The sequence below is a fragment of the Equus asinus genome, chromosome 12 (assembly GCF_041296235.1).
Source record: "Equus asinus isolate D_3611 breed Donkey chromosome 12, EquAss-T2T_v2, whole genome shotgun sequence".
Lineage (NCBI taxonomy): Eukaryota > Metazoa > Chordata > Mammalia > Perissodactyla > Equidae > Equus > Equus asinus.
Genome location: NC_091801.1, coordinates 50381781 through 50453869, shown reverse-complemented (window position 1 = coordinate 50453869; position 72089 = coordinate 50381781). Strand labels below are relative to the sequence as shown.

Here is a 72089-nt window from a genome sequence, read left to right as displayed (position 1 = left end):
TTGGCTGCCGATAATGGCGGAGGACCCGCTTGTCCCTATACTAGGGTTGCAGGCGACATCAGTTCCTTCACTGTGAACTCTTGGTCCTCGGTGATGACCAGTAGTGTTTCCCACCTGGAATTCTGAGTTCCCGTTTCTTCTGCATGTCCCCACTTCCTTAGGAGCCCGGACTCTGCCTCAGGCAGGCTGCCGGCTTTTTGAGCAGGGCGTGTGTGGGCCTCAAGCACCAGCTCCTGGTACGGCTCCTGCTGATCTCTGCGAGCGTGGCCGCAAGCCTGCTGTCAACCGCACGGGCCCTTATCTGCCGAGCCCCGGCCCGTGGGGATTCCAGGACGGCCACGTTCTGGTGATGTTGCTGCAGATGCTGCTGGATTTTTTCAGGAAGATCTCCTTTGAATTCGGGAAATATTCTGAGGTGTGCTGGAGCAGGCTCGTGCCAGCAGAAAGAGCGGATTTGTGTGCATCACTTGCCAAGGCCAGGCTCAGTGACATGACGTGGTAGTTTGAAATCCACCGTGGAGGGAGTATTTACCCCGGGGAAATCAGCAAACTTTACAAATCAGGGCTTATATATGTTTGTTTTTTCCCAGAGCACCCACTTACAGCACACCACTGGAAATAGCCATTAAAAAAAAATCCCTCATGGGCCCACAGCCTGTGCAATTAGAATCTTCTCCATCCCACTCTCCCCATCTTTCTGGAAGCGCTTGTTGCTAAACGGGAGCAAAACAAATGTGAATTATACACCATCTTTTGAAGGGACGTCTTTCTTTTCAATCCTCATGGATTGCCTTCCCTTTATGAGGACTTCCGGTTGATTCCGCTGGCTGCAGGATCACTCAGTTCTCCTACCATCTGATGTCTCCTTCCTTTTCTTTATATCGACTTCTCTGTGGGTTTATTTCTAACAACCTCATGATCCAACAAGCAGTGCTGTCTCTTCACAGTGGTCCTCGAACCCCCAGGAGGATTGCTATGAACACAGATTTCAGGGCCCAGCCTCCAAAACACTCCGTCAGCGGCTCTGGGTTGGGGCCCAGGAATCTGTATGTTTAATCAGCTCCCCAGGTGGCTCTCACATAGTCAGCCCAGGTCCAGACTGTGGGGTGGCTGACATTTGGAAACCACTACAAAAACACCTGGGGATATACGTTGGGCTCCTCCTCAGCAGCTTCTGAGAGTTAGAACCCAGCCAGGCTGAGGTTGCAGGACTCACTCAGCCTGTTCTGTTTTCCAGGTTGACTGGCGACATCTGAGGGCTTCTGCTCTGTCATCCTTCAGCCCACACACATGGGGAGTCTCGATGAATTTCCTGATTACCCAAGGACACAAAGGCTGGCTCTGAGTTACAAGGGGGGGGATGAACTGATTAACTGCCTTGTGAAAAGCTTAATTGCACATCATTTTCTAATTTGTCATTTCCAAATGAAGCACAGAGGCTGCCAGGTGAGCTCAGCTGCACCCAATCAAAGGTCAGGTACTCATTCCCTGAGTGACTCATGGCTACACCCCAACCCTGCACTGCTGCTGAGTGGGTGTCCCTCCTCCACCCCACCCCCAATGGCTCCCAAACTTTAGGATGCAAATGAATCACCAGGGAGCTTGTTAAAAAGGCCGATCCTGGGCCTCTGCCCAGGTCCCTGTTTTAGCAGGTCCAGGGTGGATCTGGGAATCCCCTTGTTTAACAAGCTCCCTACGTAAATTTATTCGATATAGCTAGTTTTTCTTAAACCGAAAATTTTTCATGAAATGTCTGGTCTTAAGGCTATTATCTTCCCTTAAGAAATTCCTCTGGAGTAACAATGAATCAGCTTTTTCCTTAGCTCTTTCAAAAAATAAATACTAAGTTTCAGAAACCAAACCATGCATTTCAGCAGAGGAAAGTGAGTAACGCTGGGGGCCATCCGGCCAGCCACGCTTCCACTCAGAAAACCAGTATAGGGTGAGCGTCAGGTGGACATCCCCAAGCAGGTGGGCTGTTCCTGCAGAGGAAGGGGGAGGTGGAGGCAGAAAGCCTTGGCTATATCAGCTGGATGGAATGTTCCCCCACCAGGGTTAATTCCAGTGGTTTCTTTTTGTGAGGGTAATCACCAGATTAGATGTTTTAATTACTGAAATTATATATGCGTTTCTTCTGAGAAAAGAGCATCATCTGAACATGGTATTCGCTCCCCAGAGAGTAAAGCTGCTTTGCTTGCAGGGAAGGGGGGTCTGGAGGAGTCCATTTTAATTTCATTATAAAACCGACTTGAGAAATAAAGGCATAGATTGACACGTATTCCCAGCCAGCTGTGACTTAATGAGTACAATTCAAAGCTTGGAACCTGCTAAGCACATCCATATTAATACGTCTGTGGAAGAACAACAACAGAGAAAGCGACAAACTGCTATTCCTAGTATTTGAAATGAATTTTAAATTACTGTTAAAATGGCTAACGCGGGTGAGCATCACTCCAGCTGTCGGCCTCCCTGCCCGTCAATAATGCTCCTTGCGGCAGAGGCAGATAGGGCCCTGGAAGGAAGGGACTGCTTTCACACAGATCAGCAAGCCCTGAGGCCTCGAGACAGGTCATGGGGTTTAGCAGCAGAGGTGTGGCTGCCCTCGTCTGGGTTCTGAGTCCAACCCATCCCCCCAACCCTGGCACCGGTCAGGCCCTCCCCACCCCCATGCCTTTATCTTAAATTGTTTGTCGCATACCCATCCAAGTCATATGATGAAAGAGTCTTTGTGATTCTGATTTTCCCAGTCATAAGCACAAGAAAATAATAAAAAATGTCTGTTCCAACATTTTGAGATCCTAAAAAAAAAAACGGTGCTGGGTAAACCTGTGGTGTTAATAAGTACAAGGCGAGAGGGTGGGTGGGGGTGGAGGAGACAAAGGAAATGCAGCATGAAGAGAAACCTCAGTCTGCGCATTTTGACGTTCAATGCGAAATAGCCACCTGGCCTGGGGGGGAGGGGGACCCCTGGGCTGATGAGCCATTCCTGTAGTACCATGTGGGTGGGGGTAAGGCCCCTTCCCGGTTCTGGGGAGCAGGGCGTGAACACTCTCAAGGTGAAGGTCCTTGCATTCTCCTAAACTTGAACTCTGCTGAGTGTTTGCTGGGGTGTGTGTGTGTGTGTGTGTGTGTGTGTGTGTGGTGTGTGTCACTGGGGGGCAGTCATGATTCAGAGCATGGGATTTCAAATCAGACAAATCCCGCCTCTACCACTTAGAAGAAATTCAATTAGACACGGACCTCCATTTTTTCATCTAGAATTGGGGCTAAAATAGCAATCTCATTGAGCATTTTTTGATAATTAAATGAGAAAGTATATGTACATGCTTAGACTTGGGGCCTGGCACAGGATGGTTCTTGGTACCATCTCTGACACATGTCTCGGTGACATGCAGTTTCACATTGTTCTTCAATTAAAAACGTCTTTCAGGGTCTGGGCCAGTTGTGTAGCGGTTAAGTTCGCTCGCTTTGCTTCAGCAGCCCAAGGTTCGCCAGTTCAGATCCTGGACGCAGACCTACACACTGTTCATCAAGCCACGCTGTGGCAGCGTCCCACATAGAGGAACTAGAAGGACTTACAACCAGGATATACAACTATGTACTGAGACTTTGGGGAGAAAGAAAAAAAACCCGAGGAAGATTGATGACAGATGTTAGCTCAGGGCCAAGCTTCCTCAGCAAAAAAAAAAAAAAAGAATCTTTCAGCCTATTCTGGGTACTCAGAAATCAGCATTTCAATTCAGTGCCTAGTCATAAAACTGCAACAGTTGTGGCACCTTTGGGAAAAAGGGCAAAATATTTCACTTCTACTTTCATATGATGCTCATGGTTAAATCCGGATAAAGGATGTGACCCAGGAAGTCACATCTAAAACTAGGGGAGGGGACTGACTGTCACTATAATCATCGACTAGATTCCAAATCTACCAACAGTCCGGGAATAAAGTGGGAATGGAAGTGACGTAGTCACCAGCACAAACAGCAAACCCCACTTTCTCTAGTAGACCACATCTAGACTCCCAAATTGGTCAAGCCCTAGTCTGCTGACCATATAGTGTCAGAACCAGGCCTTGGTTTCCTCATCTGTAAAATGGACGCAATAACACCTGTCTCACAAGGGGCTAGTGTGGATTTGATGGCGTGTTGGCCACATGTGTGATACAGCACCACACACGTGACAGAACTCAAACCTGCTAGTTCCCTGCTCCAAGCAGGTGCGGGGACTCACTCAACATTTCCAAAGCCCTGAGGCCTGTCCAGTCCCGCTGGGACACCTAAGCTGCTTGCCCGTCCTTCAAACCCCTAGCAGCTTGGACATTCTTCATTGCCATCTGTTACGGGTTGAATTGTGTCTCCCCAAAAAGCTATGTTGAAGTCCTGCCCCCAGTACTTCAGAATGTTACTTAGTTGGTGATAGGTTCTTTACAAAGGCGGTCAAGTTAAATGAGGTCATTAGGGTGGCCTTAATCCACTCTGACTGGTGTCCTCATGAAAATGGGAAATCTGGATGCAGAGACAACGTGAAGACGCGAGTGTGAACACAGAGGATTGGAGTGAGGCGTCTACAAGCCAAGGAATGACAGAGATTGCTGGCAACCACCAGAAGCAGTAAGAGGCAAGGAAGGGCTCCCCCACAGGTTTCAGAGGGAGCGTGGCCCTGCTGACACCTTGGTTTCAGACTTCGCTCTTCCAGAACGGTGAGAGAACAAATTTCTCTTGTTTAAGCCATCCAGTTTGTGCTAATTTGTTCAGGCAGCCCCAGGAAACTGTTAAACCATCCTTCTTTCAGAGGAACCTTGGTCACGCACATGATAGGAATGAAGATTTGGGAATCAGGTCAAAGAAGGAGTGTGGGGACGCACCAGAGAGTTCCTCTGGGGTAAACTGAGCAGTGAAACAAAAGGAGGAGCTCATTATGCTCTGAGATGCACAAACACACACTCATTTTCTCCCAAATCACTGTTTTTCAAACTATATTCAATTTACATTTCTTTAGTATATTTAATATAAATATTGATGTATTATATTGCAAATGTAAATATTTAATTATTTAAGTATATTTTAATTATTTTACTAGCAAAACTTTATCAAGTTCTTTACGTGAATAGTTCATTTAATCCTCACAACTACTCTGTGAAGTGGGTGCTACTATTATTCTCATTTTACAGAAAACTAAGGGACAGAGATGTTAAGCAGTTTTCTCAAGGCCACATAGCCTAATAAATGGTAGAGCTGGGATTTGAACGCAGGGAATCCGAATGCAGAGTCTTCGTTCATAACTACTTCACTACATAGTCTCTAAAAACGGGAACAAACACACACAAACAGAAACACGTTTATTTGGATATTCCATATCAGATTTCAGCATGGTGGAGCCATGCAAACTTGTGGTGCCAGACTAACCCTCTTGTAGAGAAAACCTCCCTCATTCATTCATTCAATTAGCAAGTGTTTATTGAGTATGTACTATATGCTTCTCATGTAACTATACTGATTACGAAGATCATAGCTCTACCCTCATTTCTTAAAAATATTCAGATCTGTGCATATCCATTCACTTAAAACCAAACTCAACATAATAGTGAGTTGTGCAATAATTGGTACTTCAGGTGGTAAACATACCATACTAATCATTTTAATGTTTATTAGTTTTAGATGCTACTTGATTGACTTTTACGCTTATGATAAGAAATATTAGCAGTTAGGAGAGAATGCTAGGGATACAATTTTTGAGACAAAAATTTTCTCCTACTCTTCTTTCAAGTTTTTAGATCAGTTTAACTGAAGGGTATCCCAAGGTCACAAAGCAAAGAGTCAGAAGCTGTTCCCATTGGCAGTCACACACATGTGGGAATCAGGGTTTTATGAATTCCATGCAACAGAAATATAATGCAGGAGGACAAAACTTAATGCTGAGGCCAAGCTGAAGCTAATTTTAATTTTTAATTTTTGTCTGGACAGCCTCATTTCCCTTGTTGTTTGATTATTATAAGCGGTAAATATTGCCATTTGAAATTATAAAATAAATTTATACAGATAAAAAGTGGGCTTTAATATATTGAAATTCAGTGTAAAGTTTCTTTTGAAAATAGATAAAAGATTTGAAAAGCGCCCTACCAGACCACCTTTGGCACAGACTGTTACTGGGCAAAATGGCCGGAGCTCATTGGTCACCCACATCGCCTCTAACCTGTGGTCCTGGATCATTCTTGGGAGAGTTACTTCCAATCAAATGTGCAGGCCGCTATGGAGCATTCTCAAGTGGCAGGATGTCAGACGCTGTGACTGGAGGTCACCCCATGGGCCACCCATTCTGCCTGCTCCTCATAAGGCAGAGCTGGGCTTCTGAAAAGTCTGATTCAACCTTACGGCAGATGAAAGCGTCCTCCTGGAAATTCTCTGCTCTGATGTGGTTCTGAGCAAAACACAAGGGCTACTCTTACAGGAGGTCCTCAATTTCAATGCAATTTTCCACTCCTGATGAGAAAGACAATAATTCCGTAGAAGTGAGGCTGCTTACCTGGTAAGAATGGAACAGAATATTTTTCCTAGTGACTCATTTATTAACTTGATTGGAGAAATAGTTTCTCTTTATAGAACTGATTTGGTAAATAGCTTATTTTCTCTGTTACATAGTTAATACATGTTCATTGCTGATAAATGAGAAAACACAAATCACAAGAATAAAAAGTAAATCAAAATATTCATAATCTAGGGGCCGGCCCTGTGGCTGAGTGGTTGAGTTTTCGAGTTCCATTTCAGAGGCCCAGGGTTTCACTGGTTCAGATCCTGGGCATGGACATAGCACCACTCATCAGGCCATGCTGAGGTGGCGTCCCACACAGCGCAGCCAGGGGCACTCACAACTAGAATATACAACTATGTACTGGGCGCTTTGGGGAGAAGGAGAAGAAAAGATTGGGAACAGATGTTAACTCAGGTGCCGATCTTTAAAAAAAAGAATCATAATCTGGTTACATCAGCAGACTTTTTCTGTTAAGTACTAGATTGTAAATATTGTAGGCTTTGTAGGCCAAGAGGTAAAGTTGAGGATGTTATGTAGGTGTTTATATAACAAGAGAGACTATGAATTGCCATAAAATTCTTACTGACAAAATTTAAAATATAATAATAGCAACATAAACAATCATAACTGAGTACAATTTTTTGTAATATAGGTCTACTAATGGTAAGAATGGAACTCTTTCTTGGGAGATGATAAGCTTTTGCTTAATTGGGGTTCAAAGTTAGTGTTCCCACTAGTGTTCATCAGAATCCATTGGAAATGTTCATTTGTTAATACTGATCTGTAGGGCGGCCTGGTGGCACACCGGTTAAGTGCGCACATTCCGCTTCCGCAGCCTGGGGTTCGCAGGTTCGGACCCCGGGTGCAGACTTGGCACCGCTTGGCACGCCATGCTGTGGCAGGCGTCCCACATATAAAGTAGAGGAAGATGGGCATGGTTGTTAGCTCAGGGCCAGTCTTCCTCAGCAAAAAGAGGAGGATTGGCAGCAGTTAGCTCAGGGATAATCTTCCTCAAAAAAAAATAATACTGATCCATCATGAAATTTTATGCATTTCATCTCTGCAAATGTCTTTTCACACATTTAAGTACCACCACATACTGATATCAATTTACAACTGTGGGGGATTGGAATTGGCCACCCCAAGATATGTCTCTTTGGCATGAGGATTATTTTGGGCTGGTTACTTTTAAAAACTGCAGACATGAGAAAAACCCTGAAAAGTAGAAGTTACCCTTTGTTAAGAGACATTTACATTTGTAAAGGAAATCTCCATCTGTAAAGGTGTCTCCCTCTCTATACCAGGAAGAGGGGGGATGACCTTATCTCTAGAAACTCTCATCAATGCAGAAGGCAAGGAATTAAATCTGCATTGCAACCTTACTCTTATTTACTGCGAGTTTCTAGTAACCTCCCAGAACTGACTCTTCCCACCCGCCAACATCTTTGTCTTTAGCTGAGGGTGGTATTTAAGGTGAGAGCTTCTGCCATTTTGGTGAGTTGCTCAGTTTTCCCAGGTCTCTCCCATGTATACATGTTATAAAGCTTTGTTTCATTTTCTCCTGTTATTCTGTCTCATGTGAATTTAATTCATTGTCCAGCCAGAAAGAACTAGAGTGTGTAGAGGAAATGTCTTCCTCCCCTACACAAGCATACAATTTTAATTGAGCATATTCATTGTTTGCAAGGAATTTTTAGAATTCTAGTATATCCTCTTCCTGTTTGCCTTTTAGCATATCATTACAATGCAGGTTAATCACTTCCAATTGAAGATTATATGGAAGCTTCTTAGTTGGAGTTAAATGGGTTTCTAAAATATGGAAATTCCCTTTATACCTGTATGGAGGTTCAAAAATGCTGCTGAAACTATAGTTTGAACTCTGAAAATATATTCACCGAAAATTTGTGTGGGAGTAGAGATCTCACTTCTCATTGTAACTTTTGAAAGCTCAGAAAGCATATAAAGCAGCTTGACACTACTTGTGATCCAAGCAACGTTAATTATGATCAAAATGACTTTATTGCACTGTTTTGCATATAAACACTGTTTTGTCTTTGAATTTCAGACTGAATTCATTAAGAAGCATTATCAAGTCTGCAGCAAAATTTAATTGTCAAAGCTATTCAGGGTTCAATAATAATGATTGCTTAGTAAATAAATAAAAATAATAAAGGAAATTCTTCTCATTCTGAAAAATTTCAATCTCAGGCCAAAGTTCAAAAATTACAATAGAACTTTACCACCACTGAGTCATGGAACTGTGGTGTAGTAGTGAAAGTCATGATATTTAGCTTCTATTTGTGACAAAAATTCACAAAAAATTCAATGATTAGTTGACAACCACAAATGACACTACTGGTTCAACAATACAAGATAGATTCAAGTATTTTCTGCAAAGTACTTGCTGATGAATGATACAATGAATAATCGTAGGTTTTTAATACCCTACATTTTCACAAGCTTTGTAAATTTTTCCAATGAATACTTTCTTTTTCTGCTTCACATATCTTTTTTATCACCATCAGTTGCAACACATCTTAGCAGATTCCACTTCAGGTTGTACTGAACTAATTTTCTCAACTTTTTTGAAAATATTCTCACCTCCAGTTGCATGTAGTATATTTTGAAATCAGAGAGAGTGATACCTCAAGCTTTGTTCTTTTTCCTTAGGATTCCTTTGGCTATTCAGGGTCTTTTGTTGTTGCATATAAATTTGAGAATTCTTGGTTCTATTTCTGTGGAAAATGTTGTTGGAACTTTGCCAGGGATTTCATTGAATCTATAGTTTGCTTTAGGAAGTATGGACATTTTAACTATGTTTATTCTTCCAATCCAAGAACATGGAATATCTTTCCATTTCTTTGTGTTTTCTTCAAGTTCTTTCCACAGTGTTTTATAGTTTTCAATGTACAGGTCTTTCACCTCTTTGGTTAAATTTATTCCTAGGTATTTTATTCTTTTTGTTGCAATTGTAAATGGGATTATATTCTTAATTTCTCTTTCTGCTACTTCGTTACTAGTATATAGAAATGCATCTGATTTTTGTATGTTGATTTTGTATCCTGCGACTTTACTGTATTCTTTTATTATTTCTAAAAGTTTTTTGGTGGATTCTTTAGGGTTTTCTGTATATAAAATCATGTCATCTCAAATAGTGACAGTTTTACTTCTTTCTTGCCAATTTGGATCCTTTTTATTTCTTTTTCTTGCCTGATTGCTCTGGCTAGAACTTTCAAATCTATGTTAAATAAGAGTGGTGAACGTGGGCATCCTTGTCTGGTTCTTGTTCTTAGAGGGATAGCTTTCAGTTTTTCTGCACTGAGTTTGATATTAGCTGTGGGTTTGTCATATATGGCCTTTATTGTGTTGAAGTACTTACCTTCTATTCAGAAAGGAATACTTTCCTATTTTATTCAGAGTTTTTTTTTTTGCTGTAAATGGATGATGTATCTTGTCAAATGCTTTCTCTGCATCTGTTGAGATGATCATGTGGTTTTTATTCTTCATTTTGTTAATGTAGTGTATCATGTTGATTGATTTGTGGATGTTGAACTATCCCTGTATCCCTGGAATAAAATCCCATTTGATCATCTTTTTAATGTATTGTATTCAGTTTGCTAGTATTTTGTTGAGGGTTTTTGCATTGACATTCAACAGTGATATTGGCCTGTAATTTTCTTTTTTTGTGTTGTCCTTGTCTGGTTTTGGTATCAAGATAATGTTGGCTTCATAGAATGAGTTAGGAAGCCTCCCCCTCCTCTTCAATTTTTTGGAAGAGTTTGAGAAAGATAGGTATTAGGTAGAATTCGCCAGGGAAGCCATCTGGTCCTGGACTTTCACTTTTGGGGAGGTTTTTGATTGCTGTTTTGATCTCCCTACTGGTGATTTGTCTATTCAAATTCTCTACTTCTTAATTCAGTTTTGGAAGGTTGTATGATTCTAAGAATTTATTCATTTCTTCCAGATTGTCCAGTTTGGTGGTGTGTAGCTTTTCATAGTAGTCTCTTACAATCCTTTGTATTTCTGAGGTGTCCATTGTAATTTCTCCTCTTTCATTTCTGTGTTTGAGCCTTCTCTCTTTTTTTCTTGATGAGTCTAGGTAAAGGTTTGTCAATTTTGTTTATCTTTTCAAGAACCAGCTCTCCATTTCATTGATTTTTTCTATTGCTCTTTTAGTCTCTATCTCATTTATTTCTGCTTTGATTTTTGTTATTTCCTTCCTTCTACTGATTTTGGGCTTTGTTCTTCTTTTTCCAGCTCCTTTAGGTGCATTATTTGATTGTTTATTTGAGATTTTTATTGTTTGTTGAGGTAGGCCTGTATTGCTATAAACTTCCCTTTTAGAACCATTTTTGCTGTATCCCATAAATTTTGGCATGTTGTCTAATTTTCATTTGTCTCCAGGTCTTTTTTGATTTCTCCTTTGATTTCTTCATTTGTCCAATCATTGTTCAGTAGGGTTACAGGCTCATTTTCATTTTTTTTAAGAAATTTTTTTTTAAGATTTTTTTTTTTTCCTTTTTCTCCCCAAAGCCTCCTGGTACATAGTTGTATATTCTTCGTTGTGGGTCCTTCTAGTGGTGACATGTGGGACACTGCCTCAGCATGACCTGATGAGCAGTGCCATGTCTGCGCCCAGGATTCGAACCAATGAAACACTGGGCCTCCTGCAGCGGAGCGCGCGAACTTAACTGCTCGGCCACGGGGCCAGCCCCTCATTTTCATTTTTGTGAAGAAATTCTACTGTCAGGAGATACACCATTTAAAATTTTGTAATTTTTCTGATTGTTGCTTTCCTGTGAATTGGGAATACTATGATGAGTGCTTAATCTAGTAATGTTGATGTATTCTTTTAGCTATAAGTGTCATTGCATGCTTTGCCATCAGATTCAATAACAAAATAATCTGCTCTGCCTTAAAAATGTGATATTCAAAGTCTACTTTTGTCTTCATTTTTGTTTGGATGTGATGGGTATACACATATTATATACATATAAAATAATAAAACACATTTAATGCACCACATGGTGATGTGATTGACATTCAAAATACTGTTGAGTTATAACTGTGCTACTGCAATTTGCAGTGCATGGCTGCAGTGCGATTCTGATGGTGACCACCCAGAGCTAGGTCAAATTCCACAGCTTAAGGGCTCAGTTCTCCACAGGACTCCTCTCGCTTCAGAGACCAGTCTCAAGCTCTGAGCTTTCCAGGCCATCCACACTCCTGACCAACTGGCTACAAATTTGAGGGTTCTCACTACCCCCTCAAGGTTAATAATACACTAGAATGACTCACAGAACTCAGGAAAGTGCTATACTTATCATTACAGTTTTATTATTGTTAAAACAAGACAACAAGCCCAAAACAGAGTCACTTATGCTAAGCCCCATGTCACCAAGCCAAGACTTAATTACAGTTTTAGCTCTCCCAGGAAAGGAATCTTAAAACAGTCAATCAGGAATCACCTAATCAGCACTAGTTAGGTAATCTGCCTGATAGACCCCTGCCATCCCCTGAAGGAAAGTGACCTTGCAATAACCAACCCACTTTTTTGTCTAGTATAACTTCTTTGTTCCCCTCCCTTCTGCATATAGAAGTCTTTCATTTCATACAGCTCCTTGGAGTTCCCTTCTATCTGCTGGATTGGATGCTGCCTGATTCATGAATTGTTGAATAAAGCCAAAGCCAATAAGGTCTTTAAAATTCGCTTAGTTTAATTTTATTGCAAAGGGTACAAATCAGGACTAGCCAAATGAAGAGATGTATAGGGCAAAGTATGGAGGGTCTCACAGGTAAAGCTTTCTATGTCCTCAGGTGTGTCACTCTCCCAGCATATTGATGTGTATCACCAGCCAGGGGAGCTCACTCAAGCTTCATGGTCTAGAATTTTTACTAGAGTTTCATTACATAGCCAAGATTGATTGAATCAATAGCCAAGGGAATGAACTCAATCACTAGCACTCCCCTCCCCCCATAGCCCATGGTTCGATTGGTTCTCATCACATGGTTAGTCTTTCTTTTTCCATTTTTTTTTTTTTTTTTTTTGCTAAGGAAGATTAGCCCTGGGTTAACATCTGTGCTGATCTTCCTCCACTTTATATGTGGGTCACCACCACAGCATAGCTGATGAGTGGTGTAGGTTGGTGCTTGGGATCCAGACCTGTGAACCCAGGCCACCAAAGCAGAGCATGCCAAACTTCATCACTACGCCACAGGGCCAGCCCCCTGGTCTTTCTGGTGTGGTCTTTCTGTTCCCATTCTTTGTCATCTCATCAGCATAAACTATCCAGGGATCCTCTACAGTCACTTCATTAGCATAAACTATCTGGACCCACCAAGAATAACAAAGACACTCCTATCACTTGGGAAATTCCAAGAATTTTGAGGGTACCTCCCAGGAGCCAGGAACAAAGGCCAGCCGAATTCTTTATCATACAACAGCCACTGAGCAGCAGAGCAGACCAATGAGGGTGTCACATACAATGTCTGTTGCAATTATTTAACTCTGCCTTTGTAACATGAGAGCAGCCACAGCTGATATATGGACAAATGAGTGTGTTCAAATAAAACTATTTATGGACACTGAAATTTGAATTTCATTTAATTTTCATGCATCATAAAATCTTCTCTTTATTTTTCAACCATTTTTTCTTTTTTAAAGATTGGCACCTGAGCTAACATCTGTTACCAATCTTCTTTTTTAAATTATTCTTCTTCTCGCTAAAGCCCCCCAGTACATAGTAGTATATTCTGGTTGTAGGTCCTTCTGGCTCTGCTATGTGGGACACCACCTCAGCATGGCTTGATGGTGCTAGGTCTGTGCCCAGGATCTGAACTGGTGGAAACCCTGGGCCACCAGAGAGGAGTGTGCGAACTTAACCGCTTGACCACGGGGCTGGCCCCCTGTTTTTCAACCATTTTTTAAAAATGTAAAAATCATCCTAGTTTACAAGCTACAAAAACAGGAAGCAGGCCATATTTGGTCCATGGGCCATGGTTTGCTAACTCCTCTCTCATCTAGATCAAGGATTGGGATTGGCAAAGCATAGCCCATAGACCAAACCCTGCACACTGCCTGTTTTTCTGAGGAAAGTTTTCTTGGAACGCAGCCATGCTTATGCAGTTATGTGTTGTGACGGGATTCAGAATAGACCTCCCTAAGATGTGCCATTTTGGCATGTGGATCATTTTGAGGTGTGGATTGTTTTGAGCAATCGAGACCCTGTGGGCTCAAGAGAAACTTTTACCTCTCCCTCAAAGAATTTAAATTGGGGGTCTTGCCCATAATAAGAATTATTACCAGAAATAAAATTTTATAACCTATGTCTGAAGCCTCGGGCCCCATCCCATTCCTTAGCTCAAGATAGCAAATATACCTCATTTTCCCTTTCTGTCTCTGAACCGCTCATAAATGTGGGGTCTTTGACTGTCTCACATATATAGGATTCCTGTATGTACAAAATTAAATTTGATTTTCTGCTGTTAATCCATCTCACGTTGATTTAATTCTTAGATCAACCAGAAGGACCTAGCAAGGGAGAGGAAAATGTCTTCCTCCCCAACAATTGTCTAAGGATGCTTTGGTGCTGCAACAACAGAGCTGAGTAGTTGCAACAGAGATCAGATGGCCCTGCAAAGCCTTAAAAATCTACAATTTGGCCCTTTCTAGAAAAGTTTGCTGACCCCCTCTAGATCAATGAAGAGGGGGAGTCCAGGCACTGTGTTTAGCACATTGGCTTTGTTATTTCATCTAATCCTGTTACCAACACAATTAGATAGAAGATATTATTATCATTTTACATATGGGTACCTAAAGCTTAGAGAGGTTAAGGAAATTGTCCAAGGTCGCACAGCTTATAAGTGGTGAAGTTGGGTTCAAATGCAGACTTATGGGCTCCAAGTCTGTGTTCATATATTATTTTATATATTTGTATCATATTCTACAAACTGGTTTTATTTCTAAAAACCTGCTTTTCCCCCACTTAATCCATCTTGAACATTTTAAAGATGATTCTTTTTTTAGCTTTATTGAGAAATAATTGCCAAATATAATTGCATATATTTAAAGTGTACAGTGTGATGATTTGATATACATGTACTTTGTAGAATGATTACCAAGACCAAGATAATTAACACATCTGTCGCCTCACATAGTTAACACAGGTAACTCTTTTTTGTGTGTGTGGTAAGAATGCTTAAGATCTCCTCTCAGCAACTTTCGAGTATACAGTACCATGTTATTAACTATACTCACCTCAAAGATGATTCTTGAAAAAATTTTCTAGCTCTCCTCAGATGTTTTAAGTCAGGGATTATCTGCTAAGGCTCAGGCAAGTGGTCTCTTTAGGAAACAGAGTGTATTATACGTGCAACACCTAGAAGATGAATTTCCTTAAAAAAAGAAAAAGTACATTTACTCCTCCTTGCTTTGAAACTATAATGGAAGACCACAAAGTCAGTCAACACAATGACTCATGATGATACTGGTGTTTGGAAAGATTTAAACTATTTTTTAGGGAGAGAGGAATCATATTCAGTTCTGTGAAGTTTAGCTTAAATGGTTAATTGATGATGAAAGTTATAGCTATACCCCTGGTTAAGAAGATAAGAACTAGAGGTTAAAAAAAGAAACTATAAAATATATTATAAATTCTCTTTATGTAATTTTACTGAAATTGGCATCATTCTAAAACATATAGACAAAGATTAAAAGACTTGCCCACAGAAAAATGTTGATCTCCTGTGTATCAAAACACCAAAAGCCACCTATAAAAAATAACAAACCCACTGAAATGTTTGGGGAAACAAACCAACAGCTGATATGCTCATGATATAAAACACTCCACAGACCAACCAGAAAGGACTAATCCCCTGATGGGCAAAGGCAATTCAGAAAAGAAAGCTAACCGTACAAAAAAGTGTTTGACTTCACCAGTAACAAGAAAACAGAAAATGAAGCAGTAATGAAATAATCTCCCCCCTCCAACCCCATGACTAATACAGACTGAAGAGTGGCGTGTTGTTTTCCCATGACTGCTGCAACAAGTTTTCACCAACTTGGTTGGTTAAAACCACGTGAGCTCATTCTCGGGGCTGAAATCAAGGTGCCGGTGGTCCACACTCCCTCTGGAGGCTCTAGGAGAGTCCACGCCTTGCCTCTTCCAGCTTCTGGAGGCTGTTGGCGTTCCTTGGCTTGTGGCCACATGACTCCTGTCTCTGCTCTCGGTCACACTGCCTTCTCCTCTTCTGTGTCATCTCCCTCTGCCTCTCTCCTATGAGGACACTTGTGGTTACAAGTAGGACCCATTTGGATAATCCAAGGTAATCTCCCCATCTCAAGGTCCTTACATAATCACATCTGCAAAGGCCTTTCTTCAATATAAGGTAACACTTAGAGCTTCCAGGGATTTGGACCCGAAGTTGAGAGGCATTTTTCAGCTTCCTACAAGTGGTAATGCCCAGTATCTACATGGACATAAAGGAATATGTTAATGATGTTGCACCCAATAGCAGTGGAAAAGAAGGCCTATTTCCCTACAGTGGGTTCACCTCAGTTAGCCCCTCCAGATCCACTGTCTTCTCTTTCACTGGGGGCTGATCTGTGTGGACTGGCCTCTGGGTGGGCCCGCCTAATGAGAGTCATGGGAAGAAGCCAAGAAGATGGGAAGAGATGAGGCTACTGTTTCTTGGCTTCCTTTGCTGCCTGAGTTCGCTGCATCCCTGCACCAAAGGCTACAGCTCCTATCACACGACCCTCCCATACAGCACCCTCTGCGGATTCTGGCAACTACTCCCTCCCCGCCAGCTCCAGGCTAGGGCTGGTCGTATCCTCAGGCACTGCACCGTCCCTGGTGGTTTCACACCTTTGTACATGTCCCTTTATTAGCCATCCCTCAATTACCCAGCTTTAGAGTGCCACCTGTTTCCTGTCAGGCCCTGCCTGGTGCCAGCTCTATGTGTCAAATCAGAGACCTATTTATAAGAAAGTTCATTAGCAGCACTATTTATAATAACAAAAACTCAGAACAGCCCAAGTAACCAAACTAGGAGACTGGTTAAGCAAATTATAATGCCTCCATATAGAATATAAAAATACGTTAACAACCATATTGTAAAAGAATATTACTAAAATGACAAAACCATCACGGTGCATTCCTAAGTAAAAACCCCGCAAAACTGTATATATAATAATGTCCCTTTTTTGTCAAGATATTTAATGGGAAAGATTAAAATCATACGTTAAATTACATTTTAATAAAAATTATAGCAATATGTGCTTGCATATCTTATATATAAAATGTGTATTTTGTTGTGTATAGGTTATAGAATATACATTACGTCAAATAATATAGTCATATCATATGTCCCATTTATAGAATATATAGTATACTATGTAGATTTATTATATTATATATGTTAATGTCACTTTTTGTAAAGAATTTTTTACCTGTCTACCCATACATGTTTTTTAAAGATTTTTTTTTCCTTTTTCTCCCAAAGCCCCTGGTACATAGTTGTATATTTTTAGTTGTGGGTCCTTCTAGTTGTGACAGATGGGACACTGCCTCAGTATGGCTTGACGAGCAGTGCCGTGTCCACGCCCAGGATCCGAACCAGCGAAATCCTGGGCTGCCGAAGCCGAGCGTGAGAACTTAACCACTCGGCCACGGGGCCGGCCCCTCCATACATGTTTTATGTCATGTATATTATATGTAACACGTAACATAATATACATGTTAAGAGAATGTATATGTGTATGCATGTATGAATGTATATCTCTCTTCTTGATGTCGCTGACGTCATTCAGTCCTTTGGGATTGAAATAAAATTGGTTGTATCCTCTAGTCCATGTTTGTGGGAAGTACAATGTACAATATCCTGCTGCAGATTTATCCAGATTCCCAGGGGCTCACTGCTGCCTGCGAACTCTCCCTCTCGGCCCACCCAAGCTTCTTTTCTCCCTTCACTGCTCCAGCTCAGATGTGGGATTCAGGTCCTTGCCTGAATTTCTTCGAAATCACCTGCACGATGCAAATGCGTGTGTGGCAGACTTTTCCTTAAATTCAGAGCACTGAGTGCCTACCTTTCCTGCTGTGAGCATCTCAAGGGCCCTCTCTCGCAGGCTCTGGCCACCATAGGTGGGCTGGTCAACAACGGCTGTGGGCAGGTGCCAGGGCAGGGCGGGCCCTCTCTCTTGGCTTTCCTCACTTCAGTTTCCCCCTCCCCATCTTTATGTCGCGCTCTCCACCCCAAGATTACAAACCAAGACTCCTCGATGACTCTGACAGACGTCAGTCTGAGATGGAAGAGACCAACAAGGGGAAACTGAACCACGAGTCCCTCCGGCCTCTGCCAGGCTCTAGGAAGGAGTAGTGAAAGATGCTGACACAGCCCAGCACTTGCTCCCCGAGTGGTCTGGAGCAAATCCGGACTCCGCCACTTACCAGCTGTGTAATTTGGGGCACGGCTCTTCATGTGCCTCAGTTTCCTTTATCTACAAAATGGGGATGGCACTAACGTTTAATAGGGTTGCTGAGAATTAAATGAGTTCAGTACCGAAGAATATCTTTGGTCTTGGTGGAAGGCAAAAGTTTCTTCGCATTAATATATATGAGGTGCTTACAATAACATCTGACACAAAGCAAATACTATTAAATGTTAGCTATTTTATTTTTTTCCCACAAATATGAATTATGCCCTGGCCCCACCCCTCCCATGGACACACAGGAGCAGCTACAGTCAGTTTGGTTTTGAATTATGTATTTACATCTATAGCTATATCTCAAATACCAGAAGAAACTATTTCAATATGTTGGAGGTGGCATTATAGAGTTTATTTTTTCCCTTTATTTTCTTCGTGTCTTTTCAAATTTTCCAAGTTTTGTACATTGAGCATTTGTTATTTTGGCAACTATGGAAAACGCAAATTTTTTTTAAAAGAATGGCAAGAGAAGCCTCATGGGGTGATGATGGCATAGGCCAGAAGCCTTTCCCCCGCGTGTCAGTGGATTAAACCCTCGAGACCAGGCGCGGCTCCTTGGCTCCTGGGGAAATGGGTAGACCTTAGAGATTAATGGTTCCCTGCCGTTTGCATTTCAGAAGAAATCTGATTATTTATTGCTCTTCAGACTTGCCATTTCAGCATCTTGAAAAGAAACCAAACAAAGAGAAATGAAAGTGCAAGACTCAGTTCCTTCCTACAAACCAAATCGTTCTGAAAGTTCCCTTTGACTCCTAGATTTGAAGAGACTTAGCCTGCTTCCTGCCTCCAGTCGCTCTGCTAATTTAATCTGCTCAGTCTCTGAAGAGTCTAAATCATTGGCCTTTGGGGTGGGTTCTGGCTGGTTCTGGCTGGTTCTGGCTGGTCTGGTCTCTTCCAGAGTTGGGCTAAGCTGTTTTACATGTTACCCTGAGTTCTATTTTGCTAACTTTTTCCTTCCAAGAGGGTGTCTCCTGACCTAGTTAAATGAGCTTGGTATTTGTGCGAAGTTGCACATTAAGTGAAGTGATGTGGACTCATTTTCCTTTTCTCCGCTGGAGACCTGGAGCTACACATTTGTCCTAATTTTCCTGTTTTGGTTCCTGATCATTTCTCTTATGGGCACCCAGTAGCTTTATGTTTATCTGGCAGAAATCGGTTGTTTGTATAAAAACAGACCCCAAGCAAGTTAATTCACTTACGTTTCCTTATCTGGAAAGTGGGGATAAAAACACATGTATTCGTTTTCTAGGGCTTCTCTAACAAATGACCACTGACTTGGTAGCCTAGAACAATAGAAATTTATTCTCCTCATAATTCTAGAGGCTAGAAGTACAGAACTGAGGTGTCAGCAAGGCCGTGCTCCCTCCAAAGGCTCTAGGGGAGAATTCCTCCAGTTCTGGTCTTCGTTGATTTGTGGCAACAGAACTCCACTCTCTGCTTCCATCTTCACATGGCCTTCTCCCCCGTCTCTCCCCTCTACGTCTCAAGTCTTCTTCTCCTTTCTTTTCTAAGGACACCAGTCATTGAACGTACGGCCTACTCTAAGTCCAGGATCTCTCATCCCGACATCCTTAACTTAATTACATCTGCAAAGACCTTATTTCCAAATAAGGTCACATTCACAGATACTTGGAATTGTGATTTGAATGTATCTTTTAGGGAGACACTATGTAACCACTACAACTTATCAACCTTGTTGAGTTGCTGTGTGATTATTAAAAATGATGTGATAATGTATGTGATACAGCTACCACAGAGCCTGACACATAGTAGGTGCTCAGCCAATACTCATCATTACTGCCACCAAGTAAGTACTTCCATGGGGCCAGGCCTAGCACCAAGCCTATCTGTGCCTCAACCCACTTATTCCTCACAGCATCTCTCAGAAGGAGATAAAGCCCCATTTTACAGCTGAGCAAACTGAAGCTTCAGAAGCTTAGAGGAGCTGGTGGCAAGAAGTGGAGCTGGACTCAAACTCAGGTTTTTGTGACTCCAGAGCCTGTGCCCCTCTTCACTGCACTTGATTGCCTCCGTGTTGCTGGTCTGTCTCCTCTGCTGTGACCCAGCACATCCCCTCCCCCAGGCACACTTTACACTCTGACCCAGAGCTGTGTAGGTGGGAAGTGTTGGCAATGGAGACAGAGAAGAGAGAAGTTTCTCTGGGTTTCCACACCTGCTTGAGCATCCTTGTGACATGGCAACTGGCTTTCCCCAGGAGAGTAATCTGAGCGAGAGGAGGAAGTCATAGCGCCTTTTATGTGCTCCCCTGGGAAGTCACATGTCACTTCTGCCATACTTTATTTGTTGGAGGTGAGTCATCAAGTTCAGCCCGCACTGCATTTGAAAGGAGAGGTATCAGGGAATCTGTGGACATATTTCAAAACTACCACACTGCTCCGTGGGAGGAACATGGCCTTTGTCTACGAACATAATCCGGCTACATAAACCACGTCTTTAGCTCTGTGAAGGGAGGCCTAGAGCTGAACGTAGGGGCCGGGGCTGAGGAGAGCTAAATTGTTCCACATAAGCAAATGGGAAGATCTGAACCATAGGTCAGAAGGACAGAGGAAGGAAAGAAGGGAAGTGAGAAGAGAAGAGAAGGAACATGAGCCTGGCAACACGCAGGGTGCTGAGAGACTTGTAAGAATAGGTCTCATTAATGTTATATTTGATGTTGTGTGCTGAAGTATAAGACCCCTCTATTTTATCAAACTACCACACACACACATACACACACAATAACTTGTGTGAGAGGCTTTTAATGTCAACTATCGAAAGGGGCAGAGATTCAGGTCTGGGTTGATCAAGTCTAAGCAGGAACCACACTTGAGGGCAGCAAGCCAATCCCTGAGTTTACCCTGTGTTGCAGACACAGATGTGTTACAGAAGCAGATGCTCGAGGCCATGAGGCCCTTGGGAATTTTCAGAAATCTTGAGAAAGGCAATGACACTTGCATGAGCCTGGAAAGAGAGACAAATTTTTTTTTTTAATGTTCGTACACTTTACTGTATGCATGTTACAACCATAAAAAATTTTAAAATAAAAAATCAAGTCACAAATACATGAAATAGAATATCATTTAATGTCCTCGAACACATAAAGGATCCCCAAGTTTGTAGAAATTATCAACAACATACTAGAAAAAAAGATTTTGCTTTTAAGTGTAAGTGTTATTGTTCTAGGATCTTAAGAAGCCGAGCGGCCCAGTGGGAGGTCCCTGCATGGAGTTGTTCCCAAGCACAATGCACAGCAGAGTGCTTCACCTGGGAGGGCTGGAGGCCGCCCTCATTTCCAAAAGCAGCCTTCAGGAGCAGGGACCCCATCAGCCACTCTGCCACAGTCGACGGATGGCCATTAGCTCTTTGGGGTAATTTTGCTATTAAGTGTCTTCGGAGGATCCAGTGCTTCTGACAAAATCCTAAGATGCCGTTTTGCAGTTCTTCTTCATTATTTTAAGTCATTTGCATTCCTCTTCTGTAATGAATGGTGGTTTAGGAATGGCGGTATTCATCGGCTTCAGGCTTAATTAAGCCTGAAAAATAAATTTAATGTCACTCAACTTCAGGCATGCTGTCAGCATTGTAGAGCCCATCATTCTGTCCCACCTAGTTACTGGATTTGTACATCTCTTTTCTTTTGAGAAACATAAAGCTCTGTTGAAAAATTCTTTAAAAGAAAGAACATCCTGATATTTTAATATTTAACAAAAATCTTTTTGGCGAGGAAAGGCACGAAAGGAAAGAGGGTTAAGTGGAGGAAAGCGCATTATGAAGCTCAAATGTTGAATGTTTCTCCAAGACTATTTGGCCAAGTCGCTACATACTTACAAGCCTGCCTGGGTTCTTGTAAGTCACTGCCCGTCAAGGGCGGGTCTGGCTCTTGGCTCCCCCTGTAATCCCAGGGCCTGACAGTGTCCATGCGCTATAAACATTTGTTGACTTGAGCATTCATAAGAGACCATTAACACTGAAAGATTGGTTAAGATCTAGTTCTAGAAAATTCCCAAAGGTAAAGACATTTTGGAATAATGAAGTTCCTGTTCCAAAGGTCCTGAATTTCCTTAGTCCTTACTAATTTTGATCAAGCTTCAGGAAGGCAGAGGGAGCAGCTCCTAGGGTGGGATTTAGGGGAAACGTGGGAGAAGATGGCCGGTGACTGTGCATTTGTCCATGCTGTAGACACACATTAAGGCTAGTGGTTTTAAATATCCTTTTGCCTATTTTCAGAAGCTCCACTACCTAAGGTCATTCAAAATAACTAAATGGTGAATAGATTTTGAAAGGGATCCGCCACCCACTGAATTGGATACTGTCTTGTGTTACTCACCCCTGCTTTTATCTGTACGTTTTGAGTCCCTAAACAGACGTTGAGTTCCACAATAATAGGGCTGTAACTTATCCATCTCAACCCCCTATAGCAGTCTGCTCCAGCCCTACCCTCCAGCCACAGCTCCTACTGGCCCTTCCCCAAATTTAGCTCACACCTCCTGCCTCCAGGCTCAGGACACTTGCGCAGTTCTTAAGTAATGGAAGTGTCAACTGGAGCCTCTTGCCCCTTATAATCCAGAGAAGATTGTCTCAAATACCCCATTCCAAAGCCCCCTGCCTTCTCTAAGGCTTCTGCCAGCTCCTGGGAGACCTAAGTTCTGGGCTGTCTCTTGTTCTGACCTTCTGCTTCTGTGAATTAGTTCAGCTTAGGGCTCATCTTGCTGTTTTGTATAACCTAAACACGAGACTCAGGCATTCCCTTATTTTTTGTAAGTTCACACTGACACATCTTTGTGTGCACGGCAGACTTTATTTTTACTAAAAATTCAGGAAGATGGAGGAATTTGTATCACAGAAAATCAGACAAGTTAAAAATAAACCCTAGCCTCCTCGGTCACGTTCTCAAAGCATCCCTCAGACGTGTCTGCCGCCAGGCCAGGTTACATAACCTCCTCTCCATCTTCTGTCCTTCTAGCTTCTTGCTTCTTTTCTATCGCTCAGGAGAAAAAAAAAACAACACAAAAACCAACCCCCCAACACACACACAAATTCCTCTCATTTTCCAGGCCTCCCCTGCAGATTTAAGGACCACACCAAAGATTTAAAATTACTACTCCTGAGGAAAGGCTTTTCCTGAATTCTAAGACGAATCAACTCCCGTCCCTAGTTTTTGTCTGGATACTAATTAGTAGAGAAACGTGGTGAAGGTTTAGTTTCCTAGTTACTCTGGGTCTCAGTTTCCCGTCTATGAAATGAGGATGTGATAGCACTTGCTTCGTGGAAGTGCAGCGAGAATGCATAAGTTAACACGGAAAGTCCTCAGCACAGTGCCTGGCATGTGATCCACAGAAAAATGTGTCCTGTGCTTCCGTGTTCCCTCTCTTCCTGCCCACTGAGGCTCGGACATTTAGGCCTGAGCCAGGCGCCAGCACCCCGTGGAGGCTTGTGTGAGCTCTCCAGCCAGAGCTGACCACTCCTTCCAGCCACGCCCTCCTCGCATTCCTGTGGCCCTGGGCAAAGAGGAATGCAAAGATGCTTCAGACAAGCCCCTAAATGAGTTTGCAGTCTGGAGGGAAAGATAGACACAGACGTTTAGAAAGGGAACAGTCCCAGGAAGCTAGGAATGGGGTGGACAGGGAAAGAGGTACATTAGTCAGCTTCAAGGTCTTAAATTCAAAATCAACTTGTGATCATGTTGCCAGTGTCATGAGCCCAGAATACCACTGTGCACTTCTTCAGTCGACTTTCCATCTGTTGCAAATTTTACCATGGTGCAGTTTTAGGTCTTGCCGCTATTCCACTGTGTTGATTATTTCAGCATGTGTGTATCGGTTGGGGCTCAACCGCTATGAGTTATGGGATAAGGAATTTATTATAGGAAATGGACCTTACACAATTTTGGGAGAAGCTCAGGAAGTAAAGGTCTAGAAAGGGGAGCTGAAGAATCAGAGAAAAGTTACTAAGCAGCCCTGGCTTTCAGGGAAATCTGGAACCCAGGCTGGTCCAGCTTCTGGAGTGTGATTGGGAGGGGGGCTGGGGGAGAAGTCTCTGAGGATTCTTGGCTCTTCACATGGGGACTGCCTCTGTGCATTCACAGCACAGCAGCTGCTGGCAGGCCCAAGGTTGCTGTTGTTGGCAGAGCAGGGAGACAGGAAGGAGAACTGGACGCAGAGTGGGAAAGAACGAGGGCAAGCTAAACCTGCTGACACGTCTGTGTCTATCTCTTGCCACCTCTTACCAATGACGATCTTTAGAATGTAATGGTGCCTGCTTCATTTCTGCTTCTGAAGTCTTACACAACTTCACTTTTGGCCAACTCAACCCAGAATCATACAGAGAAAGGAATTCTAGGAAACATGGTTCCCAGTGGAATGATCCAGCTCAGCATTCGTTATGAATCTCAGTATTGATTGCAAATTGGATAGATGACTGATCACTAATATCTACTTCTTGGAACAGAGAATATAAAATGTTAAGAGGGAAAAGTTAGGATCTGGGTGAATGGCAGGGTCAAAATTTTAGGACAGTCCATAATCTGGCTCACAGAGATGGTTCCACAGAACAATGGAGAAAGGACAGTCTTTTCAAATAAAAGGTGCTGGGTCAATTGGATGTCCAAATGGAATAAACACTAATCCTGACACCATACCTGACAACATATATAAACATCAACTCCAAGTACACTATAGATCTAAATGTGAAAGATAAAACAATAAATCTGCTAAAAGATAAAATAGGAGACTATCTTCTTGAATTTGAAGTTGCATAAGATTTCTCAAATAGAACACAAAGAGCTCTAATTTTCTGGAGAAATTCAGAACACTTGTAAAGTACAATTGTTGGATAGAGTATAAATTAATTCAACCACTTTGGAAAACTGTTCGATGATGTTTCCTAAAGTTGAATCTATTCATACCCTCTATTCCAGCTATTTCACGTGTAGATATGCACTCAGTATAAACGTGTATGTAAGTATACCAAAAGATTTATGGAAGAATGTTGATAGCTGTTTTATTAATAGTCAAAACCAGGCAGCAAGTTAAACGTCCATCAACAGTAGAGCAGATAAATAAATTTTAGTACACCAGTACTACAGAATACTATACAGCAAAGAAAATGAACAAACTGCTGCTACATACAACATGAATGAATTTCACAAACATAATTTTGAGAAAAAGAACACAGACACAACTGAATATACAGTGTATGACTGTATATAAAGCTCAAAATGGGCAAAACTAATCTATGATGCTTGAAGTCAGGATAGTGGCTTTGGATACACTGGGAAGATTCTGGGGTTTGATCTGGAAGGTGGTCACAAACTGTGATAATTCATTTAGCTTTACATTTATGATATATGCTTTCAGTACATTTTACTTCAGTTTTTTTTAGAAGCTTATTTTTAGAAAAGCTTTTAAAATGTTTTATCCATCACCTGTTGTCACATCTGGTAGTCTTTTTCTTACTTCTAAACCTCTTTTATCCCTCTTACATTATTTCCTACCCTCTTGCTCTAAAAATGTTTTTCTTTCATAACTCTTCTTGCACCTTAGACCCTTTGCTTTGTTACTCAGCAAATACTTCTTGAGTTTCCACAATATGCCAAGCACTGAACCAGGCCTAGAGTTTACGATGATGAATAAGCCAGCAAGGACTCTGACCACATGGAGCTCCATCTTCCAGTGGAAAGAAGCTTCTAAACAGGTAATTGCATCATAACTGACTCTTTTATTCACCTCCCAAAATTTAGGTCTTCACCAAACTTCCAGATTAAAGTCAACTTCTCAAAATCCACTGTTTGTGCTCATTAAGGACCCATCACTCCCCACATCGTTGCTGTGTAAGCCCTCAGCATCAACTTTGACAATTTCCTCCACCCCACATCCCAAGATCTACCTCATCCTGCGCATTTCTACCTCTGAAATGTGCATACCCACTCCCCTTTCTTTCCAGCCATGTTGCCTCCACCCAAGTTGAAATCCTTACTCCTTCTATTGCCTCCTCATTTAGGGTTCATTTGCAGAAACAGAAGCCACTCAAGCTAGTTTGAGCACAACTCAGGTTTAGGTGGCTAACAAATTGTTGAAAAGGCTGGAAAAGACATTTGAAACAGAGCTTCCAGGAACAACATCCAACGCTTGGAATCCTATTACCTCTGTCAAAAATTGGAAAGCAATTTCTGTCGCTACAGAAGTCCTCGAATCAGGAAGCAAGTGACCCTGGCACGTGTTGCCTCTGTATCATCCATGTCAGCAAAATGGATCCTTGTCCAGAAGTCCAGCTACAAAGAAGTGTGTGAATTATAGGTCCCAGCTTTCCAGTCTTAGTGGTACAGGTTAGAATGTATGTTGAGATGCTAGTCCTCGATGTCTCCTTCACCTCCTAGCTGGGCTCCCAGCTTCCCTGCTCTTCCCCACAGTTCCATTCTCTTTATTGCTTCCAGCTCCACAGCTCAAAAGCTTCTGATGACTCATTCTCTCCGCTGAATTAGGTTAAAAAGCCCTTGCCTGTCATTCCAGGCCCTCTGTGATCAGGTCCCAACTTGTTTTCCTGGTTAATGTCCCATTCTACTCCTACAATTTCTTCTACATGTTCTGCTCTTTCCCATCTCGTGCTTTTGTGCATCCTCTACCTTTCCCACCATCACTTCCCATTAAAATACACAACAGCCTTCTAGGCCCAGACCAAATGTCACTTCCTTTCTATATTCTCCTCTGATCCTCTTAACCAAAGTGACCTCTCACTACAGCTCCAGAGAGCTCCTCCTACCACTTTATTTAGACATTGAATCTGGAGACAGAGATGTGGGTTGGAACCCTAGCTTCGCCTGGGCAAGTGAGGTCATCCTGGACTCAATGCCTCAGTTTCCTGCCCTATAAAATGGGTTAATAACACGTCATAGGTTTGTTGGAAGGACCAGTAGAGATAAGGACCTAAGCTGCTAGTGCACACACTGGACAGATGGCAACTACTGTAGAGTGTTGTCTTGTTTATCTCTGTACCCCTCCCCTAGGTGCTCAATAATACTTGTGTAATGAATGGACAGGCCAAACCAAGCAGCAGTATTGACCTTAGGCAACCTAAGGTCAAACCAAGGTGATACTTGGTCCCTCCCTGGTTGATATCAGGGCTCTGGGTGGGGTCGGTTTAGGACACAGGTATGAGCAGATGAAGAGTTTCCATTTGTTTTATCAAGTCAGGAGAAGTAAAGCTAAGAGTTTTGACAGTTGGGCTAGGGGACAGCCCCCCGGTGTAGGTCACAGCTATTACCAGTGCCTCATGAGTCAACAACAGTTTGGGAAAGATCCCTCCAAAAGCGTTTGTTTGGAGGGCTCTTAACTCTGTGCCTAGAGAAGGAGCCGTCTAAACTCAGAAACGTAGAGGGAGGCAGGAAGTCTCAGATCAGGTACATTCCCATCTGAACCCCAGTGGGAAATAGTCCTGCAATCTCAGATGCTGCTGGAGGAGTGAAAATTGATACAGTCCACTTTGCAAACCCATTTGGCAGTGTTTGTTACATATGAAGCTGCACATACCCTATGGCCCAGCAGTTCCACTTCCAGGTCCCCACCCTAGGAAGACGCCCTCAGGAGACTCGCTCAAGGAGATGCATTGCTGCACCGTTTGTCAGATCAGGAAATCAAAAACAACCTGAGCATCCATCAATGAGGAATAAATAAAATGTGGTGCATTTAACTGTTAAAATACAAAATGGTAAATGTAAAAGCATGAACTAGATTTTTGTATATCAATGTGGTTTTAAAAATATAATTGTGAGTGAAGAAAACAAGTTGCAGAATGATGCATTCAGAATGATACCATTTAAAGATATACCACCAATAATGTATATTGTTCTGGGCTACATTTATGTACAAGCTTTAAACAATGGGCTCAGGGGACACATGTTAAATTCATCATTGCAGTTACTTCTGGAAAGAAGAATTAGACCAGGAACCAAGAGGACTTAAAATTTTATCTGTAAAGTTTTTTCTCTTTTAACTAAAACAAAAACAAAATTTAAAGCCTGAAAGGACAAATATTAACAACTGAATTTAGGATGATGGTTGGGACATAAGAACACTATTCTATATTGAAAAGATTCTTTTTTCTCAGAAAACAAAAATATGGCCATGAGTCTGGTTTGGTACCCGTACATGTGCGTGTGTTGTGTTGTGTTGGGTGGGGAGGCTTTGGTGAACAGCCACGACCACGGTTGTCCAGGAATATTTACTTGTAGGCAACAGAAATTAATCACTGCCGTGGCATTTAGATTTGAACAACTTGTTGAGGTTCTTAAACACCTACAGGCCCCTTTGACCCTCTGATGAAAGCTAAGTCCTCTTGAGTCCCAGGAGAAGAAATCCTCATACACACGATTTGGCATGTCATTTCAGGGGCTTCGTAGCCCTCAGCTTAAGAGTCGGTACTACTGGAGGCTGTCCAGAGGTCGGCTTTTCTTGACCTCCAGAACAGCTGTTAGAAATGCACAGTGAAGAGACCAGGGAGACTTGTTAAAATAATATATAAACACAATGCTCTCTTTGCACAAAGACAATCTGGAGTGAGTGTGTGTATATGTGTGTGTGTGTGTGTATAAAAGCTGCTGAAACCCTAAAAAAGTAAACACAGCTTTTCGGAGCTCTCAGTTTGCATCCTGAAGTGTAATGTCAATAAGTCGGATCACTCTGGGAAACTTGACACTTAAGAAGCCCAGCTTCTGCCAGTGTAAACGCCAGGGTCCCAGTCCTCAGATTCAGCTTCCCTCAGCCTGGAGCAGGGAATTGAGAGAAACTTGTCTGGTCTTGCAGAAGGACTGCGGAGTCTGTTCTTGGAAGGACCGCACGGGGTCTGGCTTGCTGCACAGCCAGCCTCTGTCTCCCCTTGCTAGAAGGCCTCAGGGTTTCACCAACATCCCTGATGGGACAGAGCCTTCTTTGGAGGGGCCCATGCAGCCCCTTTTTGTCCCCTGACCTCAGGCTGGGACTCAGATGGCTTTTTAAACTAAACATTTTTTCTAAAGACTGGCACCTGAGCTAACATCTGTTGCCAACCTCTTGTTTTCTTTTTTCCTTCTTCTCCCCAAGGTCCCCCAGCACATAGATGTATATTCTAGTTGTAGATCCTTCTAGTTGTGGCATGTGGGCCGCCACCTCAGCATGGCCTGATGAGCGGTGCCATGTCTGCGCCCAGGATCTGAACTGGTGAAACCCTGGGCCGCCAAAGCGGAGCACACGAACCTAACCACTCAGCCACGGGGCCAGCCCTTAAACTAAACATTTTTTTAAACAATCTATTTGGTATTTGGAATTTTTGAATTTGACTTCTAGCAAAGGAAGAAAAACAGAGGAATGTAATTAAAAAATAATTCTGAAAATTTTTAGGTCTGCTGCTTTTTTTCCAGGTGACACAAAGTTCTGTTGGGTGGGGCTGACGAGCTGCCAGCGTCCTGCATGCAGAGCTGCCCGTGAGTAGCTTTCCCATTGGCAGCGCTGTGGCCAAAACCCTAGAGGGTGCATTAGACATTTAGAGGAAACAGTCTCTTCCAAAGACCCAAAGTCAGATGTAGCCTTAAATATTTTATAGGAAAATATTTGCAGAAAAATGTGAATTGGCGATAGCTCATAAGATGGTCCTCACTAAGGTTGCCGACAGAGAGAGCTGAAGTAATGATCCAGGCCCAGAATTATTTTGGAGCCCTGAAAAATCTATCAAGCTATTGATATAGATATAGATATAGATATAGATATAGATATAGATATAGATATAGATATAGATTCTCGTTCTTCAGCTTTGGCAAGGCGAACTGGTTTTGGATTGGGTAAATAACTCCCAGTTAGCTCAGCTCTGAACCGGAGAAGCAAAGTGGCATGGGGAAGCTCCCGCAGACCTTGCTCTGCCTCTGCTGAAACAAGAAGGACCAGCCTCCCCAGCCCTCCTGCAACGCTGCTCTCCTTACAAATCTCACCTCTGCGAGGGGGGCAGGTCTTTCAGAATTCCTTGCCTGTAGACAAGCCTGGTTCCCCAGGGTCTCCCCTGGAAACTCCTGTAGGAGGTTCTTGTTCAGAAACCCATCTGGGAAGCACACACAGCACTCTGGTGCCAGCTCTCTGGGGAAAACATTTATTCCCAGCGAACACTTACCCAGAAGTTTCAGGGTTCAGATGGCAGATGCACACCGTGTGGCTGTACCCCGGAGAATATCCTGAGTGTCCTACTGCCCCTGGTGCCTTCTTTTTGCTTAGAGGCTCCATTCTGCTAACTCGGATGCCAAGGCGGATGTCAGAGGCTCCTGTCAATAGTGGCGGTTCTCAGACTCGCACTTTAGAATCACCTGCAGGGTTTATTAAAACAGAGCCTGTTAGCCCCATCCCCAGAGTTTCTGATTCAGGTCTGGGATGGGGCGCCCAGAATTTGCATTTCTAACAGGTTCCCAAGTGATGCTGATGGTGCTGGTCCTAGGACCACACTTTGAGAACCACTGGTCTGTGCTTTTCATCTAAGGCACCCCTAATTCCTCAGCTTGGGTCCAATCCCGGAATGCAGCCCTCAACACACAGCCTCCCTCTACGAAAATATCTTGGAAGGAGGGGGCAGTACAGATGTAGTTAGCCAGACATGGTTCAAAGTTATGTATAAAACAGCCCTTTCATTTCTTGTTCAGCAGAACATCCCAATCCGTTCTAGAGACCACAAAGGGGCTGGGAATTTGGAGTGGCTCTTATGCCCCCTCCCACCAGCTTGCCCATCTTGGGGTTCTCTCACTAAAGAGGGGCCTCATTATGACCCTCAGGCACCCAGGTGGCTGCTCCCTCCTTTTGGAGGAAGAGCCTTTTCTCCTGGATAGCCTGTCTTGACCGCCTTCCCCACAGGGGTCCTCTTTAGGTTCCTTTCTTCTGCTGGGCTGTGCATTGTTCATTTCCACCTTGATATTACATTACTAAGCTTCAGGACCTGAGGAGTGGGAGATAGAAAAAGGGAGAAGCAGGACTTCCATTTTGTCTGCCCTCAAGATGTGCCACATACAAGATAATCAGAACTTTCATCTTGCCTGATTAACAATGCCATGGTTATGTCCTCTGGTATTACGCTAAAAAAGTCTCCCCCTCTTATCCTAGTTTGAACTGTGTCCAGTCCCAGGGACATGCGGGGGAGGGGTGGTCTTGCTGTTGCACAATAATGGGTCAGTATGCTACTGATCTCCCTGGTAACCTCTGCTTTACCTCTCAAAGCATAGGTTTAATGTTGGGACTCTCCACTCCCAGTAACTGAGACAATTTCAGACAGATATTTTTGTTACTCTGAGACGATACGTGTTAGGCAGCAGTTACATTTACTTATGACTGGAGGTTTCCCACACATAGAACATATTAACCCTGATTAATATACAGTACCTATAATGGTTCCCAACCTGGCTTTCATCAGAATCACCAGGAAACTTTAAAATGTATGTATTCTGAGAAAATATGTACAACACAGAAAGTAAGGATGTATTTGTTTCCTTAATGTATAAAGAGCTCTTACAAATCAATAAGAAAAATACTGATAACCTAATAGAAAAAAAAAGACAAAAAGTATGCATAGGGAGTTTATACACATACAAAAATTCTGGATACTTATTAACATATGACAATACAATTCATACCACTCATAATTAAAGTCATGAACATTTGAACATTGAGGTATCATTTTTCACCTATCAGACTGGCAAGAATAAAAAAGCTTAACAATACACTTCATTGTCAATAATGCGGAGAAAAGACATTCTTATTCATTGTTGGTGGGAATATATGTTGCCATAACCTTTTTGGATGGCAGTTTGTCAATATCTATCAAAATATTATAGGCATATGTCTTTTGGTCCAGTGATTTCACTGGTATTAGTTCAGCATAGTGATGTCTTAACACATCTATGAAAATGTGTATACAGGAAGTTCATAGCAGCATTGCTTATAAAGGCAAAACCCAGAGATAATCTAAATATTTGTCAATAAATAGTGGGTTAAATAAGCATGCCATGACCATCCGCTGAAGCTCTCTGCCACAATAGAAAAAGATGATGTCAATCTGTGATCATGTAACAATCGCCAAGATGTGGTAAGTGAAAACAGCAAGATGCAATAGAGTGTTGTAGTGTACTGTCATTTCTGTAAATATGGGTGATATACACATATGCACATATACACGTAGTCATAAATGTGTGTAGATTATTTCTGAAAGGGTTTATAAGAAACCGGCAATAGGCTGCCTTTGGGCGGGAAGACTGAAACTCCCACTTTTACTATATATATCCCCTTTGCATTGTTTGAATTTATTTTTACAATGAGCATATTCTATTTCATTTAATTAAAAAAAAACAAAAGATATTCTTGGACTCCCTCCCTAAACCAACTGGATTTGAGTCTCTGAGGTTTGGGAGGCAGGAATTTATGTTTTAAAAAAGAAGTCTACTGGGAGAAATGGCTGATTCCAGGGCTGAGATAAGGAATATACAAGATGAGCTTGGAGCATCTTCTAGTGCCAAAAGTAATGAAGTGCTCAAAAAAACAAAAGGATGGGGGCATGTCAAAGGGACACAGGAGCCAATCTGAAAAAAGCTCCAAAGGCGGGGCTGGCCCCGTGGCCGAGTGGTTAAGTTCGCGCGCTCCACTGCAGGCGGCACAGTATTTCGTTAGTTCGAATCCTGGGCGCGGACATGGCACTGCTCATCAGACCACGCTGAGGCAGTGTCCCACATGCCACAACTAGAAGAACCCACAATGAAGAATACACAACTATGTACCGGGGGGCTTTGGGGAGAAAAAGGGAAAAATAAAATCTTTAAAAAAAAAAAAAAAAGCTCCAAAGGCCAAAGCTGGAAACTTGAGCACTAAAATAAATAACAGTATTGGGTTATAACCCAGAGTCTAAAATAAATAGCCATGAGTTCATATTGGTATACATAAATGTTTAAATAAATGAATAGGGAAGAAGAGACATCTCCCTACAAAAGAATTGTAAGAATTCCAAACAATTTATGTAGATACTCCACACTCTAGGAAGTGAAACTTAATTCCTACCTTTCCTTGACTATGGGTTGTGCTTTGTGACTCCAAACACCACAGTGCTGGGGTGAGGGAGTGACTTACAGGGAGAAACCTGGCAAACACTACCTTAGCCCGGGGGATCAGGTAGCATCAACACTAAGTCTTGTTGAGAGGATGTATTTTTGATACGGTGTGATGAGAACGATACTTCACCTCTGTGGTATTCTTCCCCCGCAACCCGTAACCCCAGTATACCATGACAAAAACAGCAGGCAAACCCAAATTGAGGGACATTCTACAAGATACCTGGCCAAGACTCTTCAAAGTTTTCAAGGTCATGAAAAAGCAAGGAAACTTTAAGAAACTGTCACAGACCAGAGGAGACTCAAACACGTTGACTAAATGTAACGTGCCATCTTGGACAGGATCCTGGGACAGGAAAATTATCTTGGTGGAAAAACTGGTGAAATCCAAATAGAGTATAAAGTTAATAATTAAAAACAAAAACAAAACTCTAGGCAGTTCTTATGTAGCCAGCTCAGCTCCAGGGTGCCATTAAGACTTTAGAACGACTGCCAGAGAATGCAAGTTCTCAAACTTTGGTGGGCCGTAGAATCTCCCAGGGAGTTTGTCAGCCCTGCAGATCCCACCACAAAAATTCTGATTGAGTAGGTTCATGGTGGGCTTAGGGATATGCATTTTTTTTTTTTAACAAGAGCTAAGTTTTTATTTCTTCATTCTTTGCATTTGAAGTATTCTTTGATGACATCCTTGAGATTCTTTGTTACCTTTGTTCTCTACTACCACACAACTGCCACCAACCACTCTACATGGTTTCCTCTCTCTGTCAGTTTTACAAAGTCCTGCCCATCCCCCTAGTTTCCTATTGTCTTGAACCTTAATTAGGTTGATTTGTTGTTCAGCCCAAAGGGCCTCCACCAACTTGACGTGCACAGACTCAGGACGGTTGGATGCAAGCACACAAAGATGGGCTTGGTGCCAAGGCATTGGCAGCTTTGCAAATTCCATGTGCTTCAGCACCTCCAGTGAAGCAGTATTAGCACCCATTACACCTCCAGCAGCAACGCCATTGTGGTGGGTTACAAGTGGAGCCAAATTTTGAATGCGCCTGAGCCTCTTCCTCCGCCCAGCTCGTTGGTGGCAGAGAAAGAGGGAATAGGGATTTTTAATAAGCACCATAAGGGCTTCTGAAATGCCATGTTTTGGACACACCGCACTGGAAACCAAAATCTGATACTCTACTCATAATTGCTATGTCCATTAACAAGATGTGAGTTCAATTGGAACAAAAATCTTCTGAAGACAAAAAGATCGTAAACTTCCATTCATTATGTAACATCTCCAGTCTATTTGGGGCACTTGATGAGTTTCCTAATAGAATTCTTACCACCGTTTGACATGTGATGGGTGAAATGAACAAATACTGAAAGTAAAGAATTAATAGGAAATCTACTGACACATCATCCCTTCTGATCATCTTGACCTGGTATAACCACAAGAGTTTATTTTCTATGACACTTAATCCACATTTAGGTCATATTATTTTATTTTTCAATACAGGCGCAGTGTCAACCATGAACTTGTTTGCTGAATTACAGGTTGATGGGTATGTTGTGCTTCTTCCAAAGGCATCCATCTTGAGCCCTCTCTCTTCAGGTTCCCCATGTCTATAGTTCCGTATCCCTGGCACCGTCTTTCCTAACCAATGCACAGCACCTCCGCTCCCCCTAAACACACATTCCTGGTTAATTCCTGCTCAAGTCTTAGCTTAAAGATCATATCCCTGTCCAGCCTCCCACCCTGGTAAGGACCCCTCCAACGTGCTCCCATAGTCATTCCAGCAGTACTACCAGTACTTAAAAAGAAAACAAACCCAGAATTCCTTTTTTGGTGTTCTGTTATTTTTTTCGTACGTCGCTTTTGTTTTCATGAGTAGGTTCCAAAGCTGTCCAATAGAACTTTCTGCAATAGTAGAAATGTTCTTCATATGTGCTCAGATTTCAATCCAAGAAATCTGCTGCCTGAGTCTGTGCTCTAAACCACCATGGAAAACTGCCTCCTGCCACCGAATAATTCATTGCTTCCTTTGTAACTTACCTTTTCTGTTAAGTTGTGTGTTTCTTCCTGTATTCGTATGTTGGCTGAGCGGGCGGTAAAGGTTAGAGGAAACTCTCACGCAAGAGGTGATATTGGAGACGATGGAGAGCAGCAGAGAAGTGTTTCTCTGTAAAACAACAGAGAAAGTTCCTGCAGGCAAAGGACACTGCGGACAAGGGTTCAGAAGCAGGAAACAGCAGGACAGCGTCCAGGAGTCTCACACGCAGACAGCTGATGTCTGAGGAAGACATAAAGGGAATCCAACACAAAAATTTCATGTAAGATATGGGAAAAATGGCTTACAATTTGATCTTGGAAAGTGAAAAGAAAAAACATAAAAATCATCTATATCATTATATATGTTTAACAAAATTTAGGTAATAATCGTAAGTCTGCCCTAATTTTTCGAATAGAGAACAAAGTGTTGATTTAGGGTCTGGGAGCCTACTTTTTAAAAAAACTTGTCTAGTAGCACATTTGACAAATATGTTGGAGTCCTTCATTTTTCTCGGCTGCCTCCCTTAACCTGTGATTGTCAAATGTTTCTCTTTTGCAGATCCTGTGATGTCCATTTTCCCCTCTTTAATGAACTGGGTCTAACCCTGCAAGACTCTTCCTTATCAGTGTCTACCTGTGATTCTAGCGTTTCCCCAACATCACTTCCATCAATTTTATGAAACACTGCATCAGGGTTATTCAGATCATGATGATTTTTGTGGCCCAAACTAACCAGAGACACTTGGGTAAGGACTACCAGCTTAAGAACTGCCTACAGTTCAGCATGGCTGGAGTGCTGGGTAGGAGGTGGGAAGCAGTGGGGAAACCCTGGCACTCTCCAGCTGGAGACCTTCAGCAAGTACCTCTGACTTTCTGACATTCCGATTTCTCATCCACCTTGAGGAAGCTGTCTCAAGAGGTCAACAAAACTGCACAAATGAAGACGCTCAACATTGTGCCGGGAACCTGACCAGCCCTCAGCAAATACTCATGTTCTCCCTCTGCATTGCCTTGTATATCCTATATTACATTTGATTGACTGACTGATATGTGCACTGGTGAGATTTTGTCATCACTCTACCACATAAGCACAAAACCTGAGAGAAGAACTTATGTGCTGCAGAGGGACAAAGCAAGGAGACATTTGTCGATTTTAAAGACAAGAGTTCCCAAGAAGCTAGTTTCCCATTGAATAGAGAGATAAAAACAGAACAGGAATGCGAGATATTACATATGCCGAGGATGGTATCTCTGAGACTGAACAGAGCTGGCATCTGCAAGACATGCAAAGATTTTTTATCCCAGGGCCAAGGGATTCTGGAAGCCAGCCCTTCCTACATGTCATTCATTCTAGAGAAATAAATAAATTAGACAGTGAAACAGGAGAATCAGTATGCCTAATTGCAGTCTTAAAATTGAATTTATAAATAAAAATAAGAAATGGAGCACATCCTGGGCTCTTCTGAGGAATTATTGACAAATGTGGGTCTCTACTGCCAGCTCATCTGAAATGCAATTTTTCTGCCTCTTGTTCTCTAAAATCGTTTTCAAATTCATATTTTAACGTATTTGTTTTTGGAATGTTTTATCTCCCTCAAGAACAAAGGGATTCTTCAAAAAGAATTATACGCGAAAATTAGCTGAGTGGTTTGCAACCATTTACAGTGGGAATTTGTATGCAGTGGCAGTGGTCTAAAGCACAACATTCACCTTATCCTACGGCTCCCATTACTTCACAGACACCTCAGAGATCAAATCTTGTGAGCAAGTTAAGGAGGAAGGTCTTGACTTTCTAATGAGAAACTGAAAAGAATAATGAGATTTGTTATCAGATTCGAATCATAAACCATGAGCAGAGGAAGGAACAAATTTGAAATTTTAATCTTTGTGTTCCATGTTCTAATCACATAGTCATAGTATCTCGAGAGAAATTTCTCATAATTTCTGCGAGGTGATATTTGCAGCTATTTTCCTGATGCGAGTTGATTTCATGGAAACAAATCCCAAAGATGAATGATCATGTCTAAAGGAGAAAAATATTGCTAGACTGTCTTAGTCATACATGTCTTCCTTGGGAACATTTTAACCCAGAATTGAGTATGTAAGCATTAAGGAATATTTAAGAAACTATTGATTTGAGAAAATTTGTTTGGGAAGAGCAAGACTAGACATTAACAACAGGGCACAGTGAAAGTCTAAACTTCCCAACACAAATGTCAGGAAAGATCCACTTATCCTCTGTTACTTGCCATTTCCAATTTCCCCATAGGAGAGCATTTATTTAGGTTAATTTCCTTAATATATGAAGAAAATTTTCTGAATTAATAGGAGAAATCTCAACAACCCAACAGAGGACATAAACACGCAATTCACAGAGAAAGAAACACAGATGACTTTTAAATACGGAAAATGCTTTAACTAGAGAATTATTAACTCAAAAAAATAGAAAGTTGTATAAGAAATACAATCTTAATTCACAACTTGACTTAGCAACAAATACTGTTTATATAGAAATAATCACCTAAATGCTGAACTTAGTATATCAGTAAGTAGAAGATTAAATAAGATGTACTTGGAAGGTTTCTCACTGTCATCTAATTTTTTTCAGCCCCATGGATGAAATATCAGACAATTTCTCTAACTTTTCTAAGTACTTTTTGGTTATTAATGAATAGTCTCAATTTTTTTCAGGTTATCCAAAATCCAGTGTAGTCCATTATCAGAACACCAAGCCCTTCTCTGATTTATACTTCTCATCTCCCACAGCTTGAGCCTGGCAAAGGCTTGAAATTTGCAGTGGGCAAGTGTGGGTAGGGTTACCAAATAAAATTCAGGATGCCCGGCTAAATATGAATTCTGGAAAGCAACAATTACTTTTGTCCCAAATATTGCATAGGATGTACTCATACTAAAAAAAACATTCATTGTTTATCTAAAATTCAAATTTAGCTGGGCATCCTGTACTTCTACTTGCTAAATCTGGCAGCCCTAGGTAGAGGGTCGATGTCATTTTATTCCATCTTGCTCACTGTGCTGCCTTTGGCTCCTCTAAGGTTAGACGCAGAGATGGAAAGGGTAGAAATAAGGAGAAGAAAAGCTCTTGGCCTGCAGAGTTGTCATCTGCCACAGGTACCCTCTTTGTATGTCATATGTCCAAGCCTGACTCATGGGAGACCCTCTATCGCAGGAGATGTTTAGCTATACTTTCCTAGACCTAGAAGATGCCTCATTTGGCTGACCACAGACAATTGTCCACTAAGCACTTGGCTTCTGGTTGTCCAACCTTTGTTGGAGTCATTTTCATCTTTCCAGATGATACTGTTGAGTGGGGAACTTTTGAAAGCCTATTGGCAGCTCTCTTCCACAGAATCCAATCTGGCCCACAGAAAACCACATCCTTGCCCCACCAATCCCTGGAAATGCTGGCTGACCTTGACTCTTTGTCCTGCTACCAGGCAGGCTACTGCAGCCAGCCTCTGGCCTTCAGACTATTTTTTTTTCAGGGGTCAGTCAGTCACTAAGTATGTGACTATCCCCCTAAACTTCAGGGAACGCCTATCATTCTCTCTGAGGATCCTTTTGAAATCCCCCTCACTCAGTTTAGCAGGAGTGGGAGGAGTCCTTCTCCCGTCTTGCGCTAGGGATGGCATGGGAAACACACACTGCTAACTCTCTCCAAAACAATTCCCGGCACAGGCCCTTCAGCCCCCTAGTTAATTCTTGAGATTGCACGTAGTTAGTGGCTGAGGCTGGAAGAATCACTTCGGGGCCACCTGATTTGCAAGCCCTGCATAGCTTGTCTGGAATCTCTATTTAGAACGTGGGGGCTCTTTGTACCTATTGTTCTCAGCTTTGGCATCTCAGTTCAATCTCAGAGACTTAAAAAATCTATTTTAACAATCCCTTACATAACTAAAAATGGTTATATAATCATATCATGAATTTGAGAGAGGAAGTGTGTGTGTGTGTGTGTGTGTGTGTTGGGGGTAGAGATTGTCATAAATGAAAATCCTTATTTATTAAAACAGGAAGGCAGAAGAGAGGGTCTAAAACTGATAAATCAAGAAGTAACAGTATAAGCACTTTCCTTAGAAAGATAAATACCAGAAGGGAGATCCAAGTATTTGAAAAAGCTCGCCTTTGGGGAGTGAATAGAGAAATTTGATTCAAAGATGAGTAGAGAAAAATACTATTTTCATTATAAGCCTTTTAGTACTAATGTTTTAAACAATACATTGCTTTGATAATAAGAAATTTTTAAATGATAAATTTTGCCAGAACCACAAAAAAATATGCAGTCATTAAAAAATTGAGGCAGGTCTATATAATAATGGCAGCTAACACTTATATAGTAATTGATGAGTATCAGGCATAGCCTAAATTCTGGGCATATATTAATTCATCTAATCCGTGTCTATTAGTTTCCTGGGGCTGCCATAACAAAGTACAAAAAACAAGGTGGCTGAGAACAACAGAAATTTATTTTGTCCCAGTTCTGCAAGCTAGAAGTCAGAAACCAAGGCATTGGCAGAGCCATGCTCCCTCTGGAACCCGTAAGGAAGGCTCCCTCTTCGACTCTTCCAGCTTCTGGTAGCCCCAGAAGTTCCCTGGCTTGTGGCCGCCTCTTCACATGGCATCTTGTGCCATCTTCACGTGGCATTCTCCCTATGTGCATGTCTGTGTCCAAATTCCCCCTTTTTATAAGAACATCAGTCCTTTTAGACTAAGGGTCAGCACTAATGACCTCATTTTAACTTGATTAGCTATTCTATAAAGATCCTATTTCCAAATAAGTCACATTCTGAGGTTCTAGGAGTTAGAATTTCAACTCCTAGCTTCCTAGGAGTTTCCTAGGGGAACACAATTCAACCCATAAATACATGCGAGGACCCAATGAGGTAGGTGCTGCTGTGAGCACCATTTTGCAAATGAGGAAACTGGAGCACAAAGAGATTAGATAATTTGGTCAAAAATACATGGCTGATTAATGATGGTACTGGAATTTAAACCCTAGAAGTCTGGCTCCCAAATCCTGCATTCTTAACCACTAAACCACACCCTATATATGAAGGACACAAAGCAAGGCAAGAGCACTGTGTAGAGTGTGCTGTCATTTGTGTGAACAAAACTGGGGACAACTCTTACCTACATGCTTACATATGCACAGTATGTCCTTGGAAGAGTGCTCAAGAAACTGACAGCAGTGTCATCTCTGGGGAGGAGAATTTGGAGACAGGGAAGTGAGTTTTTTTTTAAAATGTGTTTTTTTTTTTTTTTGGTGAGGAAGATTGGCCCTGAGCTAACATCTGCTGCCAATCTTCCTTTTTTTTCCTACCCAAAGCATAGTTTCCTAGTACGTAGTTATATATCCTAGTTGTAGGTCATTCTAGTTCTTCTATGTGGGATGCTGCCACAGCATGGCTTGATGAGTGGTGCGTAAGTCCATGGCCAGGATCTAAACTGGTGAACTCCGGGCCACTGATGCTGAGCACGCAAACTTAACCACTTGGCCACGGGGCCGGCCCTCAAGCTTTTTCTTCAATATGAATTCTTTTAATACTTTGAAGTTTGCTGAGTGTTGTTTGTTTGTTTGTTTACTATGTGTAGGAATTAATTTAAAATATTTAAAGTAAAAATGAAAGCAAGAATCTAGCCCCATGGCGGAGTGGTTAAGTTCGCACACTCCACTTCAGTGGCCCAAGGTTCACTGGTTCCGATCCTGGGCACAGACATACCCACTGCTCATAAAGCCGCTCCGTGATGGCATCCTACGTAGAAGAACTAGAATGCCTTACAAGTAGGATATACAACTGTGTACTGAGGCTTTGGGGAGAAAGAAAAGAAATGAAAGCAGGAGGAACATCCTTTCACTAAGGCCATCCCCGCAGACAGCAGGGGCTACTTGGATAATGTTTTATGGAAATACATAAGGGATCTGTTTAGGGGGAAATGATCTATGAGCATGGGTTCCCAGACAACTTCTTTAAGAAAGACGATTGCTTTAAAGGACTGTTTTGGTGGCTAGAACTTTGGATAGAACTTTGGGTAGCAGAATATTATGCAGCCACTACAGTTTACATTTATGTAGAATTTTTTAATGAAAATGGGGGTTAAAGCAGGAGATTGTAACCAAGTGACCATAAATGTTCAGATTCCCAGACAAGAACCTCCCTAATATGAGCTGGATGTATGTCTGAGACCATTAAACGTTCAATTACTCCCACTCCTCTTGCTCTCCTTCCATGTTTATAAGCAATCTCTTGATTACTCTGGCTTCCCATGTCAGGATCCCTACAGGGAAATTTTGTATGGAGAATATGGACGTCATGTATTCCCATCATAACAATCATCTTTGATGTTGTAAATGAATTTGATCGTTACTCGGTTTATGATTTGGCTTCCCATACAACTTGACTAAAGGGAAAAAATGGGCTGCCTGTGCCCACTTAGGTATTCCAGTCCACAGTCCCCATTATGTTTTGATTTTATAGCTTAAGTCTCAGTGGACACCTTCATGTCCTGGTTCTTAGAGAAAACCTTCTTCATAGCCTCAAAGCATTGATGAAAGCATGTATGGAACACACTTTTCAGTGAATCAGTGCATTGGTGTTTTGGTTTTATGTCTAATCTCATATGCCTGGTTAAGATGAATGTAATTGACAAAACTAGGTTTCTAAGGCCATAAGACCAAGGGCCACCCAACAGACCATGGGAAATTGCCAAAGATAATAGGTACCACCTAAGGCCTGAGAAACAGTCTGATTGCCTTCCCTGGAGAAGCACAGCCCCTCATCTCTAGGTGGGCAGATCATGCCCCACTTCCTTTTCTACATAAATCTTGAACCATAAATGAGTTTACTGGTCTTATGGGATTATTTGAGACAAACTAGTAAAAAGCTGAGGGATATCTTCAAAACAGTGAATTTGGCTTTTGCATAACTGACCTGAAGCTGTTCTTTTTTGCAACAATTAGCCAGTAGGACCAAATACCTGTTATGTTCATTCTTAGATCATGATAAGTCTATATGTGTAGTCTGCATATAAGAGAATGTCTTTCTGTTCTCTATAACAGGGAGTTATGCATATAAGTGACCCAAAAGTAACAACAATATTATTATGATCTAAGTCTAAGTCAAAAGGAGGAGAAGACAAAACAAATTCCAGGTTTATCCCATTAGAGGTTGTTAACTGATCTGTCAAGAGTCACTTCCTGCTCTGACTCTCAAGGAAAAAGACCTAAGTATTAACCATGGTTATTTTGGGTGAGGTTGAAAGAATTATAGACGATGTTTATTTTCTTTTCTTGATTTCATTTAAGTCCAAAGATAGAATTTAAAATGTTCCTTAAAATGTGCTACAAGGGTTTCTGGTGAGCTGGAGCCACTCCCTCATCGCCCAATACCAAGTGTCCCAGAGAGACTATGTGACAAGATGAGTGTGTGTGCTCAGAGGTTTCTCTCCTGCAACAGCCAGCCTAGGAATCCACTTTCCCACCTGGGCACCTCTACTCTTAAGCTACCACTTTTCTACCTTGATTCCTCAACAAGACTTTTTAAAAGGAGAACCAGGGCTATGGGTGTTCTGCAAGGTGTCAGCTACTATACTTGGAGCTCTATCAGAATTACTCTCTTTCGACTGGCCACAGGGTATAACTTCGTCCTGAAGGCCCAGCCTCAGCTGACCAACAGTGGGGCTGTCACTTCAGGCTACTCATGCTGTACACTCAAGGGTATCATTCACGTAGACGGATGTGAACAGTGTCTCCTAGTGAGGTGCATGGGAGCAGCCCTGTCTAGTTTCCTGGAGAAGTTGGGACTTCGTCACAAGCCCATCACATGTCACTGTGCTGCTGAAATAGCTAACATAACCCAGTGGCAGCTCTCAGCTTAGCTTCCCCAGCAAGGGTTTGTGTCTGCCTGCTGGGCTTCCCTGGTGCCAGCTGGCACAGGATTCAGACATCAGCATAGCCAGAGCCTGGCTAATTCTCTGGAGAGCTGGAGGTCAGGCCCTCAGGTCTGAGTCACTGGCCAGCAGTGCTTCTTGGCTTGCATTCTAGAAAGAATTTTTATGGCATTCTCAAGGATGCCTACATTGAACATCAGACTAAAATAAAACCTGTTACAAAGCAAGGCATGAGTCCTTCAGGGACTGGAAACAGTCTGATCTTGTGTGTTCTCTTCTGACAGGGCTGGGAGGCTCCCCTCGGCCCTAATCATTCTAATAACCAGAGAGATTTATGTAACATTGTGAAGTCTGCAAAGGACTGCTGACTCCCAGGTCATATAATGGAGTGGAAAAAGTAAATTACAGAGAAGTATTGTGTGTTTGGATCCCATTTATGTTATGATAATCATAAATCAATATGATCCTAAATATGTAAAGAGATGTTTGGAGGAAATTCACTTAACTATTATCAATGGTCAACTCTGGCTGGTAGAATGTGGTGCAATTTTGTTTCAAACTCTTTAAATTGTAATTCTCAGTCTTATAAGAACTTTTTAAAAAACCATAAGCATGCATCATTTTTATTGACTAAAAACAGAAAAATTATTTTTCTAAAGAGTAATTGCACACATCTCTTTTGATATGGGTATAACCTTAGGCAAGCTAGCTAACCTTTCTCTTCCTCAGTTTCCTCCATTATAAAATGAAGATAATAACAATTTTCACTTCATGAGACTATGAGGATGAAACGTGTTAATATATGTGAAGTTCTTAGAACAGTACTCAAAACATTGAAATGCTCAATGCTACTATTATTTTGGTGGTGGTGGTTCTTGGTGTTAGTTTTGTTATTATAGCCCCACATTATGCAATGACATCGGTAGGACAGGAATTACCCAGAACAAATGATTTTTCCAAGGCCATGAGATGGATTAGTGATAGTTGGGAAAAAAAGACATAACTGTGTTGATACATTTCCACTGAGAGCCAAGTGGTCTAATGTATTAGCACAACTGACAACTAGTTTGCTAGTAAAACTAAACATCAGGGTAAAAAATGCTTCAGTAAGGTAACTTTCTAGGAGATAACTTTCCAGGAAAAATGTAGTGATTTTTAGATTGATGAATTTCAAAGAAATACATGAAGGTTGTAAGGAGACAAAGAAGTTCTGTATGAAATGCCTTTACAACACAGGCCACCTGCAATGACTCAGTCTGTGTCATCAACACAGACCGTTAAATAAGAATCTGGGAGGGAGAGTGGGGCCGTGTTGTGTGTATTAACGTTTTGAGCTTTTATTTGCAGGGGGGGTCTCTGCCTGGCATATGTATGCTGTGAACGGCCTGGGAAGTTAATGGTTTCTAAATGCTCAACCACCTGGTTGAGCCCCTGGAGCCTAACCCTGAAATGCTTGTTCCGAAGCTCTCTCTAATTCAGTTGCTGGCTCACATGCCTCTGGCTCCTGCCTTCTGGTGAAGAGGGCACCTAGACTCGAGTCCCTGGTCCAGGTTCTTTCATCTGATGACGACTGATAGAGGATGTGGCAGCAAGTATGTCATCATTCAAGCTGCTGTGAACCAGGGACCCAGGTGAAGAAACTAGTGTGTGTCCTTATCATTGCCAATGATCAACCCCTGCACAAAGCTGCCTGCCCATTACGGGTGAACTACAACAAAGATCCATTATCACTCCACTTAGAGGAATTCTGTGCTTAAAATTCCACAGTAAATGTAAGCACTTTTCACTAGCAATGGCAAGATTGAAAAGAGGAATTATTGTCAGCAGCATAAAAAGATAACGTTTATGAACCCAGCCACAAGAAGGGCGTTCGTACTTCTTTCTGGCAGATGAATTGCTTTGTCAACCAATGTCACCCCATGACAAAAGTAAGACATCAGAACCACTGGTAGAAAACAGACAAATATAGACTCTTCAAAAGGGGGAACAGAACACTATTTTTGTATACATATATCAGTTCTTATGAAATAAAGACTAAATACAATTACTTTGAAGTAACATTTAGCTCAGTACCCTGCATGTGCAGTCTCAGTGCTGTGTTATTTTGTTTATTTTCCCCATACTGAGGGGAGAAGTGATCATGTAGAAAATGATTTGGAGCACGCTCTAAAATGGACCATGGAAAAATCCCCAAGTCTCCACCCCCTTAGTAACACAGAAATTACTTTGACCTTGAAGGTTTTAGAACAGTTATGCCAAAGACCACCTGGGTCAATAAAAGAAAAATCTTTATTGATTTGAACCACACAGTTTCTTGGGGTGGTTTCCAAGATAAACAAGTCGCAAAAATCTTTGCTTGTCAGTATTTGTAGGCTACCAAGTTGAATCTCAAGAGTTTGGAATAAGATGTTCCTCTGAGAGCTGAACTGTAAAATCAAAACATAATGGGTTGAACTGGAAATATTTAAAATCACCTTAAAGAAAGAGAATGCTACCCAGGCAGGACCTGGCTATCCTAGAAAAAGTGTGGAGGGAAATACAGGCAGTGACCAGCAAGGGGCGCTGTCCAGGGGAACAGAAATCTTAGCCAACAGTTTTTGAATCTTCATTATTTTTTTTGGCTGGAAAGGCTATTCCCCATGTGGGGGTTAAAGCAGGAGATTGTAACCAAGTGACCATAAATGTTCAGATTCCCAGACAAGAACCTCCCTAATATGAGCTGGATGTATGTCTGAGACCATTAAACATTCAATTACTCCCACTCCTCTTGCTCTCCTTCCATGTTTATAAGCAATCTCTTGATTACTCTGGCTTCCCATGTCAGGATCCCTACAGGGAAATTTTGTATGGAGAATATGGACGTCATGTATTCCCATCATAACAATCATCTTTGATGTTGTAAATGAATTTGATCGTTACTCGGTTTATGATTTGGCTTCCCATACAACTTGACTAAAGGGAAAAAATGGGCTGCCTGTGCCCACTTAGGTATTCCAGTCCACAGTCCCCATTATGTTTTGATTTTATAGCTTAAGTCTCAGTGGACACCTTCATGTCCTGGTTCTTAGAGAAAACCTTCTTCATAGCCTCAAAGCATTGATGAAAGCATGTATGGAACACACTTTTCAGTGAATCAGTGCATTGGTGTTTTGGTTTTATGTCTAATCTCATATGCCTGGTTAAGATGAATGTAATTGACAAAACTAGGTTTCTAAGGCCATAAGACCAAGGGCCACCCAACAGACCATGGGAAATTGCCAAAGATAATAGGTACCACCTAAGGCCTGAGAAACAGTCTGATTGCCTTCCCTGGAGAAGCACAGCCCCTCATCTCTAGGTGGGCAGATCATGCCCCACTTCCTTTTCTACATAAATCTTGAACCATAAATGAGTTTACTGGTCTTATGGGATTATTTGAGACAAACTAGTAAAAAGCTGAGGGATATCTTCAAAACAGTGAATTTGGCTTTTGCATAACTGACCTGAAGCTGTTCTTTTTTGCAACAATTAGCCAGTAGGACCAAATACCTGTTATGTTCATTCTTAGATCATGATAAGTCTATATGTGTAGTCTGCATATAAGAGAATGTCTTTCTGTTCTCTATAACAGGGAGTTATGCATATAAGTGACCCAAAAGTAACAACAATATTATTATGATCTAAGTCTAAGTCAAAAGGAGGAGAAGACAAAACAAATTCCAGGTTTATCCCATTAGAGGTTGTTAACTGATCTGTCAAGAGTCACTTCCTGCTCTGACTCTCAAGGTGGTTCATGTGTAGGTTCTTACGAGCATCACTGGTCAGGAGTGATGCAACTAAGCCTAGACCCACTCGAGGTTCATAAAGTCACCGGCCAAGGAAAAGCCTGTAAGAACCACCATTTATGTTGTTACAGACAGATTTCTCTTCAAGGTAGCAAAGAATCTAATAGTGGCTTATGGTGGAATAGTTACACATAAAACCCTAGGCTCCTCATGTTAAGTACTGGCCTGAAAAACCCAGACTTACATTTTGTAGTGAAAACTGGCCACCTTTTGCGTGGAACATCTAATAAGTTAGTAGATCTGTAATCAGGCAAGGAAAAGACTTTTCCAATTTTTAAGTTGAATTTTTTGTTTTGAGATAGCTGTAGATTCATATGCAGTTGTAAGAAATAATATCGGGAGGTCCTGTGTGCCTTTACCCAGTTTCCCCCAATGGTAACATGTTGTAAAACTATAGTACAATATCACAACCCAGATATTGACATTGATACAGTCAAGATACTAAACATTGCCATCACTATGAGGATTATCATGAAATCTTTTCAATAGCCACACCCATTTCCCTCCCACTCCCATCATTCCTTAACTCCTGGCAACCACTAATCTCTTCTCCATTTCTAGAGTTTTATCATTTCAAGAATGTTATGTACAAACACACGTGCGTGGAATCATACAGTAGGTAACCTTTGGAGACTTGGTTTCTCACTCAGCATAATCCTCTGAAGATTCATCTAAGTTCTTCCATCTGTCAATAATTGGTTCCTTTTTATTGCTGAGTAATGTTCCAAGGTATGGATGTACCACATTTTGTTTAACTATTCACCTGTTGAAGGACAGATGGGTTGTTTCCAATTTTTGACTGTTATGAATAAAGCTGCTATAAATATATGTGTACAGGTTTTTGCATGAACATCAATTTTCATTTCTCTGGGGTAAATGCCCAGGAGTGCAATTGCTCAGTCATATGGTAGTTGCATGATTGGTTTTCAATAAACTACTAAACTCTTTTCTAGAGTGTCTGTGCCATTTTGCATTCCCACCAGCAATATATGAGTGACCCTGTTTCTCCGCATTTGGTATGGTCACTATTTCTGTTAGACATTTTGATAGGTATCAGTGATGTCTCATTGTGGTTTTAATTTGCATATCTCTAATGGACAATGGTGTTGAAATCTTTTCAGGTAACAATTTGCTATTTAGTGAAATGTCTCTTCATATCTTGAGCCTATTTTCTAATTGGATTGTTTGGTTTTCCTTATTATTGAGTTTTGAGAGTTCCTTATATATTCTGGATACTAGCCCTTTGTCAAATATGTGGTTTGCAAATATTTTCTCCCAGTCTGTACCTTGTCTTCTCATCCTCTTCACAGGATCTTTCAAAAAGCAAAATGTTTCATTTTTATGAAGTCAAATTTATTAATTTTTTCTTTTATGGATCTCAGTTTTGTTGTCAAGACTAAGTACTCTTACCTAGTTTTAGATTCTGAAGATTTTTATTCTAAAATTTTTTGTTTTATTTTATTTTAAAAGTTTTATAGTTTTACATTTTACATTCAAGTCTTTGATTCATTTTGAGTAATTTTTTGCGTAAGGTGAGATACTTAAGTTGAGGACTATTTTTTTGCCTATAATGCCCAATCACTCCAGCACCACTTGTGAAAAATTTCTTTCTCCCATTGAATTTCTTTTCCATCTTTGTCAAAATCAGCTGGGCGTATTCGTGTGGTTTGACTTGTCGGTTCTCTAGTCTGTTCCGTTGATCTTAGTCTCCTCTGCAATGCCACACAGTTTTGATTGCTGTCGTTATATAGTAAGTCTTAAAGTTGGGTAGACTGATTTTTCCCACTTCTTCCTCTTTATCAAAATTGCTTGAGCTATTTCAGTTCCTCTGTTTTTCCATATAAACTTTAGAATAATCTAGTAATAGCTACAAAATCTTTCTGGGGTTTTGATACGAAATGCTTTAAGCCTGTATATCAATTTGCTGAGAATTGACATCTTTAATAACTTGAATCTTCCAATCCATGAACACAGTATGTCTCTATTTATCAGATCTTCTTTGATCTGTTTCATTAGCATTTTGTAGTTTCCAGCATTCCAGTCCTGTATTTGTTTTGTTAGATTTATACCTAAGACAACCATTTTTTTTTAATGATATTATATTTTAGATTTTGGTGTTTGCAAGTGTGTTGCTGGTATACAGAAATACCATAGATTTGTATATATTTATCTTGCATCTGGCAACCTTGATGAACTCACTTATTATTTCTAGGAGAGTTTTTGGAGGGGATGAGGATAAATACCTCAGGATTTTCTTTATAGATGATCATGTTATCTACAAATGGGGACAATTTTAGTTCTTCCTTTTCAATCTGTATGCCTTTTATCTCCTTTGCTTATCTTATCACACTGGGTAGAACTTCTAGCATTATGTTGAATAAGAGTGGTGAAAGCAGACTTCCTTGCCTTGTTCCCCATCTCAGGGGGAAAGCATTCAGTCTTTCACCATTAAGTACAATGTTAGCTGTAGGTGTTTTTTTTTTTTTTTCTGAGAGCTTTTACCATGAACAGGTGTTTAACTTTGTCAAATGCTTTTTTTGCATGAATTGATATGATCCTGTGACTTTTCTTCTTTAGCCATTAATATGGTGGATTACATTGATTGGTTTTTTAATATTGAACCAGCCTTGCATTCCTGGTATAACCCCATTTGATCACTGTGGATAATTCTTTTTATATATATCTAGATTCTCTTTGCTAATATTTCATTAAGGACTTTTGTGTCTATATTCATTAAGAATATTAATTAGAGGAAGATGGGCATAGACGTTAGCTCAGGGCCACTCTTCCTCAAGCAAAAAGAGGAAGATTGGCAACAGGTGTTATCTCAGGCCCAATCTTCCTCACCAAAAATAAAGAGAGAAATAAAGAATATTAAACTGTAGTGTTCTCCTTTTTTTGTACTGTCTTTGTCTAGTTTTGTACTGTTATATAAATGAGTCCAAGATAGCCTCTGTGTATTGTCCCCTAGGTTCACTGCAGGCTGAGACCCATTAGCTCAAAAGCCCACTGGCACCAAACTCAAATTTTTACACATCCAACATCCAATTAGTCAAAAAATAGTCCCAAAAAGCAAATGTTTGGCCATTTAGGGTCTGCCTGATTTGCATATCCCACAAAACCTCAACCACATTTGCTTGCCATTGGTAAGATAGAGCCTCGTGGTATAAGACCCCAAGCTGCCTCAGAGTTCTCTGACCTAGAGACTCCACACCACGCTGCTGAGTGACATCACCTAGACACTTAAACTCCCTCCCTGATCCCCCTCTCCTTTGGGAGTTCCCTTGCCGTCCTCCCCTTCTGAATGGTGGCCCTCTTGCCATAAGCCTCTGGACCGTCTCATACTGTGAGGAACTTCCCCTCACATGCAACCCTATCCAAGCACAGCCCAATAAATCTTGCATGCTACTTCCTTTGTGGTTGTATCTTTTTCCTCAATCATCCCTCAAGTCCATCAAATACCCTACAGGCATCAGCATAACACTAGCTTCATAAAATGAATTGGGAAGAGTTCTATTTTCTGAAAGAGATTATGTAAAATTGATGTTAGTTTTTCCTTAAGTGTTCGGTAGACTTCTCCAGTGAAACTGTATCTGGGTCTGGAGATTTCTTTTTGGGATCTTTTAATTAAAAATTAAATTTCCTTAATAGTTATAAGGCTATTCAAATGATCTATTTCATACTGGGTGTGGTGAGGTTGTTTTTATTTTTCAAAAAAATCCAATTCTTTTTCAGTGAGTGTGTCCTCCTTCTCCTCTCCCTCCAGGAATTCAATGACACAAATGTTGGGTCATCTGTTATAGTCCCACAGGTCACTGAGGCTCTGTTCATTATTTTCCAGTCTATTTTCTCTCTGTTTAGATTGGGTAATTTCTATCGTTCTATCTTCAAGCTTACTGATTTGTTCCCCTCTCTCCTCCATTCTGCTGTTGAGCCCATCCACTCAGTTTTTAATTTCTGTTATAGTTTTTTCTCAATTCTAAAGTTTCCATGTGATTCTTCTTTATATCTTCTATTGCTTTGCTGAGACTTTCCATTTCTTTGCTGAGTTTATTTTGTTTTGTTTTATTTCAAGCCTCTTCTTAATTGGTCATTGAAGCACTTTTACCATGGTTGTTTTAAATCTTTGTCAGATGATTCTAACATCTATCATCTTGATGTTGGCGTCTATTGATTGTCTTTTTCCATTTAGTTTGTAATCTTTATGGGTTTGGGTATGACAACTGATTTTTTATTTAAACGTGGAATTTTGGTATGTTATGAGACTTTGGGTTCTTTTAAACCTTCTGTTTTAACTGGCTTTCCCTGAAATTGTTCTGGCAGGGGAAGGGAGAGTGCTACCTCGTTACTGCCAAGTGGTGGTAGAAATTCATATTTCCTACTCAGCTCTGTTGATACCTGATGGGGAGGTGCTCCTCATTACTGCTGGGAGTGGGTGGGAGTTCCAGGTTTCCACTAGGCCTGTACTCGCACCTCTCTGGCTGGGAGAGGTAGGAGTGCCTCGTTACTGCTCCCCACGTGGCCTCGAATGACACCACATGATGGGGAGTGGCCTCGTCATAGCTGGGCAGTGGTGAAACTCCTGACTCTCCACTAGGCTTCCAGTGGGAAGGAAAGGGGTACATTACGGTGGGTAGGGGGGTATGAGTCCAGGGTCCCCAGTGGTCTCCACTGATTCCATGAAGGGGGGTCTCGTTACCTCCTATTGTGGATAAAATTCTAGGCCCCTTATTCTGCCCTCACTCACACCACCATGGCAGTAGTTTTACATTTTACATTCACAATTTATATTACAGCCTCATAAGGGTGGACATCTAGGCTCCCCGCTCAACCCGTGCTAACATTGGTTTTTTCTATGGTGTTTGGCCACAGTAGAGCAGTTTTCAACTAAAAGTCTTCTGTTCTTGCCAGGATATCCCTTTTCTGGTCCTTTGACCGGAGAGAGCAGGCTTTTGTTAGACTTTTTTTTTTTAGCTTGCTGGCATTTCTAGGTTGCTGGCTTCTTTAACTCCAAGTCTGAGATACACGAGGCAAACAGAAAACTTAGGGAACTCAAACTGTGCTGTTCGTCAGGTCTTGATGTCCCTAGCTGGTCTCCTGTCTTCTCTCCACTTCTCAGAGTCTTCTTAATGTTTGTTTTATATATAATGTTCAGGGTTTTTCATTGTACTTAGTGGGTAGAACAGGGAAAAGTATGTCTATTTCATCTTCCCAGCAGCAGAAGTCCCTAGTTGGTCACTTTGAAAAACGCACAAAACCCACACTCTGGGTCAAACCAGAGAGCAACATATTCTTGGGAGTCCCGAAAGTGGCCAGGTTGAGATCATCTGAGCTGACTGCTCTAGGTGGTCCTCCAAGTAATTTGGGGGCCTGGAATCTCCTCCAAACATTTATTCAGCTTGAAGGGGTTTTTTTGCTGGGAAAGATTTGCCCTGTTAACATCTGTTGCCAATCTCTCTCTCTCTTTTTTTCCTCTCCAAAGCCCCAGTGCATGGTTGTATATTTTAGTTGTGAGTCCTTCTAGTTCTTCTATGTGAGCCACCACCACAGCATGGCTACTGATGGATGAGTGGTATGGTTCCATGCCCAGGAACTGAACCTGGGCCACTGAAGTGGAGCTCACCTAAATTTAACCATTAGGCCATCAGGGCTGGCTTCAGCTTGAAGTTTTTGATCAACTATTTAAAATGAGGCATAATTATCAGGTTCCAGTCAGACAAAGATCTGAGCAGTTGACCTTGTTTTGTAAAGCAGCGGGAATCACTAACATCTCAAGCAAGAGCTTTGCCTCTGTGACCTCAGTCACCAAGTTTATGTCTTTGCTAACTGTCCCCATAATCTACCATCATCACTGTCTCTGATGGCCAGACTCATCGCCTCCCACTGGGATGCATAATTCCTACTTTTTTTTAGGTGATGAGAAATTTATAATGTTTCAGATATGATGGTATCTTGATCACATGTGTTTCCTCAATCTTTGTCAATGTAAATATTTGGAGACTATCTACCATGTTTACCAGGACACTCTGCAGGTTGAACTCATTTTTGGTTATCGAGGATTCATTGGTAAGTGGTAAGAGAAGAAATTTCACCTTCAAAGACAGAGTTTTACATAGACCTCAGCTAGTAAAAGGTCACCAATTGCATTGAAGGCCTTGGGTCTAATCTCCTCATTCCAATCGCTTGTGCAGTCAGACTCTGCATTAGAAAGAGAGAGAAAAGATCACTTTCGGCCTGGTCCAGAATATCCATTCTAAAGGTGGGGACTTTATCAGGATTAGACTTAGTTCCAAGTTACAGAAAACTCACAGTGACAATGGCTTAAACAAGGTAGTAATTGATTTCTCTCTTACATAAAAGTCTAGAAGGGCAGTCCAGAACCGGTATTGTGGCTTTGCACTGAGTGGGGACCCATGCTCATTTTATCTTGCTTATTCATTCTCAACATATGGCTTTCACATTGTGGTTCAGAGAGAAGTAGGACACACGTTTTCCCTAGAGTGAGACTTCCTGGAAATCATGACTCCCCTTTCCCCACATATCCATTTGCTCTATTGCTAAGAAAGAAAGGGAAAATGAATATTGGGAGCAAATAACAATGTATGTCACTGGGACTAACAATGATAAAAATTTCTAAGGCTAACTGTGGGTGACCATCCCAACTCCTGATTTACCTTCACATGCTGGAATTTCTAAGTATTTGAGGATTTTTCCATTTGATGATTACATCTGTCTTTAACAGTAAGGTCCATAAGGAAATAGCCTTCTTCTTCTCCAGCAGCTCCAAATGAGTGTGACCTCACTCATCAGCAGGCTTAGTGTTCAGGTTCCAAGAATGATTGATTCTGTCATGGAGTCCATGGAATAACACAGTATAAATATCATGACAAAAAGATCATAAGTCCAAGCAAATAGCATGCCCTTGGCAGGGGAAATATAAATGTTAAAAACAAATCACATCCCGTTTGCCGGAGAGCCAGATCAAAACTGTAGGAAGCTCCAGTCTCTTTGAAGCTAGCAGGGAAGGACATGGAAGAAACTTAAATGCATATTACTAAGGGAAAGAAGCCAATCTGAAAAGGCTACATACTGTACGATTCTAACTATATGACATTCTGGAAAAGGCAAAACTATGGAGACAATATAAAGATCAATGGTTGCCAGGAACTTGATGAGAAGGATGAATAGACAGAGCACAGAGGATTTTTAGGGCAATGAAAATACTCTGTAAGATATTATAGTGATGGATATCTGTCATTATACATTTGTCTAAACCCGTAGACCATACAGCACCAAGAGAGAACCCTCAGGTAAACTATGGACTTTGGGTGATTATGCTGTGTCAGTGTAGATCCTTGGTAACAAATGTACCACTCTACTGAGTGATGTTAATAATAGGCTAGGCTATGCATGTGTGTGGGAAGAGGGCATATGGGAAATCTCTGTACCTTCCTCTCAATTTTGTTTGAACCATAAACTGCTCTAAAAAAAACTGAAGTCTTTAAAAAAATTTACATTGTTGGAAGCAATACGTTTGTGAAAGGGAAAGTAAAAAGTGGTGTCTTGGATGGGCTGCTGGGGATAGATAGTTAAGGCAATTGGAGAATGAAGAAAAAAAATCTTATCATTGTCACAAATATAGTTTGAATTTGTTCTCCCAGTTGGACAGGGCTGTGCTAATGACGCTATGGTCATGGAAGAAATCTTCACGTGGGCCAGTTGATTTCCTGTTCCAAGCCATAGACAAAGCCTGCCTGTGCAGATCACGGACGGATAGCTATTGATAGATCAGCGCTAGTAGTCTCTCCTACTATTAATATAATACTTCAAAGAACATGCACTGTTCATGTTATGTGAGTAGTGGTGCCTTTGTGTATGAAAGACTGTTTTGCATAATTAAGTTTTTTTCGGTGAACAGTAGATGAATCAGAGAAGCAATTTTTCATTGAATTTGCTTCAATTATATCTAAGTGGGAAGTGTTTGGTCATTGTCCATATAATAAATAAGGCTTACAAATTCTTTTTTGTCTCTATCTCTGTCCATCACACCTCATTAAAAATACATCAGAAAGTAAAAAGAGCTGGACATCTTATAGGTCCTTTCCTTTCGTTTAAAAGTTATCCTTAATGCTACTCATCCCTTTAAATAGAAAAGATGAACGAAATCTAAGATCATCTAAGCAAAATTGGCTTAAGTCCCCCAACCACTGATAAAAACTAAAACCAAACATGTTAAAATCCAGTTGCTACGAGAGGAAATGGAGTGAGGTTTGAAGTTGAGGAAAGTAAATATGTATGGGTGCTTAAGTGTTTCCACTTAAAGAATTCCAAAAAATCAATCTCCATTCTTACCTAGATTTTGAGAACTGGGATGTGATTTCTAGTTATGTCCATGGTTTGAAACAGTTTTTGAATCATGGATCACTCTGAGAATCTACTGAGAGCTGTGGACTTTACTCCCAGAAAGACACACATAAACACATACATAAAGTTTTGCATATAACTAATTTTATTGCCTTGGAAATGTTTTTCCTTCTCTCGGAGAATTACAAAAAAAGTTATACTTTGCAAATTTGGTTTTTCAAGCAAAAACTAATGACCACTCCTTGAAGAAAATTACAAGAAGTAAAAGTTGTTCACATAGAACAAAAAATATGTTAATTCTTTTCTAAAGTAATTTTAATAAAAAAGATGCTGCTCCTTTGCTTTATTTTGTTTGTCCATTTTGTTCATTGGTTTTTTTTTGGGAAAAAAAAAGAAACTGGCACTCATTTATTATTTCAAGGTTTCTGTGGTCACAAGTCTGAGCACAGTGAAGCTGAGGGCGCTCAGTTGTCACCTAAGGCTTGGGGTACCCTTCAAGGCCCATGCAGATTGTTGGCAGAATTTTGATTACAGGTCTGAGATCCCCATTTTCTTGCTAGCTGTTGGCTGGGGACTACTCTCAGTCCTGGATGCTGCCCTAAGTTCCCTGCCATGTGGCCTCCATTGGCGGTTCCTGGCATGGAGGTTTGCTTGCTTCCAGGCCAATAGTAGCATATGTCTCTGACTTCCTAAGGGACTCAGCCCGTTTTAAGGACTCACCTCATTAGATCCTGGTCAGCTGGACCATGTCCCTTTGGATTAACTCAAAGACAACTGATTAGAAACCTAATCACAAGAGTGATAACCTATCATATTCATAGGTTCTGCCTGCACAAGGGGAGGAGATTATACAAGCTGTGTATCCCAGGGTTGGGATACTTGGGGACCATCTTTGAATTCTGCCTACCACAGCTACTTTCCTGTAACTGCCTCCAGGGAGGCTCCTTTGGTTTAATATGAAGTTATGTGGTTTTTGAAAAGATAAGACAAACATCATCATACAATTGATTTTAACTTTTCCTTTGATAGAAATAAGGGTTGGAAATGTCAAAGCAAAATAACGAACAACCATTCCATAGGTAAGAGATATACGTGATTTTTACTTGAGCCAGAGTGGGGATTATAACTTAGGAAGTCTTTTTCCAGAAAGGAAAGAAGTATTCCAGAGAAGCCTGGTTTTCGGTACAGTCTTATATCTCTTTAGAACAAAGAACATATGTTAAACATGCCCAGGAGCCAGCCCTGAAGGCCTAGTGGTTAAAGTTTGGCACAATCCACTTTGGTGGCCTGCATTCAGTTCCCAGGCATGGAACCACACCGCTTGTCTGTCAGGAGCCATGCTGTGGTGAGGGCTCACATAGAAGAACGAATAGGACCTACAAGTAGAATATACAACTATGTACTGGGGCTTTGGGGAGGGAAAAGAAAAAATGAGGAAGATTGGCAACAGATGTTAGCTGAGGCAACATTCCCAGCAAAAAAAACACATGCCCAGGATACATATTCATCAAAATTTCAAAGAGGTATTCAGTGGCAAATTAGCAAGTCAACATGATCCTGATGTTGGGAAGGGGACTAATATGGGGGTTACCAAAAGGGGTAGAAGGGGAAGTATCCATTCTTATCTTAAGAGAGCACGTTCTTTACTTCAATGGTTAAAGTAGATGTCTAATGTATGTTTGACAGGCCATAAGTAAGGCTTCTTTAGCTCAAGCCAAATCAGTTTTGAACCTGAATAGTTACCCCATATACCTCAAAATGTGAAAATCTCTTGTCAAAACCCTGACCCAGTAAAGTCTGTGGTAACAAATAGAATCAGTGGCCAGCTAAGAATGGGCTTGGATCAAGGACACCTACAAGTCTTCTAGCTGTAGGATTCTCTACAACTCTTCAAGTTGAATTCTTGTTACTTCATTTCCTTTGTCCTCAAGTCCATGAAGTCATATTTGGCAAGGTCTGCTTCATCACTGCCATCTGTGTCAACAAGGAAAGGATTACAGATTCACTTTCCACTTGAAGATTATTTGAGCAGAAGTAATGCTCAAAAGTGTTCTGAGGGCTTTCAGGTTGCTACAGTTTTCTGACTGCAAAGAAATCAAGAATGCTTCTTCTTTGTCACTCTCAATTCCAGCCTGTAGAAGCATTTCCTTCAGTGATGGAAAGTTTGAGGTTTTGTCTCTCTAAGTTATTCTTCCAAGCGTGTATGCTTGGCCAAAAGAGCTTGTACTTTTTTGTTTTGTTTTTCAGAAGATTGAGGTTGATGACTCCAGGACCTTGAACTGAAAGATTTACCTCATTCAGAATGACCAGAACTATGTGCCTAATAAACCAAACTGTGAGCGAGCTCCTCCCAGTAGAATTGCTTGGAGAATTGGCTTTCCTTTTCTTTGTCTCTTAAGGACCCACACAAAGTTCTGCTTCAAGTTCAATAAGCACTTCATGACCTGTCTTGTTCCGTGCAGTTGATAATATTCTGCTCCTGTTATCTGACAAAGCCTCTTGAAAAGATGGTGATTCAAGGCCCTAGTTTGGAGGAAGATAAAGATATTCACACTTAGACAAGGCTGTTCGCAGGGTCTCTGGCACGATGTCCGCGGCTGACACACAGAGCTGCTTCCTTCCACAAGGCAGTGTGAGCAGATGGGTTACTGAGGTTCCAGAGGTGCCTCCTAGAACCCGAGATGAGTTCTCGTTCCGTCAAAGCTTGCTGGGCAAAGACTTTCCACAGTTTTAAAGAAGTTAGTGGTATCTATATTTTCAAAAATGGGCTCAGAAAACAGGGTTTTTTCTCTGACGTCATTGGTCAATATGCAAATAAAAGACAAAACCCAGAAAGTCACAGAGAAATGTTTATAGTTTCATTCTTTTCCATGCCAAAGAGAAATGTTATCACTTTCAATTATTTGAAGGTTTGCTTCAAAATATGAGAAAGGGATATTATACATTTTGGAGTGGGTGACATCAACTGAAATATTCCATCTCAGCTTCAAGGCCCCAAATAGTTGAATTTCAGGGCATGTGCCTTTGCCAAGGTCTCTCCAACCATATGGGGATTCCTTGGCTTGGCAATAGGATGAACAGTCTTTCAAGACGCTTCAAAATAAGTCTCTTCATTTGAGATGAATCCGTTTGATGAGATTTTAGTATTTCTGAAACAGCATTCTTCTCATGCACCCACACTGTCTGAGATCTATTTGGGGATGTAGAAATGTCAGGTGCTCCTTGAGCTTTGTTGCCCCCCGGTTTACATTGGCAGAACCCCGCCTCGTCAAAGCACCAGGACTTAGTGTCTGATTGCATTCAGCAGTGAAAGTAGACCAAAAAGCACAAGCATTTGATCATACTGTACTTTCTTTCCTTCAACGTTTCCAATTTAAGCTAGACCTAACAAAAGCAAAGGCAGATATTTGTATTCAAAATGATAGAGTATATTTTATTTAATTCTTGTCAATGGTAAGCTATTTTAGAAATTCTAAAATGACTACAGTGACAATTGTATATTACCCAAGCACATACTTACTTAGCATGTGATAAAGACAGTTTAAGCAAACAGGAAGTCACGTTTGGAAATTTATACTAGCAAACTGTTCCATTCACTAGTTACTGGTGTAACTAAAGAGCCAATTGCAAATGCTTTTGGATTCTTCCAAAAGTCTCTGGAAGTTCTTCACTGCTGATAACGAGCTATGATGTCCAGATCTATAGGTTTCAAAAGAATCACATCGCTTCCAGTGCTTTACACTTTCAACTGCGTTTATAAATGTTTTTATATTGCCAATATTTTCACAGATACATGAGTGGTAGAAAACAAAGAATTGACAGTATTGAGAGAACTTTGATGTTTTTTGATTTCCCTCCATACCTCGTATGGCTAATCTAGAGGACGAGCATGACATGGCACGAGAAGGAACAGTCTTGGCTTTTCTTACTTATGCTTCACTGCAACTGTCTGTTAACTTTCCATTCATGTTGGCAGCAGTATCATAGGCAAAATCTTGCATTTAATTCTTATTGACTCTGGTTTATTGCAAAAATTTTATAACCAAGAAGAGCACATCTTGGCCATCTCTTTGCTATCAATGAAACTCTGGTTGAGTATAGACTTTGTTTTCTGTGGCCATCTTGCATTAGTCAATAGTTGTTTTTGATTTGCACTATCAGTCTTCTTGTAAAATAGTATTGAGTAAGCAAGGAAAATGATCTTTTTATCACATCCTGCAATTATCCTCTCTTTATCATTCCAGTGACTGTACATTTGTACCATTTATAGAAATGAACTCATGAATGCTAAAAAATTGCTTTTATATACAGATGAATTAAACTCCTAAGAATAAATGATATTTTCCAAGAAAAATAAAATATTTTCACCTACGATTTTCAGGTATATTATACTCTTTTCAACTTGTCTTGAATGAGTGAAGATAATCTTTTATCAATGATTTTACCATAAAAATCAATATTCTCTCTTGAGTCGCAGTATTTTCAAGTGTATTTCAACTCTTTCATGCTTTCTGAAAATTGTCAATGCTTCCTAAAAATTTTCAAGACTAATTTTCATCAGAAATTCTTCATGATTGATTTTTTTAAGTGGGAGAGACCAGTAAGTATAAGTAACAGAATATTGCTTTCTTTGTAATACCACATTCCAACCATTGAGACAATTTTCTTAAAGCTTTGCAATTTACCTGACATGCTTCATAATCTTCAGATAACTTTGTGTTGATCCGCCTATCATATCATTTCATGAACTTCAATCTATATGCAGGATCGCAAGTGGAAGCTGAATCATTCTCTGGCTCATAGATGAACTCTGATTAATTTTGTTGGTGATGAGAAGGCCCTCCATTACATGTCACCATCATCGGCATCATTCTTCAATTTACAATGGAATATTAGCCCATTTTGTTAAAGATAATGACAGACTTATTTTGACAGTGTTCTAAAATAACCATAGTTCCAAAACAAACAAAACTCCCACAGGCACACACAACTACCACGATTGAAATATCACACTGCTAAAGAAGAAGAAGAACAACAAAATGTTTGGACCAAGACTTGCAAAAGCGTTCAGTTGTTGACAGGAATAAACAAGTCCACATGGGGACACAGGCAAAACATTTCAACCACAGAACAAGGCCAGGACTCACCATCATCTCAGGAGAGATGCTCAATAGTGTCCTGTCTTAGTCCGTTCAAGCTGCGGTAACAAAAATACCGTAGACTGAGTGGCTTATAAACAACAGAAATGTATTTCTCACAGTTCTGAAGGCTGGAAGTTCAAGATCAAGGTGCCGTTAGATTGAGTGTCTGGTGAAAACACACTTCCTGGTTCTTAAACAGCTGACTTCTCCTTGTGTCCTCACAGGGCAGAGAGCTAAGAGGGGAAACACACTCTCTCTGACTCTTAAAGGGGCATTAACCCCATTCATGAGGTCTCCGCTCTCAGGACCCCATTTTAATTACCTCCCAAGTAATCTTAATTACCTCCCAAAGGCCCCACCTCCTAATATCATCACAGTGAGAGGTAGAGATGCCACACACGAATTTTGGGTGGGCACAAACATTCAGTCCACAATGTGTCCCTAGTTTTTCTTTATTTTTTGTCTATATGAAAAATTGGATATTTTTACGTTTTCACAAGATAAATAGAGCAATGACTTACATCTTATAATTTACTTAGCTGCTTTGAGATAAACTATTGTTTCCTCTGGAATGTTAGGTAGGCCCATGCCCACCACACCACTCCCTTCTCCACCACTACCCTATCCTTGTTCTACCTTGACATTATACTTATGCAGTTCTTTGAGGAAACAAATAATACCCACTTAAGTATAAGCCTGATTTTTAGTATATGATATTTTTTATAGAAACCTAAGTACTTTATTATTCCATAGTTGAGAAAGGGAGGCTGTGGTGTTCTCCTTTGACGTCATTAATCAGTAATATTTTAAAGTATGCTTTCAAGTGCATTTGGCAATGATTTCAGAGAAGAAATGACAGGATTACAAAAGGAGCTAGAAAGAAAGGAAGCAAAGCTTAGCAGCAAAATATCAAGTGTTCTTATTTGCCACAGGTCTGCAAATAGGCGGCTATCACAGGGTCCAGAGAACGGTTTCACAAGCAACTGAAGCCCTTCTTGCAGAGTTAAGAACTTTCAAAGATGAGCTTGAGACAGCCCGAACCATTTCACTTGCAAATCAAGAGTTCAAAGTCAATGAAATTGATAGTGCATTATCACTCCTAGAAAAACTGAGGAGAAATGACAATATGACCAGCTTAAATGGCCACTGTTGTCTACTAATGACATCTCTTTGTAAAATATCATCCATGTGGGTGAGGACTGGGAACACAACAACGTCCAGTAGCCCTTATGTTCCCAGCTTCTGAGGAAGAGTTCCACGCCAAGGTATTCCCCGCTTCATCAAGTCTCAAAGGCTCTTCGGGCCTGGGCATCCATTTCTTGCGCAAACGTTGTGCTATAAGTCTAACTGATAGTCTAACCCAAATGAAAAGCAGAGATCTCGAATACAGACCAGGAGTTCATGTCGGAAAATGAAGATGAATGAAACAAACTTTTTAAAAAGTTGCAAAATAGAAAAAGAAACAAGGTATTCTGTGAAATATAATTAAAAGCAAATAAAAACATAGCTAAAACACAATTTTAAATATTCGTTGATTGCTACAGTTGTTTTTGTTCGTTGCTATAGCATTTAGAAACATTACAAACATTCAAGTCACGTTTCGAACTTTCCCAAATAACATTCTTCATCCCAAAAGTGCACTCCGTGAAGTCAGAATAGCGGGTATCTTTCAGGGTGGCAGTGCCTGGCAAGGGCAGGAGGGCCTTCTGGGATGTCGGTGAGGGTCTGCTGCACCCGGCACTGGTGGCATGGGTGAGTTCTAGTGGTGTGGCTGGAGTCCGTGCAAACGAGCTCTGACACCCAATTGTTTTCATTTTTAGGAATTTGTGAGTCGGTTGTTAAACACAGCCATCATTAAAAATTAAATTATATAAATTTATGATTAAATAAATTATACTGAAAAGAGTACTCAAAACTTCCTAATTATTTTACTATGCCTTACTATTATCCATGCTCTTAAGGTCATTTATGTGCATTGTATCTGTATGGTGGAAATATATAACATGTGTAGATATATGTTACTGGACATCTCTTCCCAGCTCTGCATTCAGTGATGTCATGTTGGTAGTTTGAAATGGGCCATGGTAGCTGATTTCATTTGCACCACAGAAATCGACAAATGCTATAAGTCTGGGCTTGAGTTTTGTTGATTTCTAGATTTGGGAAAGCAGTGGAGAAAATGTTAAAAATGCAGATTAAATTTAAAAGCACGTCACATCTGTAGCCATTACATGGTAAATAGCATAGAAAAATGAGGAAACATTCTTCCAATATTTGAAAACTATTATCTAATTCAGCAAAGGTGCTCACATCATTGACAAATGAGTGAAGTTCAAACATACTTCTTCACTATTTCAGTTTTGTCTAACTCATTAATGTAGAGAAAAATATTAACCAACATTCATGTTAGAATTACATTCATTAGTCAGTTGCAACTTTAGATTGTCTACAGGTACAAGAATTCATTAAAAATCAATTTTTTCCCCATGATTTCATTTCCACCCCTTTGTTTCTATTCTCTTTTTCTGTAATTCTAATTAATGCAATCTAGACCTCATTACTCATATTTTCCACCTCTCTGTTTATTTTTTCTACTTTCTGAGAGATTTCTTCAACTTTATCTTCTAAGCCTTCTATTGAATTTTTAAAATTTAGCAACCAGTTTAAATTTCCAAGATTTCTTTCTTGTTCTCTAGTGCTACCAATTTTACAGCATCCTTTTCTTGTTTTAAAGGTATAATTCTTATTTCTCAATTATTTCTGGATAGACAAAAGGGTATTTTTTTTAAAGTTATCCGCTGTTATCTGAATTACTTGTCTCTTGTTGGATCAATTTCTCTGTTTAATTTGGTCCTTCTTTTTCTTGTTGCAGCCTTTTCTCCAATGTCTAGTGATCTTTGGTTGCTCATTCATATTTAAAAACGAGGCAACAGAAAAGCTCATTCATTGGGAGGTTGACTGTGTGGATGGGCTTGTTGAATGGCAGGCTTTGTTTTTAGCTGAGCAGTTAGGGATCAGCCAATTTGCTTGGGGGACTCCAAAACGCCAAAATGCAGAGGTCCTGCACTGTTATCTAGTTGTCTCCAAGCAGATTAGTCCATTTCCTTGGAGAAGTACCTTCCTATTTAGTTTAATCTTGGGGGTACACTCAGGGCGGCCTCATATCCCCTGACCAGGGCCAGGAAAAGTGACTGTTCCATATGCAGACTCCTGTTTTTTGCCACACTTCACTTTTGCCCTCTGTTGTAGCTGCCACTTTTAAGTCTTTGAACCTCTCTGAGTTTCTACAGGAAAGTCCGCCCCTTTCTCGGTTGCAGGTCACTCTTACGCATTCCAAGAAGCAGTTTCCTGTACCATGTTTCAGCAGTTACCACTTCATTTTCTGCTTTCTGTCTCCAGAAGTGTGTGCAAATTCTCGTCAGTTGATGGCTTCCCTCATCAGTTCACCGTCCTGAAACAGAGGGCTCAACTCATTTTCAACACTGTTTGAGACTTAACCTTTATAAATAGGAGTATTTCCTTTGTGAGGGGTAAGAAGGGTGTCAATGTAAATAATCCACAATCAATCTATAAATCAAAATTGGGTTGAGTTTATTATTAGTCTCTAGGAAGGGATGCTTATCCTTAAGGCAGTGCTGATATGGGGGAAGCTACATCCCTATCTTTGAGGGTATCATTCTTGTCTTTGGGACGTTGTAAATGTTTAAGGCAGATGTACAATGCATGTTCAATAGGCCACATTAGGCCTTTTTGGAAAAACAAGGTCAGGCTGAATTAGTTTTAAACCAAATGGCTTCCTCATATACTCCAATATATCCTATGCTTATTATTTATTCATCAAGAGTTATAGGTATGGGAATTTTGTTGTCATTGTTTTATAAGATCTGATTTAATATTTCCGTAATTATTGGTTCATGCGAGGCCTCTCTCTTTATTTTTCAAATGTATTTTTCCCCATTCCTTATCCCTCTCCCTCTCCTTCCACTACGCAACCATTTTACCATGAGTGACACATATCCTTCTACTTGTATGTATACCAGTAAAATACGCATCATTATTCTTTGGGAACTTTTTTTTATTAATGTTATAAAAGTTAACATCCTTGTGAAATTACAGTTGTACGTTATTATTAGTCATGTTGTAGGTACACCACTTCACCCCTAGTGCCCTCCCCTGACTCCCCTTTCCCCTGGCAACCACTGATCAGTTCTCTTTGTCCATATGTTAACTAGCACCTATGAGTGGAGTCATACAGAGTTCGTCTTTCTCTGTCTGGCTTATTTCACTCAACATAATACTCTCAAGGTCTATCCATGTTGTGGTGAATGGGACAACTTTGTCCTTTTTTATGGCTGAGTAGTATTCCATTGTATATATATACCTCAACGTCTTTATCCAATCATCTGTTGCTGGGCACTTAGGTTGGTTCCATGACTTGGCTATTGTGAATAATGCTGCAATGAAGATAGGGGTGCATGGAGCTTCTAAAATTGCTGATTTCAGGTTCTTAGGATATATACCCAGTAGTGGGATGGCTGGGTCATAAGGTATTTCTATTCTTAACTTTCTGAGGAATCTCCATACTGTTTTCCATAGTGGCTGCACCAATTTGCATTCCCACCAACAGTGTATGAGGGTTCCCTTTTCTCCACAGCCTCTCCAACATTTGTCACTCTTGGTTTTGGATATTTTTGCCATTCTAACAGGTGTAAGGTGATATCTTACTGCAGTTTTGATTTGCATTTCCCTGATGATTAGTGATGATATTCTTTGTGAACTTTTAAAAAATTTACACAAATGACATTGTGCTGAAGATCTCCTTCTCCTTTTTACTTTTCTCAGTCAGCTCAAGCTTATTAATTACATTTTTCAGAAATACCTCCATCTCTATTATTTTTTATCTGCTTGATCTATCAGTTAAAATCTCCAACTGTAATTGTTGACTTCTCTGTTTCCATCAGTTGTTGTTTACTATACATATGAGACTGCTTTATCAAGTGTGTATGCATGCATGATGGCTACATCATCTGTTTATTACTGTTTATTACATCTGTTTATTACTGTTTATTACATCTGTTTATTACTGTTTATTACATTTATTACTAGCCTTACTAACGTTTATGCTTTTTTTACCTGAACTTTATTTTGTCAAATATTAAGATTGCTACCTCAACTTTCTTTTAATTTCTTATTTTTGCCTAGATTATCTTTTCTTATCCTGCTGTTTCTAAATTTTATGTGTCTTTCCACTTTAAGTGTGTTTTTTCTATATAATATCTTTCTTTCAATCCGACATGGACATCTCTTTCTTTTAATTAGTAATTGTGATGGGTAATTTTGTGCGTCAACTTGACTAGGCCACAAGGTGCCCAGATATTTGGTCAGACGTTGTTCTGGGCGTGTCTATGAGGGTGCTCTTACGTGAGAAAAGTATTTGGCTCAGTAGACCGAGTAGACCAGATTACCCTCCCCAATGTTACTGGGTCTCGTCCAATAAGATGAAGGCCCAAATGGAACAAAAAGCCTGACCCTCCAGCAAGAGAGAGGGAATTTTCCCCTGCCTGACTGTCTCGAGCAGGGATATTGTTTTTTCCTGCCTTTGTATCTGAACTGAAACATCAACTCCTCCGGAGTCTCAAGTCTGCTGGCATTTGGACTAGAAATACCCCATGGGCTCTCCTGGGTCTCCAGCTTGCTGACTGCAGATCTGGGGACTTGTCAGCCTCCGTAATCACATGAGCCAGTTCCTTAGTATATATATACATCCTACCGGTTCTGTTTCTCTAGAGAGCACTAATACAGTAACGTTACCATTTACCTTTATTTTAATTAATATTGTGTTAAGATTTATTTCTTATTTGACATTTCATATTTCTACTTTTATTTTTTCTTCTTTCTTTCCTTTGGGTAGAGCAAATTTTCTTCTCGCAAAGAAGCTTTATCCTACAGAATACCTTTCTATTCAATGTTTTATCAATAAAGTGCTTCTTAGTTTTTAATATATGCATATATCACAGTACAAGATTTTTTGGCTGGTGTTTACTTGGAAAAAATTTATATTTACATTCCCCAAATTCAGTGCAATATTTTTAACCATCTGATGGGAAGGAAGTCTCAAGTTACATTCCCAATAAAATTGGTAAAATGTCCAAATCATGTGTAAACATCTTGAAAAGTGCACTAAGTGCCAAGTAAGGAGACATGTGCTTCAGATGTTGTAGAAACAGAGACAAGAGGAAACAAAAATTTTAAAGCTGTAGGTAAGCTGAGAGGTAAGATTTAGCAGAGAAGAGAGAGCTGAAACCTAGGTAATTTCAGGCAGGAAACACAACATGAACCAGCAGAACTCAAGAAATTGGCAGCGTCAGGTCATTCTGAACACAGGGAGGAAGTAGACAGGCTGAAAACAATGGCAGAAAAAGTTAAATGTCTACATTCTGGCCCCATTCCCAAGCTTGGCTCCCCTAACACTAGAGGCTGGGCTTATTCCTACCACCAGCTCCACCCCAGACTGAGCTCTAGAGGATTACCCTCCAGAGAAAGCGGTCAGCTCAAAGAAGAAACTTCAATTTCCCAACTTTAATCTGGGAGAGTTGCCAAAAATAGGCTGGGACCCCATTCAATTACCCTTGAGAAAATGCCATCAGAACACCCCCAATCACTCAGAGCTTCCAATCGGCATCTATCAAAATGATCTCATGCTTTTCTCCGCTCATCTGTTATAGCAGAACTCTCTCAATCAGCTTACATTTTACTGACCAGTGCTCATCATCTCTTGGGGAAACATAAACGTTTATGGTACAGAGGTCTCCCCCATCTGCAGGAGATACATTCCAAGATCCCCAGTGGATGCCTAAAACTATGGATAGTACCAAACCCCATATATACTATGCTTTTTCCTATACGTATGTACCTACATAAAGTTTAATTTGTAAATTAGGCACAGTAAGAGATTAACAACGATAATTAACAATAAAATAGAACACTTGTAACTGAAACAATTATATACTGTAGTAGCAGTTATGTGAATGTGGTCTCTCTCAGAATATCTTTTTGTACTATACTCACCCTTCTTCTCATGATGATGTGAATTGATACAATGTCTGCATGATGAGATGAAGTGAAGTGAGTGACGTACGCATTGTGACGTAATGAATTTTCCATTTAATATTTCCAGAGCTCAGTTGACCGTGGGTAACTGACACTGAGGGAAGTGAAACTGAGGGAGGGACTACTGTATAGTGCATGCTCACAGCTGTAGGCTACTCTCTAGTACCATCACATACTTCTGTCCCTGCAAACTGATTTGTTCAGTTGTTGTTTGTCCTCAAATTGCTTTTTGCCACTCGTTATTTTAAAAATACTTAATTTAATCAAATATTTTGTAATTTGGCAAAATAATAGTAATAGTAGGAAGTGAAAGAGCTATTCATTCTATTTGGAGTAGGCAGAATTCTAAGGATTTCCCCCACAGTTCTCATCCCTTGGTAATTCAAACAGTAATCTAGGTACTGCTTTAAAGGGACTTTGGAGATGGAATTAAGGTTATTAATCAGCTGACCTTAAAATAGAGAGATTATCCTGGAATTTCTGGATAGCTTCAAAGTAATCACACGAGCCCTTAAAAGCAGAGAAGGAAGGCAGGAGAGATGAGGAGAGATCTTCCTGATCTCCCCTTCTGCCTCATGTGTGAGAAGGACTCACCCAGTATTGGTGGCTTTGAAGACTGAGAAACGATGCCAAGAGCCAGAGAATGTGGGCAGCCTCTAGAAGGTAAGAATGACCCCCAGCCAAGAGCCCACCAGGAAAAGGGGACCTCAGTTATACAACCTCATGGATCTAAATCCTGCCAACAACCCAAATGATTCTAGAAGCAATTCTCCCTCAAGAGCCTCCAGTAAGGAATGAAACTCTGCCAACACCTCAGAGCTCAGCTTTGTGGGACCCTAAGCAGAGCCCACTGAACTTTTGACCTCCAGACCTGTGAGACAGTCAATGAGTGTTGTTTTATGTGGCTAAGGTTGTGGTCATTTGTTACAGCAGCCATAGGAAACTAATACACTATTGAAAACTAAATTTATTACTTTGAAAAGATTTGACAAGTTGCTGAAAAAAGCTGCTTTTGAATTCGATGTGAACACGATAATTGCAAAAGATTGGAAAGAAGATGGCAAAAATTTTGCAGAAAAATACCTTCCATTTGCTTCACAAGGTTTTGTTCACTTTTGTTGCCCCCAAACTGGAAATCGAAGGCATATCTTGTGAGCATGGCCTTTGCAGGAAAGACAACCCAGAGACCCCTTGATTCCTACTAAGAGAAAAGAACTCAGCTCTACATTTACAGACTGGTGTTTATATATTTTGAGTTAACTGTATAAATTGGTCCTACATTTAAAGACTAGTGTTTATATATTTAAGTTAAAGTAAAATGTATAAGTTATCTATGTGTCTTTTTTTTAAAGGTTTCATACTCTAAGCAAGTTTTTTTGATTAATAGACAAACTAAAAGTCCTGATTGCCTCTGGTCAGAGAGTTTCTCCTGTAAAGTAGTGGCTTAGCAATGGCTTTGTTGATAAGTGCTACACTCCTGTCATTACTGGCTACTCCAGATTTGTGCAATGCTGTTTTTCACTACGAGCTCTCTGCAGAATGGTGCCTGTTATCCTGGGAGGGCCTTGCCTTTCTGGGCTGATGACCAGTGGCTCTCCATCTGCAGCTGCATGTGTTGTAAATGTGAGAAGGTTTCACTAGGTGCATGAATTGTTACCAGAATCGAGTAGGACCTGAAGTCTCCCCACCGCGCAGAAGCCCTTGAATTGCAGAGATGAGACATTCCTGACCTCAGCACTTCAGGTTTTTCCTGTCTCCGGGGCTGCAAACTGAAATGCTTTAGGCGTGAGGCGGGTCACCTGAATGAGGAAAGCAGGAGAAAGGAAGTAACCGGGCTGGCGTAAGCAACAGGGAGTGGCAAGTCCCGTGACCAACCAGAGAGCCTGTTAGCGACCACTAGCACTAAGTTCACGCCCATGGCCAGCTGCGTTTTAGATCTTTTTTTTGAGGAGGGGGAGAAAAGAGTAAATTTTATTTATTTATTTATTTTTATTTTATTGAGGTCATAATAGTTTATAACATTGTGCAATTTTTTTTTTTTTAAAGCTTTTATTTTTCCTTCTTCTCCCCAAAGCCCCGGGGTACATAGTTGTATATTTTTAGTTGTGTGTCCTTCTAGTTGTGGCATGTGCGATGCTGCCTCAGCGTGGCTTGATGAGTGGTGCTAGGTCCGTGACCAGGATTCGAACCTGAGAAACCCTGGGCCACCGAAGCAGAGTGCACAATCTTAACCACTCGGCTGCACAGCTGCTGTGTGCAATTTTTCCCCACTGTGCAATTTTCGCTGTACGTTCTTATTTGTCAGTCACCATATGTATGCGCCCCTTTACCCCTTATGCCCATCTCCCAACCCCCTTCCTCTCTGGTAACCACTAATGTGTTCTCTTTGTCCATGTGTTTATTTAGATCTTTCTTTATTTTCATTTTTTTAAGACGACTTCACCACCACCCCCAAAATCTAATTTCTTGAATAACTAAAAGGTATATTAATTAGAAGTAGTTTCCTAAAGTAAAGTTGAATTCTGTAATACAGCAAAACAATTCCCCCCCACATTTTAGTGAATAACTGATTCACTCTTTTGTTGTTGTATTGTATTGTCATACAATGAGAAGGAACCAGAAGGTCTGGGAAGACCAGTATATTTCATGGAGAAAAAGTTGAGAAAAGAAAAGATGAGGAAGTTGAGGAAGGTAGAAGTAAAAGTTAAGAGAGAAGAACAAAATAAGAATTTTGAAAGGCAGTTGGAAAAGGCCTTTGAAATTTTTAATCACTAACTTGGCAAATAGAATTTTCTGGATTGTAGATATACAGCTTGCTCAAAACTAAGTTCAAATTATATTCAATGACTTTTAAAATGCTGTGTGACACCCTGCAGAGAGGGTCACGAAAATTCTCCATGTGCTTTTGAGGTATGCTTCCTGAGAGAGTCTTCTCTAATCATTGCTGAGAAATTAACTTTAAATGACTTCTGAATCCTTTTGAGAAAAAGTTGTGTATATTTTTTCCCACAGCTCAATTTCAGTAGAACATGAGCACAGAGATTTTTGGCAGAGCAACAAAACTAGCGTATTTTGACTATTTAAGTGTTAGAAGTTTTAGGGCGAGATTTCATTTTATTCTACAAAGTCTGCCAAACTCTGGCTAAAACAAAGCAAATAGGCCAGCAGTATAAAATTAGACGCCAGTTACATGCCTTTTTTCATGAAACCTATTGTAGGTAGATAATTGTATAAGAAAATTGCAGGGATGTGGGGGAGCTAAGAAACTAAAAACTAACAAACTTTCTGAAATGTATCAAAACCAAATGCCCAGAAAGAGATCTGTTTCATATTTCAAGCAAAGAATAACCAAACTGTATAAAAGTTAATTCCCTGATTACATTCTGTTTTGGAGATTACTGAAGTTGCTGAACATTAAGGATATTGAAACAATTATAATTTTAGACACTGTCTTGTGATGTTACGTAGTTTGAAGCAGGAAGTGATTAAGAAGTGATTTTTCACTAATAGAAAACAGAGGCAGGAATATCCAGAAAGAAAATTTAGGATATTTGCAAATCAACAACTTGTGTAATCCCTGGATTAATTTTTAATATTGAGGATAAAAATATTTGATAGTGTAACTTTGGTAACTAGATGAAAGTGACATGTTACCTATAGTAGGGGACTTTAATTTTTGACATTTTATGACTTCTGTGTACTTAAATACGACTGTTTTACCATACGTATTGAGTTATTGAGGAATTATTTCAGGCAGTAAGCCAGGACGGGAAATAAAAGATTAGAGTAGCGTCAGAGTCAAATGCCTAGCAGGGCCATGTAGAGGACACAGTCAATGAGGGTGGCCCCACATGACAAGGGGAATAGTGGAGACAGGGCCCAACTAAGAGTGTGTGTTCCGTCTGAAGAGGCAGGTGCTGAGAGACGGGGATGCGGGTGAGGGGAACTCAAAAATTTTTAAGTAATTTTGGCTATCTGGATTTTATGCGACCTCCCTTGATCTGCAATTTAGCAAATAATTTAATTAAAAAACAAACAAAACTGTGAGTCAAACTCATACGCTGTCTGGATTCAGCTTGCAAATGATCTCTAGATTAACTAGAAGGGGGATGACATTAAGTGAACACCTACTAAGTGCCAGTTAATAGACATAAAATATTTATAGCTCAAGTTTCTCAGTGCAGTAGGTCCAAGCATCTCCACAGCATAAGGAGGAAGTTGAGGCTTACAGAGGTGAGGATGCTGTTGATAACCACTTCCGTGGGGAGCAAAATGTCTCATAAGAAAAATAAACAAATCAAGCAATAAATGGACCACAAGTGACCTAGCATAGAACTGTTGTCTAAAAATAAAACGGGGAAAAACTAAGGATGAAACTGGTATGTTTAACAAAACACACACTTTTAGAAGATTCTACGAGTAAAGTGATGTTTTATTTAGCCTTCCTTGGGCAATTTGAACATGGAAAGGGCACTCTGCATTTATGGACTTCATTCCCATTTCAAAATACTCGGGTTTTACTGAGATGGCTCCGTGCTCTTTCTCTGAGTTATGACCCTGGTTTTTTGTGTTTCCACTCACAGTGGAAGGGAGGAGAATGGGCGTCCAGAGA

The 72089-nt window shown here is 40.7% G+C and overlaps 1 long non-coding RNA gene across 1 annotated transcript; it reads right to left on the bottom strand.

Moving 5' to 3' along the window:
* Positions 1-20755: 20755 nt before the first annotated feature.
* On the bottom strand, positions 20756-60560 carry LOC106822938 (uncharacterized). Its single transcript, XR_006511831.2, has 6 exons — positions 60374-60560; positions 53537-53707; positions 52955-53060; positions 35140-35377; positions 30140-30329; positions 20756-20971 (listed from the first exon to the last, which is right to left on the bottom strand). It is a non-coding gene; the product is annotated as an uncharacterized lncRNA (long non-coding RNA).
* Between the last annotated feature and the right edge of the window lie 11529 nt (positions 60561-72089).